At 36.9% G+C, this 72089-nt stretch overlaps 5 protein-coding genes across 7 annotated transcripts; 2 read left to right on the top strand and 3 right to left on the bottom strand.

The window, feature by feature from the left end:
* Window positions 1-6092: 6092 nt before the first annotated feature.
* On the top strand, window positions 6093-8617 carry LOC127933331 (ADP-ribosylation factor 6). Its single transcript, XM_052530246.1, has 2 exons — window positions 6093-6226; window positions 6418-8617. Exon 2 carries the CDS (start codon window positions 7052-7054, stop codon window positions 7577-7579), a length of 528 nt encoding a protein of 175 aa, XP_052386206.1. The 5' UTR covers window positions 6093-6226; window positions 6418-7051; the 3' UTR covers window positions 7580-8617.
* A 13207-nt stretch (window positions 8618-21824) lies between these two features.
* LOC128031509 (calpain-1 catalytic subunit) lies at window positions 21825-28474 on the bottom strand. Of its 2 annotated transcripts, XM_052619809.1 has the most exons (11): window positions 27768-28474; window positions 27240-27526; window positions 26916-26988; window positions 26660-26778; window positions 26439-26572; window positions 25997-26171; window positions 25669-25740; window positions 24920-25005; window positions 23457-23531; window positions 23218-23378; window positions 21825-22932 (listed from the first exon to the last, which is right to left on the bottom strand). In XM_052619809.1, the coding sequence occupies exons 2-11, from the start codon at window positions 27474-27476 to the stop codon at window positions 22718-22720; spliced, it is 1347 nt and encodes a 448-aa protein (XP_052475769.1). In that variant the 5' UTR covers window positions 27477-27526; window positions 27768-28474; the 3' UTR covers window positions 21825-22717. The 2 variants fall into 2 exon arrangements, with proteins under 2 accessions (XP_052475769.1, XP_052475767.1); XM_052619807.1 differs by having other exon boundaries at window positions 27240-28474.
* An 8434-nt stretch (window positions 28475-36908) lies between these two features.
* LOC128031469 (calpain-2 catalytic subunit-like) lies at window positions 36909-48261 on the bottom strand. Of its 2 annotated transcripts, XM_052619744.1 has the most exons (14): window positions 48023-48261; window positions 44645-44890; window positions 44423-44495; window positions 44096-44214; window positions 43850-43983; window positions 43560-43734; window positions 42316-42390; window positions 41155-41240; window positions 40951-41025; window positions 40677-40837; window positions 40335-40501; window positions 39874-39885; window positions 39542-39750; window positions 36909-37916 (listed from the first exon to the last, which is right to left on the bottom strand). In XM_052619744.1, exons 2-14 carry the CDS (start codon window positions 44873-44875, stop codon window positions 37892-37894), a joined length of 1542 nt encoding a protein of 513 aa, XP_052475704.1. In that variant the 5' UTR covers window positions 44876-44890; window positions 48023-48261; the 3' UTR covers window positions 36909-37891. The 2 variants fall into 2 exon arrangements, 1 of the variants encoding a protein (XP_052475704.1); XR_008188096.1 differs by having other exon boundaries at window positions 39542-40501; window positions 40698-40837.
* Window positions 48262-50087: 1826 nt separating this feature from the next.
* LOC128031603 (calpain-1 catalytic subunit-like) lies at window positions 50088-57741 on the bottom strand. The gene is made up of 22 exons (XM_052619921.1): window positions 57665-57741; window positions 57225-57492; window positions 56777-56849; window positions 56272-56390; window positions 56034-56167; window positions 55679-55853; window positions 55438-55503; window positions 54572-54657; window positions 53758-53829; window positions 53439-53599; window positions 53206-53366; window positions 53093-53104; window positions 52743-52948; window positions 52573-52630; window positions 51755-51823; window positions 51613-51670; window positions 51461-51522; window positions 51234-51302; window positions 51003-51081; window positions 50651-50767; window positions 50377-50429; window positions 50088-50272 (listed from the first exon to the last, which is right to left on the bottom strand). Exons 1-22 carry the CDS (start codon window positions 57739-57741, stop codon window positions 50246-50248), a joined length of 2202 nt encoding a protein of 733 aa, XP_052475881.1. The 3' UTR covers window positions 50088-50245.
* Window positions 57742-61664: 3923 nt separating this feature from the next.
* On the top strand, window positions 61665-64249 carry LOC128031410 (complement component C1q receptor-like). Its single transcript, XM_052619659.1, has one exon. It carries the CDS (start codon window positions 61892-61894, stop codon window positions 63551-63553), a length of 1662 nt encoding a protein of 553 aa, XP_052475619.1. The 5' UTR covers window positions 61665-61891; the 3' UTR covers window positions 63554-64249.
* The last annotated feature ends 7840 nt before the right edge of the window (window positions 64250-72089 follow it).

Below are 72089 nucleotides of genomic sequence, written 5' to 3'. Positions count from 1 at the left end.
CCCTGAATTACAGTATATATAAAAGATTAACTGTACCTACTTTAAATGAAGTCTACCATATCATTTAAAATATTATAGTAAAAACATTTAAGTAAATATTGGAGACCCTAAAGACTTATTACGGTATACTACCAATTCAGTCATGATTAATAATTTAAGTCCTAAGCATTGACTTGTGGTTTGTTTTGTTGGCTTCTTTAATGAATTGTTTACAACAAATGTGATTATTATTCTCTACGATTAGGTAATTAAACAGTTTAGTAATTTGGTCTATTGTTTAAATGTAATATTTAATTAATTTAATATTATTATTTTAAGGCAAGCCACCACAGGTGAATAGGGTAAATACATATCACCGTACTTGCACTAATTACCAAGTATGTATAATATGTGGGTGTGTGTGTGTGTGTGTGTATTTCTACTTGAAATCAGCACATTCAAAGACTTCAAGATTAAGTAAAAAAACAATTGACAAGTCATCTTTATGAGCAAAAAAAAAAACAATCCGTGCTGACGGTTTTGCAATCCATCCCCTCAGTTTATAAACCGTACTCACAAATTCTTAAACTGTTCCCTCGGGCTCCGTTGCTTTAGGTTTTCTCAAAGAAAAAGAAAAATAAAAAAAGAGAAAGGGAAGCAGGGGGACTTTAGTAAAAATTTATCAATTTCTTTAAAAAAAAACACTGACCTCAAACTTTTTAAGAGTTTAAAGCAGAACTTTAGGAGGAACAATTTAGTATGTTCTGAAGCATGAGGAGCAATACCTCTAATAATTTCTGACTGTTTATTTAACCAATAAGGTTGAATTATGCAACTCGTTACCAAACAGAATTAAAAAAAAATTATGACCTCTGTTTTCAGACAGAATTTCTGAACACCTCTAGTCGGGCAAACGGATGCAATACTGAAAGAGCCTTTTCACGCAAAACAACCTCTGCGTTATTTTCCTATAGTTGTGTCTGAATAGTAGAATGGGACATAAGAATGTTGTATAAATGCAACAAATTAAACAAAACAAAACTGTGTTTACAAAGTCAGTATCGGACAAATAAAGTGTCTGAATAGATTAGTTAGTCTATGTCAGACATAGCCGTTCTTAATTGACTCTCTTCAAAACTTTACTTTTAACTTTACTGTAAAATGTATGTATTTTAAAAAATGTTGTCATTTTCTCTTTACACGAGAAGTTTTTATTTTTATTTTTCTTATTTACTTTTTTTTTGCAACAAAACATTTATTGCCTTTTAATGTCACAATGACACTATAAAAAGACAGTACATGCATGTGTCCATTTGCATGTTCAGGTGCATCAACACGCTTTTGTATTTTTTATTAATATAACAATTAAAAATGGAACAAAATCACAATTTCATTGAAACCTATTCTGAGGTGAAAAATAAATAAATAGATCAATTCATGACGAGGAAAAGTCCCATCCAGTACCTGCACCATCAGCACTGGAGCTCCACAGGGGTGTGTGCTCTCTCCACTGCTCTTCTGTCTCTGCACAAATTAATACACCTCTAAAGACCCCTCTGATAAACTCCTGAAGTTTGCGGATCACACCACGATCATTGGTCTCATCCAGGATGGTCCAATCCGCTTACAGACAAGAGGTGGAGTTGAATATTCCTCAAAACAGTGGAGATGAAAGTGGACTTCAGGAGAAACCCGAATCAGATATAAGACTATAATGGACTGTCATGGCATTACAAGTCTCTGTGCACTAGAACATCTAGGCATAAAAACATTTTCCCCCATGCTATCTTTAAACAGCTAAGACGAAATAACCACCTGTCTTCTGTAATGCTGTAATTTCTTAATAACTAATTATTGCCTCTCTCTCAGGAATTATGTTAATATACATACATATTTGTATTTATACAGCTGTATTTACAGTAAATAATGCACAAATCTGGTCATAAATATTCTGTTCCAAATGCATAACACATTATTATTATCTATTTTTTGTTTTTCCCTTAGTCTTATTTAAATTTTCTTCCTGTTCTCAATGTCATATATGTATGTACAAGAGCTCATTCTGATCGAAATGCAGAACACTGTTAGACAATGAGAAACAGGAGATGACATTACCTCTTTACAGCTAATGCTGAGGGACTTAGGGATGACCTCAATAAAGCGACTGTCACTGAGAGACAGCTTTGATCCAGCCAAGTCAGCTCTCATCTCACCACGAAGTTTGCAACTCAGCATCTTATGAACAAAAAAAAAACAGCTTAAATTAATCATTCATTTGAAACAGGTAAAAATGTCTCAAGTTGGGAGAATTGAATTACTGTTATTATTATCATCATCATTAACAACAACAAAACTGCTTCACTGTCTGTTTGTTTATTTATTTTTGAAAAACATATCATGGTGTTACAACCAACATGCAGAATACCAGTATCTAAAAATACTGCCCATTTTTGATAAGGCAAAATAAGTTCAGATTGTAAAATAATAATCATATTTGTAACACTATTTAAGTGATGGTTACAGTGCATGGCCATTTTTAAACGTTGCTTAACATTTCTGAACTAGATTTTCAAATATTTTTTCCTCTTGTCTGTGAAATGTGGTTTCAATCTAATTTTAAAATACTTTTTTTTTTTTTTTTTTTTAAAGGAAATATCCATTTAAAACGTGTTCCCTGTGAGCCGGTGAGGGTGACAGTCTTTCTCAGGTTCTCACACATGAAGGATAAAGCAGAGGCAGTGTAAGCCATTGTGTCTGTGCCGTGCAGGACGACAAAACCATCATATTGCTCATAGTGTTTCTGTCAACAAGAGAGAAATTGAAATTTTGATAATACCAACAGACAAATTGTTATCCTGTTCACAGACCTATCTTCAAGAAATTAGAAGATTATCAGCATTTACAAATTTGAAAAAAGCTAACTTTTTGTAATAAATAAAAAGAAAAAAAAAGCATATAATAACTAATCATGATCAGTTCTTTAGACATCAGTCTTTACATTCAGTCATGTCCAAGCTTGTCTGTGCCACAGCGGCTGTGAAAAAAAAAAGTGAGTAGTGAGGGGGAGTAGCTAAGACTGTATATACAATCCTCTTATACTCTCAAATCAAGCATCAGAATGGGGAAGAAAGTGGATTTAAGTGACTTTGAACGTGGAATGGTTGTTGTTGCCAGACGGGCTGGTCTGAGTATTTCAAAAACTGCTGATCATCTAGGATTTTCATGCACAACCATCTCTAGGTTTACAGAGAAAATATCCAGTGAGCATCAGTTGTGTGGATGAAAATGCCTTGTTAATGTCAGAGGTCAGAGGAGAATGGGCAGACGATGATAGAGATGAAAGGCAACAGTAACTCAAATAACCACTCGTTACAACCAAGGTATGCAGAACACCATCTTTCAACACACAACACATCAAACCCTGAAACAGACGGGCTACAGCATCAGAAGATCACACCGTGTGCCGCTCCTGTCAGCTAAGAACAGGAAACAGAGGCTACAATTCACACAGCCTCACCACAATTGGACAATAGAAGACTGCAAAAATGTTGCCTGGTCTGATGAGTCTCAATTTATAATGGGACATTCAGAGGGTAGGGTCAGAATTTGATGGAAAGAACATGAAAGCATGGATCCATCATGCCTTGTCTCAATGGTTCAGGCTGCTGGTGGTGGTGTCATGGTGTTGGGGATATTTTATTTGGGCTCCTTCGTACCAGTTAAGCATTGTTTCAATGCCACAGCCTACCTGAGCATTGTTGCTGACCATGTCATTCCCTTCATGACTACAGTGTACCCATCTTCTGATGGCTACTTCCACCAGGATAATGCACCATGTCACAAAGCTCAAATCATCTCAGACTGGTTTCTTGAACATGACAATGAGTTCACTTTACTCAGATGACCTCCACATTCACCAGATCTCAATCCAATAGAGCAGCTTTGGGATGTAGTGGAATGGGAGATTCGCATTATGAATGTGCAGCCAACAAATCTGCGGTGGACTTCCTGTCAAAATAACACATGTGTACAGTCTATAATATTTTTTTCAGATGTGTAAAAATAAAACAAATAGAAAAAAACGTACTATTTTTTGTTTTTTCAAAATATATGCATTAGTGTGTTTTTTTTAATCTCTAAAAATACCAAAAAAGAATTATAATTATTATGTGAGCAAGAAAATAATCACATAATTTTAATTTCAATTTCCTACACTGATGACAAAATAGCAGAATCCAACTTTCAAACCTGTATTTTGAACACAAATAGTTAAATATAGCTAGTGTCTGCTAGTGTGTAGGACAACACCTTTTGATCACATATTTGTATGCATGTGTGTGGGAACTTTCGGCAGCATCAGTGTGGTCTCCGGAGGTCTATAGTATTCATACAGTCTGGTTGACAGGACTTTCAAACAGAACCTCTGGTTAGTCCATATATGATGGTTGATTTTCACAGAGCCTGTGTGTGTGGCAGAATGGAAGATAAAGGTTCTGGGTGGAGAAAGTCAGTGTTTATGGTATTTCATTTATGTAATACGGATTCTGTGCAGTTCATTACCATTTGGATCAATAGGTGCATGTGTTCCTGCTTCTAGTGTACATCCATTAATGGAGAGCTGCCATTTTGGTTTATTACAATTAAAAACTTGCAACTTCTTTGCTCTCAAACCAAAAATGTTGCCACTGGACTCGACAAGTCATACTTGAAATTATTGAAACCATATTCTTTGATAATCATTACTGACACTGTCAATTTAAAACATCAACCATATTACTGTATATAACAGGCTAATTTAAATTGGTATGTTGTAGCACTCAATATGACATCGAAATAGTTCTGTTATTTTATTTTTGGCTTGAAAATAATCAAATGATTTAACACAGACTAAAAACAAATATATAATTATTTGTGCATTACCAAGTGGCCGTTATTGCAAGATAAATACTTCATCACAAAATAGTTTGATAAATGAATAAATAATAAAAAAATAACATGTTTGTTTTAATAAACTGATAAAGATAACATTTACTCTCATTATTATTGCTGCCCTTAAATGTGTGTTTTCGGACCACTGTGAGCATATCCAAACATTTATGGTTTTTTGAATGTTATGAGGGAGTTAGTATCTGGTTCTCAGAAAAGAACTTTGAGATTCACTTTTGATGAGCCTTTTCTTTCTTAATCAGATCTTAATATACCTGTTGTGTGTTAGTTCTGTACATTCAGTGACTTTACTGAGCAGCAGCCCAAGGGTGATGATATTCAGACAAACTTGCCTTTTTACTGTTTCTACTGTTTCATTCTCACTATCCATGATCGTTTCAGACTGTTCATTAGATCGATTGATAGATTTGACTTATTATGCAGGTTACATTGTTACCCCACTAGGTGGAGACAAGTTACTGTCTTCATAAGTCAGCTATGGGTCTTAGAAGGTTAAAGAATGTTTATTTATTTATTTATTTATTTATTTATTTATTTATTTATTTATTTGCTGGACGTCAGTGGTCACCAAAATGTTTTTTTTTACCAATAAACTTAAGAATATATTTTGTTGTATTTCTAAGAAAAAAATACAGGAAAAGCAGTCATATCGTTTTGTAACTTCTTGGGGGTTAGGAAATATAGACAGATTTTTCACTTATGGGTAAACTATCCCATTATCATGCCTTTCATGAACTCTGTCAATGTTATTTATTTATTTTTTACCTTAATTCATAACAACCACTTTATAATTTATTATTATTATTATTATTATTATTGACATTTTTCCTGTTTTTGCTGATTATACAGGGACAACTTTGTCGGTATTGCTAATTGCCCTGTTTTCTATGTTTTAGTTTGTGCGATATTGAATGATATGTGTATTTTAAATGTGTGTTTAAAGCAAAGTCTAACGCGTTTATCACCATATGGGTGTTTTGAAACTGCTGGGTGTTTCTGAATCATGCAATCTAAATGATCCCCCTTAACCAACCCCACCCCTAAACCTAACGTCACTATTACATCAACTAATCAGGTATCATGGTGTAAAAACACCTTGATCTCGTAACTCCCATTACTTTCCTGCAGAGACCTATACTTGAGTAATAGTGACGTTTGCCATGACCTTTATTATGAAAATCGGGCTGCAACTGCCGTTTCCGCTCGTTCGCGTTGACGTAGTCAGTTTCACACTGAATTCCGCTGATTTTAGGAGTGAACACCGGGGTTGAGACCGCTAGAGAATGGTGGGCCTCCGCAGGTAACTAAAACGCATTTAGTCGCTCTAAAATGAATGGAAATAATTTGTTAATGGTTACATTTTACATAACCTGTCGAAGAAATGTGTAAAAAGTGTGTGGTAGCGATTTTCTGTGGGTTGTTCGGCCGGCTAAGCTAGCAGGCTAAGTTGCTCTTTTCTGGCACTCCCTCTGAGCATCTCTTGTCTCTCAGGGGCACGTGAGACACAAATTCGAATTCAGGACGGTTGAAATCGACGCGGCTCCGCTTCAGACGGTCCAGATGACAGACCCACCGGCCGGCCAAATGAACGCTTTTCCGCCGAGACTCTGAACGACTTATCCGGTTACATTTTGGGGGAAGGACCTGAAAGAGCCTCCGAGACGGACATTCACACGCCTAGAGGAAGTCTCGAAAGACCGCAGGCTCTTAAAGAGGCCTCACAGCACTTACCAGACACAGGAAAAGCACTGAAAAATCGCTGCTTTTGTCGCGTTTCTGTGGATTAATTGCGAGGGTGGCGTTTTTCAAACTGTTACCACCCTACAACCGAAGCAAAAGCCCTGAAAATCGAACTTTGACCTTTTCAGTTCTACTGAAAGTTTTCAGTACTGTCGTTTAATCAGCAACCAAGTGACCAGAATTGGCTGGAACTGCATCTTATTCACTGTGACTTTACGCCCAGTTTCGTGATAACGTTATATACACGTGTGCTGTTTACTTCCAAATTTGACGTTCCAACTAGGAAGTCTTAAAGCAAAAGCCCCTGTATTTCACTTATCCTTATTAAAGTTTTTTTTTTTTTCATTTTTTGGAGGGTAGTAACCATTTATGAACAGTATACAAGATGGGGAAGATGCTGTCAAAGATATTTGGTAACAAAGAGATGAGAATATTGATGCTCGGACTTGATGCCGCAGGAAAAACCACCATCCTCTATAAGTTGAAACTTGGCCAGTCTGTGACCACCATCCCGACCGTTGGTTTCAACGTGGAGACGGTCACCTACAAAAACGTCAAGTTCAACGTGTGGGACGTGGGCGGACAAGATAAGATCCGTCCCCTCTGGCGACACTACTACACGGGCACGCAAGGGTTAATTTTTGTGGTGGATTGTGCTGATCGAGATCGCATCGACGAAGCCAGGCAAGAACTCCACCGCATCATCAACGACCGTGAGATGCGGGACGCCATCATTTTGATTTTCGCCAACAAGCAAGACCTTCCGGACGCCATGAAGCCACACGAGATCCAGGAGAAGCTGGGACTGACGCGCATCCGGGACAGGAATTGGTACGTGCAGCCGTCGTGCGCAACCACCGGTGATGGACTGTACGAAGGCTTAACTTGGTTAACATCTAACTACAAGTCTTAATGACACTGGCACTGACTGTTTAGGACAAATGAACTCAGTATGGAGAAAATCACACTCTCCACCGAATATTCGTGCAGTTCTGATTTAGAGTTAACATTTATTTTTGGTTCGTTTTCAAACGGCCCTCTTTGAAACAATGTAATGGGTTTGGCTTGCTTTTAGTTTCCTGACTACTGTGACGTACGAGTCACACACCTCGGACTATTGCTTAACATGATAAAGCATTTCTGAATGAAGAGCCTCCTTTTTTTTTTTCTTTTTTTTTTTTTTTTGATTGATTGATTGATTGTAAGTTTTCTATATTTGATTTCTCTTCTTCAGCTTCTTTCTTTTGAGATTTTAGAGACAAAAAAATGGAGTTTGTCTCCTTCAAACAGTCCAATAGTGTGTTAAAGGCATTTTATACCGAGATGTATCGAAACTGTCCAGGCATCCACTGTAGCAAAGCACAGTTTTGCTGAGGAGGTTGTAGCATACTAACTGTAGGTAGCTATGTGGTGTAACAGGTTTTGAACCGTGCCATAGTTATGATATCACTGACATCAAATGATAATCAACATGTAAATGAATCCATGGAACATTTTATGCAAAAGTCGAACCGTGAAAGGCGGACTTACAACAGACATAACTTATATTCACACAGCATAATCGAACTGAGTGGTGTCTTGTGCTCTTGAAAGCATGAAAAACCACAGAAGGGATTTTGTCTGCATTGCAATGTAGCCCAAAACAAGTTAAACGTTAAAGAGACTTCATTTTGAAACATTGATGGATGCCTTTTGTAGCCTTTTTACCATTTAGGCTAACTACATTGACCAGATTGTCTTTGACTTACATTCATGTGTCTCTAAAAATGTGGGATTGTTACATTCTTGCATTTCAAGTGTAGTGCTTGCGGTGGACTGAATTGATCGTTTTGGAGAGAAATGTTTCATTCTATTCATTTCCTCTCTTTGCTTTAATCATTTTGAGAAACATGTATAGAAACAGCTATGTAATTGTAACTTCAAATTAAACTTAGTCATTTTAATGCTTTAAGTTGATTCTTGTTCTGAGCAATTCATGCCGTCTTTGATGCCTATTGATGCACGGGAGTTTCCACTGTCATTTACCAAGCCAAACCAAAGTCATATGGAAAATGAATTTAGCGCTGCTTAAAAAGTCCTCCATTTCATTTTAGTTTTGTTTTAGGTAGCGCACATGGAAAATCTTTCTCGCTTTCCCTGAGTTTGTAGCCCATATGTATTTGCACAATATTTCCCAAACCCAGGACTCCAAGCACTTTGGAATCCGTAGCAGATAAGATTCTAAAGAATGTGTGTTGGGTTTAATGTTTGACCTCGTCATGTGTTCGCACACAGGACTCCAGACACCTTTCTAACATATGTGAACTGGTACATTTTCAATGAATGATTTATTTAATCTTAAAACCTACCGTTCTTTTAGAGAACAGCATCACGGTGCAGTAACTCTTAGATCCTCCTTTAATGTCTTATCGCAAATATTTGTTATATGAACATTTTCGTTTAATCTCCCAAAATAAGCTGAGCCTGGATTGTGCTGTTTTGAAACAGGTCGGCTTCACACCACCACCCCCCAGCAAATCCCACTGAAAAAACAGGATGTCTCCCACTTGCTCTCTAAAGGCCACACAGCTGCTAAACTGTAGCACACAGAGAAGAGTAATGGGCGGCCGGTGCTGGACGGCACAAATGCTGCTCTTGCTGACAAAGCTGTTAATAGCAAGTGCTGTGATCACTTGTTGCTTTCTGCGCCATCTCGAATGATTGTTAAACTGTTGGGCTGTTTCTTGATTCCTCACACGCCGGTATTCAGATCAGTCGAAGCCACAGGGGCCACATCAGCCACTCACACTGCCGGAAATGAGCTTGACTGCTGACATATTGATGGTTGCTTTGGTGCACTTCCTTTTAAAGTGAGAAATGCTGTACTTGTAGTACAGGAATTGATATAGATGTTCAGACTCTAAGGGATCAAGCAACTACTGCCAACTTGTTAAAACCTGCTGTTAAACCATAACAGAGATTTTTGCGTGTTTGTTAGACATATTTACAAGGTCAGAACTGTGTAAATTACAAAGCAGGTGATCGTCACACACCGTGTTTTATGGCGGTGTCTTTTCATTCTTATTTGGTTTGTAATTTGCTGCATATGAGTTTATGAATAACGATGTATGAAGGTCAAAAGTGTGAATGGTCACATTCATTCCCTCTTTTAAATATAATATATATATATTATTATTATTTTGAAAGAAGTCTTGTTTTCACCAAGCATTTAATTGATCAAAATACCAATTATTGTTTCCATTTGACTATGTTTTAACGTGTAATTTATTCCTGTGATAGCAGTTACTCCATTATTTAAATAAGTTTTATTGTCAGTGCTCAAACAGTTGTGCAACTTAATATCATGGTAAGTGTGATACTTTTTTTTTTCCATAGTAAGCATTTATTCAAAATGATTTTGAACAATTAAATGTGTCCTTGCTGAAAATATATTCAGTAACAAATGTTTCCCATCTGCTTGTATCTCAGCAGTTTTTCCAACACATTCTCAGTGTGTGTATGTGTGTGTTTGCCTGCTCAGGAACTTTTAGTGCAGAGCTAGTTTCATTGTGATATCTAAAAGGGAAGTGGTCAGGGTGATGTCAGGCCTGACAGTATTATAGGAGTTTGGGTGGTGCTCGTGGCTCTGCTGATGGTGTTCAGCTAATGACACACATGCTATTATTAGTCTTCTCTTGTATGTGTGAGGCAACACAAAATCCACACCTCGAGACACTCGTGTAGTCCATCTGCCTTCATTATTCTTAAAAAAAAAAAAACTCAATTCACTTTAAATTTGGATTTAGACACTTCCTTTTCCTATGCACTGCTTTTACCTTTAAAAACAAAGCAAAGCTTATGAGCTGTAAAAAAAAAAAAAAAATGATATCCTTGTGTAGCCTAAGTGTCATATTGCTCACCAATTACTCACCCTCATGTCCTTCCAAACCTTTATGACTTTATTTTGTGGGATATAAAATAAGAATTCTCTTAGTGTTTCTCCGTGCAATGGAAGTCAATGGTCACCCAGACTGCTACCAACATTTTTCCAAATATGGTGTGTTCCACAGTAGAAAGAAATGCATGTCAGGGTGTGTAAATGAAGAACTATCATTATTGATCATTCTGACCTAATTAAATGTGAGGGTAAGTACCTGATAAATGAAAATTGTAATAAATGTTATAGATAGATCATAACTTGTAACCATACATGCGTTTATAACTGAAGCAAACCAAAACTGAGTGGTTAATTGCTCCACCAATATTTTCACTGGCCCCACCTCAAAAAGAAAAAAAAGAGGGATAGAATAGGGGTGTTTTTTTTTTTTTTTTTTTTGTAGATGAATAGATTGATGATGAAACATTCCTAAAAAGCACAAGATTACATTGTTCATTCTGTTCGTATTTATGGACATAATTGTGTGTCCCTTTCGATAAGCGCATGAACCAATCTAACACTAACCTCTCGGTCATTTTATGAGTAAATATGATTGTTTGTACAGCTTGACTGTTGGCTCCTGCATGATATATTCTGTAGGACAGGTTTGGTAACTGCAATACTTCACTTAATTGGCATATATAAGCTTTGTACCATTGCTATGCATCTGTGTAAAACTTGTTATTTTTATACATATATATATATTATGCATACACACACACATATTGTTCTTAAGTTGGCTGTTATTTAGTACTGCAGGGATGATGTATTTTTGTAGGCCAAACCCCGGAAAAGAGTTCCCGTTCGAATGGGTTTGTGGTTAATGCTTGAAATAAGGTCTGTAGTGAACACAAGCTCAAGATATTTACCATTTTTATTCTACAACATAAAATACATCAGTATTAGCCCTTGAGATTTATGTACAGCTTATACTTGTTTTGAAAAAAGTGGCTGTTTACAAAAGCTTATTGGTTGTATGAGACATTAAATGCCATTCTCCATACAAGTAAACTCGTCTACTCAGTAGTCCAAATAAAGACTGAAAGAGCTGAAGTTGAAATCCTGTGACTGTGGTGTAGTTTGTTTATAGCCTACATTTAGCTTTTTACTTAGGCTGATTGTTTCTAGACTTAAAGTCATACAAGTTTTAGATTATCATAAACAAAATGTGAGAATCAAACTGTTGTTAACCACAGAGCAAACATTCTGCAATAATCCAAAAGCTCATGGAAAAATCCTATTGTTTCTTTTGTTTTTTGTTTTCTTGATCGAACCAGGGATAACTTCCGGCTTGCCCCACAAACAAAAATAAGTCATCACTGGTGGAAATCTTTGCACATTAATATTTGCTAACTTGGGAAGTGACAAATTGTATTTGAATATTTCATGAAGGCACTAAACAATCTTGGTCATATTTTGCAGAAGATAGGAAGTATAATGGCACTTTTTTTTTTTTTTTACAATTATTATTATTATTGCATATTATTATATAATCTTCTATGTTCTTACAGCAGGAAATTAGCTCAATGATGAATATTCACACTCTTATTCATTTAACAGAAACAGAAGTGTACCTCACATGAATGTTTGCTGAGTACAGTGGTGTGTTAGTGGTGCTGTGCAGTGTTTACATTCTGTGTACTCTGACCCCTGTGAACCTTAGCTGCAGATGTTCTCAGATAACACTGGATACAGAAAAGCAAGTGGTAGGAGAGGTCAAAGGCTGACCTCAAGGATCAATATTAGCAATGACGACATAGAGAACTTCCATTAGCAGAGCCTCAGCTCTCATGAATCAAAAGAACGGTTTGAGACACTGTCCCCTAAAATATTTGAAGGCCAATTACCTGAAACCAAGGCCTTAAACTATTTTGATGGTTGTTATTTCAAAAAGCAAATCCGGTCACCATTCATTCCCAAACAAGATGGCATTTCCCTTTCATTATAGCCTTGCGGGGTTGGTCACATTATGCAGAGACTTTTCTTCTTCTCACAATTTGTCTGACTTATGATGTGCAGCTGGAGGAATGTTGGCTGGAGGAAGCATTCCTATGGGAATATTTGGAATTCTGTAGCTGGATTTCCTGAGAGGAAAATAAGCAGAGGGAAAGTAGATGAATGGGAAGGTGGAATGTGAGAATTGTTGTTTCACTGTTCCGACATGATGGATGGATTACGTAACCAATGGGGTGCCTCCCATGGTGACTCATTGATAGATCTGTTATTCAGTGAGAACTGAACAGAGTCATACAATTGCGACTTTATATCTCACAATTCTGTAAAAAAAATAAAAATAAACAAGCTTCCATAGTTTCCTCTATCCAGCAGACTTGATTCAAGATACCATAACCAATATTTAAAGCTGGGCTTTCATTGAAACAAAAAGCCATTGCACACTTGCATCATTTTCCTTCCTCTCTGTCTACAGTCTTTACAAACATGATGTGTTCATACATATGTGTCAACTCACTGATCCAAAGTGTATCCGTTAATTCGGTTGGCGATTCTTTCAGTTGTAACACACTCTGGTAAAAGGGTGTAACCATGGGCACAGTGCAGACCCACCCATTGTACACTGTAGAGTACACCAGACAAAACTCATTCAAAGGCCTGTTTGATTTTCCCATTGCTGTGACAACAGTCTTACAAGACTCTTACTGTAAAGTGTGAGTATGTCTGAGTCAGATCTTTCTCTGGTGAGAGTGCTGATCAGGACAAACCTGTCTTATGTCACATGGCATCATCTGAACTGGAGCTTCATACATGCTTTAGATTGTGTAGAACTGTAATCTAATATAATTTATGCATTATATATGCATCGGGTAAGCTCTTTTGATAGGGAGTTAACAACCACATAGCAACGCCCTGGAAAACACCTAGAAAACCCATAGTGGTGGTGACTATAGTACAGGCAAGACCCGATCACGTGTTTTGTTTCGGAATGCAATTTCTTTCATTCGTGTTTCCTTTTAAGACACAATCTTGCTTTGTTTTGTGTTTTATTTCATTTCTGTTTCTGTAAGACCCTTTCATGTTTTGTTTTTGTTATCTAATTCTTGTTTCTTTGAAAGACCCTGTGATGTTTTGTTTTATTCATTTCTTTTGTCTTTGTAAGACCCTACCATGTCTTTGTTTTGGTTTTAGTCCAGTTTTTGTTTCTTTGTAAGATTTTTATTTTGTTTTGATGTGTTTAATCTACTCTCTTTGATTCTTGTAGGCTTTTTCTTATTCTTTTTTTATTATTATTCCAAAATACAGTCTAAATGCAATAGGTTAATGGCAAGTCATGTGCTGAAATATCTTATGTTGTGCACCAGGTATTATTTCCTTTCATCTCAATAAGCTTATAGGGCCATATTTGAAACTTCTTTCTGAAGAATCATTGCATAAATCTGATTAGAGAAATCACTTGATATATCAACTAATTAGATAAATCATCTGTATGCCGACATGGCTTCAATCTGTTTTCAGAGTTAAGCAGTAAGTGTCTTACCCTCCACAAGTGCTCATAAACACTAGATACCATTGCTCCTCATTTGACACAGGAAGTGGTTTATAGTTAGCGCTCTTCCTGTTGTGGTTCAGAAGACTGAATGGAGCCATCTGTCTCACTGAAAGCCCATCGCAAGCCATAGTCATACTGAGCTGTTACTGATTTGAAAGAGCAGTTGGGGTAGATCTTTCACGACTAACAACTCATAATTACAGACCTTTAGAAAACTAATCCACATGCAAAGACAAAGCACTGAGATCATTTAAGCCCTCCATGTTTCCTTTCATGTCAGACTACTTCATGCAAATTGCACATTGCAGGTATTAAATTGATGCAAAGGATGCGTAGATCTTAAAAGGTTTAAAAAGTGGAAGAATTTATTAGGAAAAGTATTTGAAATTGTCAAAAAGAAAAGATCTACCCATGTTTAATCTGCATTTTATACTGTCTGGTACCCACGTAAACATAACCCAGTTTACAGAGATTGATATAAGCCAAAAGTCCTCCACAAAAAGCTTAGTTCAAACAGAAGCCACATGCAGGAAGGGAGAAGGGAGTTGACTCTTTGCACCGACATTACAGATGCAGAGGGAAAGACTTCTGACTGGATGACCTAGAATACAATATTTTTATTGAAATTCTTTTTTGGCTAAGGCCTTTAGAAAAACGAGCCCTCTGATGCCAAGTGTTTTTGGATTGTGAATGGAGAAATCCATGATAGTTAAGAGCTCTCCAATGAAAAATCTTTTTGAATATATATTGGTGACATATGTCAAAGTTGTAGATTTAGATTACACAAGACACTTAAGTATGACTTTTGCAGTTATTTTTCAAGTTTATTTATAGTGGACATATGATGTCACTTCCTTTCAAGCTCACACAGGTGTCTAGGCAGAGGAACATGTTGAGTATGTTTCTGTTTTTTATTATAAGTCTTATGAGACATTTTGTGAAATGTTCTCGAAAAGGTTGTATGTTAATTTTAATTTTTTAAATAAATGGTGTTTAGTTTGGTATATTTTGTAACGAAACATTTATACGTACATGTTGCTTATATATGTCCACATCATTTTTGAGACCACTGTAACTGTAAACATGTCAAGCAGTTCCACTTTGTTCTTCAATTAAAAAGTATTTTTCCCCACTATAATAACTAGGAAGAGAAACTTCTTAATAAAAAAAAAATCTTCTTTCCCCTTTGGACATATCATGTAAATTATGTGCTGGCAAACCTGCAGGTGGATAAAAACTAATGATCTGTAAGTGCCTGAAGGAGAACAGTGATAAGTTAGTGTAAAAAAAAAAAAAAAACTCTTTAGCCGCTGCAATCGCGTCTCACTGTTTTAACAAGACTGGAAGAAAGGTTTTGTACAAAATGATCACACTGACAGCCCTAGTGTTCAGTAGCATTTCATAGCACAATTGAATTCAAAACTGGCAGTTGGAAATTACGGTTTTAAGGATCTATCAACCACTTCCTTCAGGCTGTGGGTTAAGTTGCATGGTTTGATTATAACTGGCTCATACACAGAGCATGATCGGGCTTTGACAGGCCACAGCACACTTCCTAATGTTCGTTCACACACACACACCAGCAGCAGTCTGTGTGTGACAGGAGCTTTAGATCTGTCTGCAGGCCACCCACTGACAGGCAAATATAATGCCACATTACAGACGCCATCGCTTTGTGAAGTCGGCTGCGTTTTGCCTCACAGAACTCTGTAACTTTGTTAGCACTGCCTTAAAACTATTCATTGTGCTTGTCTATAATGCACTGAAAAATGTTATTTTTTTTCCCCGTTTTAAATTGATTTATTTCTTTGCAGGGCTGCTATTATGAAACTGACTCACCCTCTATTTTAAAGGTTGTGTCCTGAAGCAAGAACAATGCATTAGAACATTTTCTCTACAGTAGACAAAGGCTTCAGTGTTGTCAGACTTGCAGGTGGCTTGTGGCTATTTTTTTTTTTTACTGCTAACCTAAGCCCAATGTAATTGTTTTGGGTAGAACTGCAATGTTGCCATGTATGCGTATAATAAGCTTTTTTAAGTGTGCTTATTTTTTTTGTATGATCTGGCAACACTGCATAACGGATAAGGGCCTGTTTGGGTGTGGCTACATTGACTGTGGTTGACAGTTTTAAGTCAAGTTAGTGTTTGGGTGGATTAAGATCTTGATCAAAGCTTTTTCTCATGTTGTTTTTGAGGTGTGCTTCCTGCACACTTCACTCATCAGTTAGTTTATTAGTGCTGCCTGCTAATCACTATTACTTCACTACATTGTGAGAAAGAAAATGGTAACACTTTATTTTAGAGACCAATTCTTACTATTAATGCTTATTAGCATGCACATTACTAACATAGGCTACTGGCTGTTAATTAGTACTTTTAATTAACATATTAATGCCTTATTCCGTAATCTTGCCCCTTACCTAATTTACCAACTATCCCTGCTTAATAAACAGCAGATTATGAGCTCATTCAGGCAAAAAATAGTTAATAGTTAGTTAATAGTGAGAATTGGTCTCCAAACTAAAGTGTAAAATAAAACAGACACACACACACATACATACAATATATAGAGAGAGTGAGAGAGAACTTTATAAAAGTAATTGTTCTATTAGAACTTGTGTATTATTTAAACTCTAAAGTAATTTTAATGGTCATTTCAGGAGGAAGAAGGCTGTAAAATCACATTAACATGCCATGTTTATATCATGTGAAATACATATGAAATAATGAGTGAGGTTAATCATTTGGCCCCATTCACTTCCATTCCACTTCTGGATGTTTAATGTGTTTGTAAGATTAGATGTGTCCTTATGTCCAACAAAATTAATTGCTTGATTTTATTATTTCTTCTTTATTTTTTTGCACTGTAAATTGTAGGTCTGTATATTGTCACCCCTGCCATCAGCCAGTTTGCTGCAAAACAGAATAGAACCCTGACACATGATGTAACTCTGTCCACCAATCAGAGGACCAGATGGCCCATGATGTAAAACAGTATGTCACAGATCCTTTCCTGCTGTGCCGAGTAATCTCATTAGATGTCTCAGTGTCAAAGCCAGCCATCCTTTTGGTTCGTTATTAATCATTTGTTTCCAACATATCAGTTACTATCTTAATAGTCTCTGTTTGTATACACCGTCTACGCAGTAAAGATCAATGCATATTCTGCATGCATGTAAAAGTATCTCTTCATTGTTGTGCTTTTCGGCAGTCAGCAGTCCTTCAGCTGAAGTGATGTGTAGCCATGAATGGTGTCCCATACTCTGAAGCTGTGCTCTACATTTAACCCATCCAAGTGAACACACACCCGGAGAAGTAGGCAGTCATTTGTGCTGTGGCATCTGGGGATCAGTTGGGTGTCTGTGCCTTGCTCAAGGGTCTCACTTCAGTCGTGGTATCAAAGGTGGAAGAGAGTGCTGCCGGTACAGAGACACAAGTCCGATTCTCTTGCAATTAGGCCACGAATGCGCCAAAATTGTACAGCACCTTCCACAATTCTGGTAGTCTACCGTGTCCCATGCGTTGTATCCCATGGTTTCTGTAGTGAGAACTATAACATCAACTTATAAAATGCCCATAACAATTAGTTTTTAATGTATCAAATGTATGTATGCAATTTCTCAAGGGAACTCAAGAGTAGTGTACAGTCACAAAATGTTTGTAAAAAAATAAATAATAATAATATATATATATATATATATATATATATATATATATATATATATATATATATATATATATATATATATAAAAGAGTTACAGGCCCCATTTCATACCATTTGTAGAAAGCTCATTTGACATCTGGCATGATTAAACCAGAGAGAAAGAGGAAGTGTGGATTTTCCATTGTAACTGTTGCAGGGGAAGTGAGCATCTTCTGCGTAAAAATGTGAGCTGTCATTGTTAAAAATGAGAACTAGTATTGAGCCATAGCCAATTACATGAAACCGGAAAATTGCACTCTAAATTTGACCTCATTTTAATTTTCTAAAGCAGTCTTCAGTTCTGTTACATGTAATTCAGAAAGCAAGTCATTGAATGTGAATATTTTTTATTTTTTTTTGTAGACTCCACACTCTTGAGGCGCACGTGCGCTACTGTAGTCTGTGCAGTGCCACCTGTTGGTGGCTTGGGGAAAAGCATGAGTATTGAAACATATGTATGGATTTAACCAACAAGAGGTGGATACTCATCCAGTATTTATTTATTAATTTACTTTTTTTTGTTTTGTTTTTTTTTTTGTTTAAAGTATTTATTAAAATAGTTTTGTGTGTGTGTTTTATTTTATGTATGTGTATGGTAATGTAACCATAAAATCTCACTTATTTAATTAAATAATTCACCCAAACATGAAACTCATATACTCACCCCAAGTTTTTTCAGTGCAATATATATATATATATATATATATATATATATATATATATATATATATATATATATATATATATATATATATATATATATATATATATATATATATATATACCAAATGGTAGCAACTGACTCCCATAGTATGGAAACTAAAACTATGGAAGTCAGTGGCTACCGTCAACTGAATTTTTATCTTTGGGTGAACTATGCTTAATGTTTTAACATTCAACAATGTTTTAATTTGCTTTTTTTTTTGTGGATGCACATACTTTTGAACTAAATAAGAACTTCTGTATACATGTCTATAGATAACCTGAAAGGCTATGTTTATGGGATTACCCAGAGAATCAGCTGCAGTGACAGCACAGATGGCTCCACATGGGCTTTTAATGGGGTTTAACCCTAGCAAACTTCATGACCTGCCAGTCCTCTGCAGGGTGCAGGGAGAGTTATTAACAGCTGATGTCCAGCAGTAAGAGCAGGAAGGCTGACTGGTCTGAAGCAATGTAGAAGGCTACTAACCAGTGCTACATCTCAAGGGGCCAAAAATGGGTGGTGAAATCAGATTTTTTAATGCATATTCTATGAAACCATCACATAACCAAAAGCACAATTTTAATGCATAATGTTAAACAAAACCTTTATCATTGATATATTGGTACCCTGCTCTGCAGTTCCTGTGATCTTTCCACCTAGTTTTCCCGAAAGTGCATTTTCGAGTTTTAACATAGTCACTAATGATTGTATTCTGAAATTAGTGATGGCAAAGAATACAACTACATGTACTCTTGACCCAATCCCAACATCTGTTCTAAAGGGGTGTCTCTCGTCAATTTGTCCCCTCATCTTGAACATTGTGAACACCTCCCTCACTACTGGTTCAGTTCCAAAAGCCCTTAAAGTTGCAGCTATTACACCAGTCCTTAAAAAGCCTGGATGTGATAAGTCAGATCTATCTAATTACATACCTATCTCAAACTTACCCTTTATTGCAAAAGTTTTGAAACGTGTTGTTGTGGCACAACTCCACTCACACTTGTCTTCCTTTTCAGTCTGGGTTTAGAAAGGGACACAGTACAGAGACAGCCCTGGTTCGAGTTATGAATGATTTGCTTTACTCAGCTGACTCTGGACCCTCCACCACCCTGGTGTTGTTGGATCTTAGTGCTGCATGTGATACAGTGTGCCATTCTATCATGATAAACAGGCTGGAGAGATGGCTTGGTATCACTGGTACGGTACTTAACTAGTTTAAATCTTACCTCAATGATCGTACCCAGTTTGTTGTTTTGGGAAACAACAAATCTGAACTTGGACAGGTCTGTCATGGTGTTCCTCAGGGATCTGTAATGGGTCCTATATTGTTTAGTGTGTATATGCTTCCTTTGGGACAAATTATTAGGAAATATGGTTTGGGGTATCACTTTTATGCAGATGACACGCAAATTTACATCAGCTCCAAGTCTCATCCTACTCTCACCTCAACAGTTCTTTCTTTCAGAGTGTGTGCTGGAAATAAAACCGTGGATGCACCATAACTTTTTAAAACTGAATTGTTCTAAAACAGAGGTTCTACTCATTGGCACACCAGCGGCTATTCACAAGAGTAGCAATCTTAATTTGATTATGGATGACAGTGTAGTACTTCCATCTGCTCAGGCTCGTAACCTTGGAGTGATTTTTGACACTCATCTGACACTAGACTCTCAAGTTAAGAGTATTACAAAATCTACTTTCCGTCACCTCAGAAACATTGCAAGAATTAGGCCTTTCCTCACTCCACCTGACGCTGAAAGGCTTATTTATGCATTTGTTACTTCCAGGATTGACTACTGTAATGCACTATTCATTGGCTTACCTGCTAAATTAATCAAATGCCTGCAGTATATCCAGAATTCAGCAGCTCGTATTCTCACATATACTCCATCACGTCAGCATTTCACAGGCGTGCTTTATAATTTGTATTGGCTTCCTGTACAGGCACGTATTGTTTTTAAAACTCTAACATTAACATACAAAGCTATACATGGAACTGCCCCTTCTTATTTTTGTGACTTAGTCACCCGATACATGCCTTCTCGTTCCCTTCAGTCTGCTGATTCTCTTACTCTTCAACAACCTCCCTATAGATTAAAATCTATGGGGGTGAGAGCTTTCTCTGTTGCTGCACCCAGGTTATGGAACGCGCTTCCCATTGCTGTTAGAGACGCTCAAACAATAGCCAGTTTTAAGAAGCTGTTAAAAACTCATCTTTTTTAAATTGCTTTTATAGATTGTCAGTAATACTCTACTGTGTTGTTGACATATAGCCCAAAATATTTTGTGATCATAAATATAGGCTGTCTATTTCAAGCCATTGCAAAAACAATCTATTGGTGGTTACTTTTCTAATCTAATAAAATTCTGTGTTTAAATGTTATATGTCACATTAAATCAAATTAATATCCTAAAGAGTAGTTCCAGCAGCTTAAACACTAACCTGGATGTTTCTAGTCAGTCTGAAGACCTTGATTCCTTTTGTTGGTGTTGAATTAATTAGTGTTGGACCTTAACTCTTCAGCAAAGTGAACAGATTTTGTACTTCATACCAACAGGGGGCTCGATTGATGACCATTGATGCTCCCCTGAAATCTGACTCATATCTGGTAAACCAAGGAGACGCATTGATTGAGACTCATATTACAGGTGAGCACAGCTGACTGCTTGTGACTGGATCACAAGAGAAGGATCTCAGTACCAGATGTAAACAACACTTGAGTGCTCTCAGGTTACTTTGATGCAGCGTCCATTAACTGTTTAGTTAACTACTGTCCTCTAGTGTAAGTAAACTGCAACTACAGTGTTCCATTCCAATCAACTCTCCACAAGATAAATGGAGTAAAATACCAATAATTTCAAATAAACAAATACAGGCCTCTTCCATGAGTCGTCGTCTGACTGATTTCATTATCTATAATCCTTTGTCCTGATGTAAATATGGGAGCCGCCATTTGTAAATTCTATGGGTCTAGCTTCCGGTCTCATTTGCGTCCAGCTATTTTTAGCTGTACAAAACGGTTTGTTTTTCTGCTTGATATTGACAATTGATGTGTCCCATCATATTATTTTAATCTGTTATCTTAATTAAGAACACACTGGTTTGTACTGCAAACAGTTTTACTGTTTACAGCATGTTGTTATTCTCCTCGTTATAATGAAACGGAAGTCTTACTCATAGGCTTACTTCCACACTGAGGAAAAACACTCTTTTTTGCTGAGAATTTACTTTGTATAGCGTGTTTCGGCACATGTATCAAGAAGTTTATGGAATTAAAAAAATGGAACTGAAATCAGACATTTGAAAGCATAAAAAATAGCCGCTGAATAAATTAAATGTATATTTTATTATTGTTTGGTAGTGTACATTTCACTGTTTGGTGGCTGCGTACCACTTGAGAACATACTGACTTAAATTTGACCATTGAGTAACATATGTAGTTTTTTTTTTTTTTGCAAACAATTTTGCAAACATGACCTTCTGATTGGCTACATACTGAAATGGGTATTGGCAAAGTTTCTTTATGTAAATGTCTGATTTGAATCATACACAAAGTTACACCGAACATCAGAACAGAACATCAAAAACCTAACAAATAAACAACAAAGGTAACTCACTGATGATCAAAATAAGGGATGTAGAAGAAAAAGAGTACAACTAGCTTGGTTACTCCAAATCCATTTGAGTGGTTACAGAGGAGAAACATCTAGATAGGTAAACTGGTAAAGATAGGTTCAAAGCGTCACCAGACCATGAGCTGTTACATTGCTATTTGAGCAAAACACTTATAAACTCAGAAATATATCGATCCAGGATTCTTTTTACTCCTGTGGGATTCAGTCTTTGTGAAGATGGACAGCATGAACTTTGCAGACTCGTTAGGATTGAAAGTAGATGGTAAAATGAGATACTCTCCGGGTTCAAGCTTGAAGAATTTCATCACATGTCTTGCATCGATGAAGTTTCCACTATCTTCCACGGAACGTCTGAAGTAGAAGAAATTGGCCGGAAACTTCTCATCTTTCATCTAAAGAAGAATGAAATATTATCCATTTATTTTACAAATATCATGCAATTTAGTTACTTACAAAGCAAAACCAATGTGATTGTGGAGTTTAATACTTTTGAGCTTGAATTGTATTGTACTTACCCATGGTGGTATCTGTTAAATTAGAAAAACATGGATGATAAGAATAAGTGGAAAACAAAATGAGTGTATTCAGAGAGGTTTTTCTGTGAGCCCAGTAGACTTTTTGTTAATACTGACCAGATAAACACTGAAGCCGATGGAGTAATTAGAAGCAAGACTTCTGTATCTGTTCTCATGGATCTGAATGAGGGACACCAGTATGTTTTCAAGACACTGGCCACTAGCACATTCCTCATCAAGCTTCTCAATCCTCACCCGAAACTGAGGGTTTGTCCAGAAAGAGTCTACAAGACATCCATTGAATCAGATCTTTGTGGTACATAGAGTATACACATATACATGATGCACACATACACTCACACACAATGCATATGACCAAAAGTATATAGACACCCAAAAAGCACAGTATGTTTGCTTGTTCAACATTTAAACAATACACCATGGATCATGAATTTCATGTTGCATATGCAGGCTGTATCTAATACTTTTATTAATAAAGTATGTGTACTGTATGTGATTGTATAAAATGAACACTTGGCTCCCTCTCTGTCTATACATATATGAGCTACCTTTATTATTGCTGCAGCCACCAGCTGTAGACCCACATTCCCAGCTGCCGTTGTAGCATGTTGTTGACCAGCTGCATTTAGAAGAGCTGTCCAGGAAATCAGGACTGAGGCAGCAAATATCAATGTCTTCAAAGTTTTTGGTGAAGTCCTCCATTGACATCCTGCGGTAAAATATGTGTTATCTTATTAACGTTTCATACGGCAAGAGGTCACATTTGAAACTATAGGTAATGCCATACCAGAACTCTCCATCATTGGCCAAAGAACGACAACTGGTTCGCTCCTTCTCACTCAATTTGTCCCACAGTGAAGAACTGAAATTTGTGCAAAGCATATTCAAATTTTACATGGGGTTGTGCTAAATAAACAAACAGTAAATTAGTAATGAGTAAATAGCAGTTTTTATTTTATGGTAGTATTTTTATAAAAGGATATAGCTGGCTTTTCAATGCACAAAAATAAACAGCATGCAAAAGAAAAAAGAAATGACAATAAAGTTAGTAATTATGTCTGCACCCTGTTTTTACATACATGATACGTCATCAGCGCATTACAATACGCTTTTGCAGACAAAGCAAAGATGTAAGGCATTTTTACGGTAATATTTTGCACTTTGTACTGTAATGTTTTCTCACCAGTGAATGAGACATGAGGTTATCTGACAGCATAGCATTCAACTCTCCACCAAAGCCATCCCTCATTGTGTCACCAGATAGCCAGTTGTGCACATTCATGTGTTTTGGAGGAGGCGTGGCTTTGGAGAGTGATTTGCAGGTATCTTATGCTTTTTCCATTGCCATCCTGTCCGAAATCACCTACCCTACCTATAACCACCCAGCTGTATTACTTCAAATGGAATAGAGGAGGAGATGGGGAGGTGGAGGTATAATAGAAGAATTGTCGCTGGACGGCTCAGTTACTGCTGCTTATCTACGATTAAAATGATGATTGATAGGACTGAATGATTAGGCTCCTCCCAAAACTTATTCTTATCTTAAATTATCATACAGAATTTTGTCATTTTAACAGGCTGGAAATGGACATTTAAAGAGCCCATCCCAATACTTTGCAAAAACTATTTTGCTCATCGTGCTTTTTTTCCACACAGAAAAAATGATGTCAGTACTGAACTGGCTTTTGTTTGATAAAGGGAAAGCCTATTACAAATGAATGACTCAATGCAACTTGCCACAAAAGATGACTAATAGGTAATTCATTTATAACATTTAATTAATGATGGTTGGCAAATTCCGATGATATGAATGATAGTGACCGTTAGTGATGTAACTTGGTGACGTTGATTTTTCTTGGTTGGTTGGTTGTAACGACAAATTTCAGGTCTTACTTGAAAAAAAGATTGAATTTGGTTTCAATACACACAAAACTCAAGTATTGTCATTATTAAAAATTTTATAAAATTGTAATATTGTGAAGGAGCCATAGAAAAATGAATTAATTTGAATTTCAGATACATCGTATTTTATCTTATATATAATACATATGACAGGGACACGAAGATCGAAAGCTACATTTAGTTTTAAAGATCTGCTGTTTGTAACCTAACCAGCTAGCTTTAAGTGGCTAAGCATTATTATTATCAGTAATATTCATATAATCATCAATTATGCAGTGTTATAAACAAACAATGTCACTTGATCAGTGTTGTGATTAGTGAGTCTATATAGTTTCATGTGAATCTTACTTGTCACTCCAGGCACCGTTCCACTCGCCCATTCCCCACGGATTCAACACTCTCACCAGCCTCACTGGTTTTCCTTGGCATGTTACCTGTTACACCATGACAAGACAAATTTAATTCAAACTGCTTTTGATAAAACTCTTTAAACCCTTATCATGGATTGCTATTATTCTATTGGATGTAACCCAAACTCAGAATACGACATATAGGTTTTTTACCAGGATCATTATGAAATAAACTTTTACCGCAGGGCTAAACTGCCTGCACACAATGTTTTGAGTTAAATTATGGACAACAAATTATTTCAAGAAACTACTCTTGCACAATCCCAAATTTGACAAGATATACAAGTGAAAGAGTACAAAGGACATACAGTACCAAAGGGTGGAGCTCATATGTAGCTTAAGGCAATTAGAGCAATGATTAAAAGAAGAACAAAGCGAGCCTGTCAATATGAAAGGATTATACTTTTTATAGAACAAGAGTATTATCTGTGTAACTCAAAATCAAGATCAAAACAAGACAGGTTCCAGGACAGAGCCTTGAGGACACTACATGGGAAAGATAAAAAGTTAAAAGTTTTAAAACAAAATCTTTAAGTTGTCAAGTAAAACAGTGATGTTTCTATGGTGGACAAACTCAGAATATATATATATATATGTGTGTACAAGTATTTTTGTCATGGAATTGTCAAAGGAATCTTTCTAACTAGAAACTGACATTTAAAAGCTATGAAATCGGATGGCACTTACCTTAAAAACCCCCGTCACTGTATATGCATGGCCCTGAACAATACCATTAGGTAATACATTCTCAGATTTTTCCTGATATGTTATGAAAAAAAAGATGCATTGTATCAATAATGCTGCCAAATTGAAATTTGTAGCAGGAATTAAAAAAGCTTTGTTTTATGTATTATTAATGCTCAACACTGTACCTGTTCAGTATGATACATTGTAAAAATGTTCACTGTATTCATTTAGATTTAGTTAGACTTCAAAAATCAAATACTGGTTTAGATGATCAAGATGATAATATCTGTTAGAGTAATGATAGATCAAGCCTGAGGTCACAGCTTACCCCCGCATGGGTATTGCAGGCCATCAGAGCCTTTGCTTTGTCTGCACGGTCCATCATGCTCCACAAATCAATAGTTGCTTTTTGTAGATCATAGCACACATGGACGCCACCGGTGAAGTCTAGCAGAGCCTCAGACACTTGACCAGCATTCATGTCAGCATAGGAGCCACACACCCTATTAAAGGCATTCTACATATTAAGTATACAGTACACTACATTGGACCAAACATGCTGATGGAATACTCAAATTTTTGATGATTATAAAATTACTGTTGTATCAGTGACAATGAAAAATTATAAATACTTCCATGTGTAAGATAACTTTAAAATGAAGTTACATAAAAAAGCCATAATGGTGAAATCATTTCATGTTCAACAAACAAAAATTTGATGCTATAAAAATTTTTTTAAAAATTAAAATCCACAACGTACTGGCACCTACTTGGCATACGCTTTCTCCAGTAAGGCAGGCCAAAACTCATTAGATGTTTTTGAAAGAACAAAAATGAGTTCGCCATTGATTGTTGGAAGTTTGTCATCAATGACAACATCGATCCATTTCCCAAACCGCCAGAACTATACAAAATAAACACAACCTTAGGCTGAAGGACTGATGTGATTTTAAACAGTATTCAGTTATACTGAAAAGACCAAAGTACTCACTCTGAAGTGAAATATCCCTGCATAATCTTTGTCAAATGACTGGTCAGTTGGCATGACCTGGTCCATGATGTCCTTTTGAAATGTTAAAGCCCCAACTGAAGCAAGAAACCAGCAGTTACCTGAAATAAAAGCACAAACAAAAATAGATCTTTCAATGAGTCTACCAAAGGCTTTCTGGTGTACATACATTGACATCATTTACAGGGTTGATAACATGCCTACTGGAGTATGTATAGAAATACATAAATAAACTTACCTAAATAACATCCTTGGGAATAGTCAAACCTGGAAACCCCCTGGACAATAAGCTGAGGGTCTGTTACTATTTCCTAAACAGTGAAAATACAATGAAATTTGGGGAATACTAGAAAAATACTTTTAGATTCATATAATGCACTCCGGGTCTGCTTTCAAGACACCTGAGATATCTTTCCACTATTGTAAATTAGAATTGTTTGGAAATACGACCGGTGAACCTGTTCTGATGAGCCTTCAGAGTTATCATGCAATACTTTGGCAATGATTCTTTCAAACAACTTACTGAAAGTCTGAAGATAGATAAGTCAATAAAGTAACTTACTGATGGCCTCAACCATTTGATTTGGTGCAGATCCAGTTTAAGTTTCTTCTTCGGGTCAATGGAGCTGCTGTCTGGAGGGAACTTGTCATCATCAAATCTCTTTTTATTGGTGATGCAGCTCTTCCGCAGCTCCTGGTAGTCCTGATCCAAGAATTTCAAAGGGTCGTGGAGAGTGCCCGTGTTGTCTTTTGTGGGTAATTCATATCTTGGTTTCTTGTTTGCAGGAGGTGGAGGCATTTTTTCGTTTCCCCTTTTTTCAGTTGTAAAAATCTAATCCTTATGATCAACTATGATGAAAAACAAATAAAGGTGTCACGTCTGGCGAGATGTCACAGCACTGTCATGCTAGGTTTTGTTTTCAAAGACCTAAAAGATAACGGACTTGTTTGGCTTGTTTGGGAGTGTAACCTTGTCAATTTGACAGACATATCTTGATAATTATTCAGTGGCATACAATAAAATCAGTGGATAAATTCAATTTTGAAGATACAATTAATATACTTTACCTTCAAAGGTATAACAACTCACCTAAATGAGCAGTCTTCTCCCACTAGATTTGACTTGTTTCGACTCTGGATTTCTGTTCTCAGACTGAATGATGTTTTCAGGAAGTGTGCAGTGTTTTGTTTTGCACTGTACATTACTGCACAAATATATAATCCATTGCGTGAACTGAAGGAGTTCCAAAATTCCTCCCACCACTGTTACACAACTGCATAACAGTAAATTCAGCCATACATAGACTATAACTATATAACTCAATATAGATTTCAAAATAATAGGTAATTAATAAAGAAACTGATTCTGATTAATGCTTAATAAATTATATATGAGATTATGAAAATACAGAAACCCAAGCTGTTTATATATTCGCAATCCTCATTTTCGAGGAGTCTTGATACGAGCCCATAAACCACCAAACCCAGTCTATGTATCAGTCTAAATGAATATGCGGTTAATTTAGATCGTATTTGGTGTAGAAGAGATCTCATTCAATGTCATGACAGGTGTATTATTTCTCCTGTGGGATTCAGTCCTTAAGAAGATGAACAGCATGAATTTTGTAGACTCATTAGGATTGAAAGTAGATGGCATAATGAGATACTCTCCTGGTTGTCTTGCTTGGGTAAATTTCTCACTAGCTTCCAGAGGATGTTTATTGTATATAGGGGTGCACCGATATATATCGGCCGATTATTAATGCGCATTTAGTCAGTAAAGGTTCATCAGGTGCATTAATTCATATAGAGTAGCCGTTACTACACAGAGCCGTTGTTAATTGAGTAGGTGTGCAAATACATTAATTATCACCATTGATTTGCGCAGCTTCTCAGTTAACAACGGCTCCGTGTAGTAACGGCTGCTCTATGTGAATTCACGCACCTGATGGTGTTTACCACTGATTAGAAAACCGGCTTTACTGAGTAAATGCGCATTAATCATCGGCCGATATATATCAGTGCTCCCCTATCTACAATAAACATCCTTAACACATGAAGATTTCACTCACTCTCATTGTAGATACATACATTTATTCCTGGGACGCCCACCAGTTGTAGTCCCAACATCCCAGCTGCCGTAATAGCTTGTGGAAATCCATCTGCATTTAGAAGAACTGTCCAGAAAATGTAGGACTGAGGCAGCGCCCCTAAAGTTTTCAGTGAAGTCCTCCATTGACATCCTACAGTAAAGTATGTGTTACTGCCTAACAGAACTTCCCCTCAATGGCCAAAGAATGATATTTGGTTTGGTCACTTGCACTCGCATTGTTCCATAATGATGACCTGAAAATTATGCAAAAACATATATTCCAATATTATATTGGATTTTCTCGTATAGCATAATCATACTGGCTGTGCAGATAACTCAATCCAGTAGTGTGACTAAGAGTATATTCTCTACCAGGGATATATCACTGGAAATAAAATGACACCTTTGAACCTGAATATATTTGTGTAGTAATTTAAAGGAATGTTTATCTAACAGCAAGGATTGATGGACTGAGAGTTTGCTTAGAACAGTCCATTTAATTATATTTAATTTTTATAATTATAATAAAGACTGTTTTCATTTTAGCAGACTGTAATGTTTTACACTGACCATGCTACAAAACATCACATAAATACATACGTTTTATTTTAAAAATATGATGTTTGTGCTTTTGTTCTATTTTTTCCCCACCAAAAACAATGATTTCTTAGAACGATGATGACACTAAAGAATTGTCCTTTTCTCATTATAAAGGAGAGGTTATAACAAAGACTGACAAAGGCAACCTGTAAACAAAAGACAACAAAAGCTGAATGCTGATGGTATAAATGACAGTGTCGTCGGTGATATGACTCATGCAAAGAAACCAACAAACACTGTTAGTGTGAACGCCTTTTAACAGAACTCCAAATCCAAAAAAATAAAAAATTAATAATAATAATAATAATAATAAACTGATTACCAATTATTCATTGTTATAATATTAATTAACAAAATAAAACATAACAGAATATTTTCAAATAAAGTTTAGAGTCAACATGATGTCAAAAATGTGAAAACTTTGACCCACTGTTCACTTAATTGTGAAAAAAATAAATTCATAATTACCTGATTTCTGAGCTTTAAGGGGTCATATTATGCAATTTCAAGTTTTCCTTTCTCTTTGGAGTTCCAAAAGAGGACACAACTAAAAATCAGTGGTTAAATGGTTAGTTCTCCCGAGGATGAAAATTTGTCCATCTTCTACTGACCCTCGAAGCATCCTAGGTGGATGGGACTTTCCTCTTTCAGAATAATCCAATCGAAGTTATATTAAAAATTATCTTTGCTCTTCCAAGCCTTTCAGTGGAGGTTAAGCAGGTGTTTGTTTTCAACTATTCAGAAGACGTGAAAACAGTGCACACATCTGTAATAAAACATCCCTCCGGGGGGTGAATAAAGTCCCCGTTTGTTCTCTTTCCACTCGTCACTAACCATGCAGAGCTGATGAACTACAGTACATGCATGTCTTCAGGTTCCCCACAGTCAGCAGAAGTGAGAAGAAAGTGTTTATTACACTTGAAATCTGGATATTTATCTTACAAATAAATGTATTGGATGCAGGGTCTTTATTTACCCCGAGAGCCATGTGACAGACGTTTCATTTGATGCGCACACTTTATTTCATGTCTTCTCAACAGTTGACAACAAACACCCACTTACCCCCAATTAATTTCCTGCAATAATCTGTATAGAAAATATTATAAACTATAATATTCCCCATTGTAAATTGGGCTTAAGTAAGGCAATAATTTTGAACACTAGCTGGTTTTTGTATTTGCTCAAATATTGATTTTGGATCATTTTTAACCAAAAAGGTTATGGACTGCAGCTTTAAGTTTTAAGAAATTGTGAAAGATTTCCATTAATCAAAAACAGTTCAACTACATACCATCCCTAAAGTAATACAATCAATGACTCAGAATGACAATGGGCAAAACTATTCCTCCTGTAAAGGAGGCTGAAACAACACAATCAATCACACAGTCAATCCTTGCCAGCTCAAACAGAAGAGCTGATATGATGGTGGAAACTGCCAAAACAAGACATGACCATACACCGCCGCCCAGCCCAAATCCCAAGAAAGTCAAATCAAAGGCGAAAGACAAAGTTAAACAAACAGACGAAATAACAAATGGAGTGATTTTCGATGCAGTTCAAACTAGTTAAGAGATTTGACGAGCAATATCAGCGACTGAAAATAATTGAAAAGACAATGGAGGAAAACGCTCACACAGTTAAAAAGAATAAACGGCAAACTGAAAAAGAAAGTTGCTGACTTGAGGAAATAAGAAAACATCTCACTGAGACAGCAGTGTTTGTTGCATGCCAGGTACAAAAGAAGATCTCAGACTGATCAGTCTTCCGGAAAAGGAAAAAGAAGACACAAGAGAAACGGTGATTGGAATTCTTAACCAGGTGATTCCATGGTCAATGGAGAAGCTCCGGCAGTCAGTGGATACCATACAAACAAGGCCAGTGATCATCCAGTTTGCAATGCGGGCTGTGCGTGATTAAGTGTGGCAAAAATCAAGAAAGGCAAGAGATGAACATCCAATTCAAAGAAGACTTTTCAAAGGAAGACTGCGAAGCTCTTGCTAATTTGTGGCCAAAATTAGAAGAAGCCAGAAAAAATGGGAATAGAGCCTTCCTAAATAGAAATTCCTCATATGTTTTGTATTCTTGTTTGCTCCCTGTTTTTTTTTTCTCTCTTCTGTTTTTCTGTTCTAAATTCTTAGGTTTTGTTTATTGGCTGTTCAGTTCATCAGTTGACTTTAAAGGGGGCTAGTCTTTGTGTTATGTTGTCAGCTGTCCTGCTCTCCAGCCAGCGGGCGACTGTACATTTTTGCTTGCTGCGTTCATTTTTCTCTTTGATTGTTTGAGTTGTGTATTGTGTTTAGTTGGTTTTTTTTTTAATATAATTTAGTTGCCTGACTTATTTGTTGGTTGGAGGTTTTCTAGTTTGTGGGTATGTTAACTAAAACTGGGTCATTGATCGTTAGAACTTGGATTGGAGCTGTGATTGCTGGTCTGACATTACCCCCAGAGACTAGTTAATATAAACCAATGAGTCCTGTTAGACTAGTTCTGGGAATAGGAGGTAGGTAAATATTTGTATTTAATTATAGTTCTGTTTTGTTAGTTCTAGGTAGGGAGTGACTGTCATCCATGTACTTTTGTTATTAATTAGGGTAATTTATATTGGGCGGTGGATATGCTGAGGTTTGCGGTTTTATTTCTGCATTTTCTGTTTCATAGTTAGATTAGTTGAATTGGGGTCAAGTTATCAGGGTTGTTTGTGCTTTTGATTATTTTTTTGTTTTGGCGTTACTCAATTGCCCTACTTTTTCGCCATAGTTTCTTAAGTTATTTTCTGCTAATCTACACCTTTCAAAATAAATAGATTTAGCCTTTGAAGATCATTGCCTATTGTCGGATCTTGTCGGATTTTCATGGTTTGCCCCAGTGCCAGTCGTTTCTCATTTAAATGTTACGAAGTTACGAAACACCCAAAAAAAAAAAAAAATCAATCACATAGATTTTCTATGGGGTTAAGGTCAGGCGAGTTTGCTGGCCAATTAAGAACAGGGATACTATGGTCCTTACACCAGGTACTGGAAGCTTTGGCACTGTGTGCAGGTGCCCAGTCCTGTTGGAAAATGAAATCTGCATCTCCATAAAGTTTGTCAGCAGCAGGAAGCATGAAGTGCTCTAAAACTTCCTGGTATACGGCTGTGTTGACCTTGGACCTCAGAAAACACAGTGGACCAACACCAGCAGATGACATGGCTCCCCAAACCATCACTGACTGTTGAAACTTTACACTGGACCTCAAGCAACGTGGATTGTGTGCATCTCCTCTCTTCCCCCAGACTCTGGGACCCTGATTACCAAAGGAAATGCAAAATTGACTTTCGCCAGAGAACTTCTTGAAGTACTGACTCCAGTTGCAGTCCACTCTTTGTGAAGCTCCCCACATTTTTGAAAGGGTTTTGTTTCACAATCCTCTCCAGGGTGCAGTTATCCCTATTGCTTGTACACTTTTTCTACCACATCTTTTCCTTCCCTTCGCCTCTCTATTAATGTGCTTGGACACAGAGCTCTGTGAACAGCCAGTCTCTTTTGCAATGACCTTTTGTGTCTTGTCCTCCTTGTGCAAGGTGTCAATGGTCGACTTTTGGACAACTGTCAAGTCAGCAGTCTTTCCCCATGATTGTGTAGCCTTCAGAACTAGACTGAGAGACCATTTAAAGGCTTTGCAGGTGTTTTGAGTTAATTAGCTGATTAGAGTGTGGCACCAGGTGTCTTTAATATTTAACCTTTTCACAATATTCTAATTTACTTAGATACTGAATTTGGGATTTTTCTTAATTGTCAGTTATAATCATCACAATTAAAATAATTGAACATTTGAAATATATCAGTCTGTGTGTAATGAATGAATATAATATTTATTGAATTATTGAAATCAGCTTTTTGATGATATTCTAAATATATGACCAGCACCTGTATAATGATACTATGTAGAATTTTTGTTAAACTGTAAATGTGGTTGATTACTGGAGGATATCTAACCCAGACAGTATTCACTATACATGTTTTAATTCCTCAGGAAATGGACAATGTTCAAGATTAGATTATTGTCTTATTTTTTTGTGAACTATGTAAAATTGTCACGGAATGTGAAATTACAGCTGCCCCACTTACAGATTACTGTATGGTTACACTGTCTTTACCAAGTTATTAGAAACCTCACATTTCTCCTAATATATGACTTGTTAAAGAACGATAAATTTTATCAACAGGTGTTGGCTCACACTGAGGAGACTGAATAAGCTAGATATGTCTAATTTAAATAAATGGGAATGGTTTAAACAAATAGCAATTGATATAGTCAAATATATATTTGAAAACAAAAATAAAGGGAACTGATGTGAGAAAAAAACTCACTGGCAGTTAATACACAAGAATCACTCACTGCAATCTCGTCTTTATGAGTTGTATTCAAAAAAGCAAATGGTACTTATATTCGAGGGCGAGGTGGACTGAAGGATAAAAATTCAATCATATACATCATCTTTTTCAGCCTTGAAAAAATGTTAGTTTTGTTTGTTATTGTATATATATATATATATATATATATATATATATATATATATATATATATATATATATATATATACATACATTTTTGTATGATTGAAATGTGATTGGAAAAGTGTATATATGTTTTCATAAGCATTTTATTATGTATTGTATATATATTAGGTGAATCGTCACTCTATTAAACCCGTCAGACAGGTAGGCTAATATTAAAGTCATGACAACTTACAGACACACATTTATAGTCTGGTAGTATTTAAGAAAATAAAAGAAAATTGTAATACAAAGCTAGCTAACATTAGTAAGACTTTTGGAAACCAGTTCACCATGAAGCATCTGATGTCAAAACCATTGCAAGTCAGTGGACTTTAATTTCGATGTTAAAATATTTGTACAAATATTTGCTTATTGGCTTATTTTTTATCTGAGTATTTTTTTATTGTTTATTAGAATTGTTCCATTTAAGCTAATAGTCTTCCCCAAAAGATGGGCCAAATGAACGTTTAGTATTGATTTGAGGTCCGTTCAGAATTTCCCACACCTTTGTGAAATGCTTGATAGTAGTACATCATCAGACAAACAAAGTCAATGCTAGTTTGCTGCAAACGAGTAATTTTATTGTAAAGCTTTCTTTCTTTTTTTTTATCATGTGCAGACGGAGGATTTTTTTTTTATAGCCTACCGCAATGTTAATATATATTTGTGACACGTAAATGTATATGTGTGAACGGTTTTGTGACTGCTGTAAATTAGTGATGTATGGTGATGATCTGTTGATCTTCCTCCATATTTTGTAATTGTATAAAATGCCACTAGAAGGCAGTGCAGACTCATTCATACAGGTTTGTATGTTATGCAAAATTTCCATTTTAGTTAATTTTTTTCCCCTACACTAATATACAAAGGAAGTAAAGGCAAATTTCAGTCAGAACTGAGCTAAAATTGGGTCTATTTGGACTACAGTTTGACCTGGAAAATTGAATGTGAAACTGATATCAAATAATGCAAAATGCAGGTCTCCCCAAACAGAATCTTCACTACACAGGATCATCACATCACCACGTTTCACATCGCATCTGTACTTCTAACCTGGACAGGTAAGTTTCAGAATCACTATACCGGATCCTCATTTGCTAGAAGAAAGAACATTTTGCTTTTTCAATGTTTTCCCAAAATTTTTTACAAGAAAACAGGACCATAAATCACTATAATTTCCCAACTCCTGTGCAATTCCAAAACAAGCAAAAATGGCTTTTAGTTTTTCAGTCACCTGGCTGCTTTAGAGAGAAGAGAGAGACAGGATCTCTGTGTATCCAGAACAGCATTTGAAATCGGATACCGCCAAGACATTCCTGTTTACAAAGATCCACTGCTATTTTCTCCCATGTTCAGCAGGGTAACTTTGAGATCAGCAGTTCCACGCTGAGCTGTCTGCAATGCTTACAATGTGCTGCTTTTCTCTACATCATTATTGCTTACCTTCTAGCCACTTACATTCCGTTTAAGGTTGTAATAGGAGAGATTAGTGAGGCATTTTAGACTTATAGGAAAGCCACATCTTGCTGGACCTTAGATCAACAACACCCTTATTGTCAGGAGGTTAGACACTGTACTGTGACTATTTTGGGAACATATTCCCCTTGATCAGTGGTTTCCAAACCCTGTTCTTGGATCTCCCATGAACTCATGCATGAAACTGACCCAGGCATTTGAGTCTGCCTGCTAGGATGGCAGGGTGCTGAGCGAAGCTTTTTCAGAGGATAGATGTTTCTTTGGTGTCAGCTGTTTAAACACCTCCTCGATTGTCACTTGTGAATCATCTCCTGTATCAATATTAAAGTTAAGTGATTTCTGACCTTTTTTCATTCGTGCATTGCAATGCTAAATAAATGCAATACAAGGAAAAGTAATAAAGATTAATAATAATAATAATAACAATAGCTTATTCATAAAGAAGAAGAGATAGAAAACAAGCACAACTTTACAGGAAACATACACTTTAAAAGATGAGTGTAATTTTAACTGTATAATATTGTAAAATACTACAAAAAGAAAACGTAATATGTTAACATTAAGTTCCTGTACTATATACAGGGAAACATTTCATGTAATTTTACATTTCATGCAATTTTACAGTAAAATGCAGTTAATTGTAGTAAAAGTTTTTTTTTTTTTTTTTTATCAACGTATAATTTACATTCCAAAACTGTAAACTGATATTCCCAGCCAATTTCCTGTTTGGTACTCCACATTTGAAATTATTTTGTTTAAATAATAATGTTTTATTTTTGTTAACATATTTTTTTTTTTTTTTTTACATTGAAGTGAGTAACATTGATTGTGTCATTATATTATAAGGGCACCTGTCAAAGAGGGGGATAATTAGGGAGGAAGTGACCAGTTTTGAATTTCATGTGTTGGAAGCATGAAAAATGGACAAACAAAAAGGTCTGAGTGACTTTGACAAGGGCCAAATAGTGCTGGCAAGAAAACTGGAACAGAGCATCTCCAAAACGGCTTGTGGCGTGTTCCCAGTGGCGTGTTCCCCATGCAGTGGTTGGTACCTACCAAAGGGATGCAAGGAAGGACAACAGGTAAGTCGGCATTAGGGTATTATGGGCCCCCAAGTCTCATTGATGCATGTGGGAAGGGAAGACTAGTCCATCTATTCCAATCCAACACAGAATAGTGTTGCACATGTTAGACTGCCAAGCCTAGAAAACACCCAGTAAACCACCCCTTTAAGAAAATGTTTTTCCTGACACAAGATCAGTCAGGAAAATATTGTAAGCAAGTAAGAGCTCGTTTTTAGCATTTAGAAATAGATACATATTACCCAGATATTGAAAGGGATTATCAAATAAGCCAGCTAACATTCATTTTGGCTCATCCCCAAAATATGTAAAAGGTGCTTCGGCAACAGGCTTTAATATACAGAATTTTTATTTTCAATGTTCTGAAAACAGTTTAGGCAAAACATTTGGATTAAATGTGTGTCATTGCAGACAGGACAAATTTACAGTAGATACAAGAATTTATTAATTGTAATTTAATATGGACAAAAATTACAACCAAACCAACGCTCAACTTCAGGTTGCATATTTGAAAGACACTTTAATCCAAAGTGACTTACAGTATATTGCAATCTAGGTATACATTTCATAAGTTCATGCATTCCCTGAATCAAACCATAACATTAAAATTGTGAGCACCACGTGCTACTGTATGACCTCAAACTCTTAAGCTTTATTGACACATTTTTTAAACAGACATATGATCCTCTGAATTTATGTGGCTTCCCTAAACAGATGGCCAATATTTAATATTAATTTGCCTTGTTGTGTCACTCTAAGAAATTCTGGATGCTAGATCGAGGTTTTAGCTTTATATGTTTTACTTATTTGGATTTATTAAATTAGAATGCTGTCTCCACATCCTGAAAGAAGCTGCCAATTATTCTTTTTTTAAGTTTACTGATTATTATTCTTGTGCAAGCAATATCCTGTTTCGGTAACACTTTAGAATAAGGTTCCATTAGTTAATGTTAGATAACTACTTTCGTTAACATGAACTAAGCGAGAACAATCCTTCTACAGCATTTATAAGTCTTAGTTCATGTTAATTTCAACATTTACAAATGCATTATTTAAATCAAAAGTTGTGCTTGTTAACATTAATTAATGCATTGTGAATTACCATGAACTAACAATGAATAACTGTATTTTCATTAACTAACATTAACGAAGATGAATAAATACAGTAATAAATGTATTATTCATTGTTTGTTCATGTTAATTAATACATTAACTAACATTAACTAATGGAACCTTATTCTAAAATGTTACCCCTGTTTCTTTGAAGAACAATATTAAATAAATATATGGGAGCTTTATTTTTATGTCTGCAGCAGTATAAATTATTTTGGAATGAATGAAAAGAACTGATGTACAGTGATACCACACTTTCATCCAAAAGTAGAAGCAAAATAATGCCACACCCTCATCAAGAATGTCTTCATTCTACTCAGGAGTTTCTTGAATATGTCTGTTGAGAAAAAGAAAAAAAAGATCACAGAGCTGTAATTTTAGTTTACTCTATACCAGTGGTTTGTCCTGCAATTTTTCTGTGTCTCCCTCATCTGTCACACCTGATTCCACTCATCAGCTCATTAGTAGAGACTGCCAGACCTTAAAAGGTTGTGCCAGACATAGGGAGACATGCTAAATGTGAGGTGCTAGGGGTGCTTGCAAGACCGGTTTGAAAACCACTGCTCTGTACTGTACGCCTTAAAGGGATAGTTCTCCTAAAAATGAAAATCTGATGTTTATCTGCTTAACCCCAAGGCATCAAAGATGTAGGTGTAGGTGTTTTTTTCAGTAGAACACAAACTGAGATTTTTAACTGAAACCATTGGAGTCTGGCACTCTTATAATGTAAGTGGATGGGAATCATACAAACACATAAACAAAACCAATTTAAACCCTGCGGCTTGGTGTGGTTCCCTTGGTAAAATTCGCATTTTAGGGGCTAAATATCACGTTATTGGGATTGGGGTCATTTCAACCCATGGACATGAAAAACAACTGCAGACTTGGCAACACTGGTTGGCATTTACTACACAGAGCCGTAGTTCACTGACAATCTACACAAAATCGATTTTAAAGTCGCAGGCGATTCTTTGCCGATTATGTGTAGCTTGTCAGTGAACTACGGCTCTGTGCAGTAAATGCCGCTCCTCCTGAACCAGTGTTGCCAAGTCCGTGGTTGCTTTTCATGTCCGCGGGTCGAAGAAACCCCGATGACAATAATGTGATATTTAGCCACTAAAATGTGAATTTTACCAAGGCAACTCTGCCAAAAAATTTATATTTTAACCCTGGGACAATTTTTTTTTTTTTTCGGGGAACCATCTGGAAACACGATTGGGCTAGTTTTGGACTAGTTTTGAGAAGCAACTGGGCAGGCTTTGTTTTGAAAACCTGGCAACCCTGATCTGAACGCACGTGCTGGAGATATACTACTAAAACAGGAGCCCTTACTGATGAGATGTGCATGAAAATTGCATTCTATTTTTTGCACAGCCCTACTCCTGAGCACGATTTCAAGCTGGCAAATCACAGACTTATAAGTCCATTACTGCCACCTATCTCTCAAGTGGATCATTGACACTCCTAATTGAGATTTTAAATAGAGTGTCAATCGTCCACTTGAGAGATAGGTGGCAGTAATGCACTTATAAGTCAGTGATTCTCCATAAAGCAAGAAGATGAACACGCCTTACACGCCTGCTTGAGAAAGCGCTCAGGACAGAGTTCTAACAGTTTGCACATTGCATGAATCAGAAGAAAAAAAATCGCTTTGTTTCTTTACACATCAATGTGTCGTCAAGAGGAGCTGGGTTTAATTTGGTTTTGTATGTTTGTTTGTTTTTTTACTATTGTATGTGTTAGCTGTGATTCCCATCCACTTACATTATAAGACTAAAAAATTGCAATGGTTTCAGTTGAGAATATCTGTTTGTGTTCTACTGAAGAAACAAAGTCACCTACATCTTGGATGCCCTGGGGGTAAGCAGATAAACTTCAAATTTTCAATTTTGGGTGAACTATCCCTTTAAGCACAGATTATTTAAGGACCTGGCCAATGCTTTAGACTGCTTCACAACTTACTCTAAGTGTGTCTCATTCTTTGAGAAAACAGACAGGATGAAAGAGGCCGTTTCACCAGGATTTTCTGTGCACGGTACAATCAGGTACTCTCCCGGCTCCAGCCTGAAGAATTTCATCACCTCTCTGAACTCTACTAACTCCTCCGTCTGAGCCACAGGCTCTCTATCAATGAAGAACTCAGATGAAAACCTCCCACTTTGACTTCTCATCTGAAAAAGAATTACAAAACATGTCTTTATTCTATTTAAAAGAATGAATACATAAAAAAATAATGAATAAATAAATCTCCATAAGACCATAAGAATATAACATTTAGGTTAATTTTCACTTGCCTCTATTGGTATCTGTGAAAGTAGAAAAAGAAAAAAAGATAAAACTTGTATCATTACAGGGATATAGCAGTTTATGCATAAAACATGTCAGTGCTGAAAGTGCTGAGGGTATCACAACTTTCAAAAAGCAGCTGGCACTTCTTCTTATAAGTACATACCGACTCCACAACCTCAAAGCGTGGCACACACAAAATCCTCTTTTTCTTTACATTTCACCTCTCCTTTAGCTTGTTTTTTAGTCTGGCTTTCTAATAAACCTAGCATTGTACACTACGAATATCAATGACTCTGTGACTAATTGCTCACATTTCTCAATTGTAATTAAAGTCACTTTGGAAAGAAATGCATCTGTTAAACAAATAAATATACTGTAGAGAAACTCTAAATTATATCAGATTCAAACATATGTAAATTCTATACATTATTTGCCATATTTACAAATGTAAACAAAAAATACTGACCTCAAAAACATAGAAGCCAATATTAAAATTATCTTGGCTATTTCTGTGTCTCTTCTCATGGTTCTGCATGAGGGACACCAGTATATTTTCAGGGCGCTGGCCACTAGCACATTCCTCATCAAGCTCATCAATTTTCACCCGAAAATGAGGGTTTGTCCAGAAAGTCTCTATAACATGTCAAAATAATATTTGTAATTTTTTTATGCATTTATTCCAAGTTGTATCTGTCTTATACAAACCTTATCTATATACTTGTCTATATATCATTTTGCAATGCTTGCTGATTGATACCAAGGCTTTATGTGCAAATATAGACATACTGTATGAATACAGTAATAATACCTGTCTTAATTATGTCACCACCTGCTGTAGTCTCATCATTCCATCTGCCAAAATGTCGTTTTGACGTCCAGTGACATTCAGCAGAGCCATCCAGAAAATCAGGACAGAGACAACAGATGTCTATGTTTTCAAAAATACTGGTAAAGTCTTCCATTGACGTCCTGCATTAAAATATGTTTCTAAGTAAAATGTGGTTTCATGCTTTGTATATGAAGTAGTAATTTCTCACATCAAGTGTGAGAGGGTGGTGTGTTTCCAACATGGTCTTGCTCACCAGAACTCCCCATTATTTAAAACTTCATGGCAAATTTTGCGGACTTCCTCGCAAACTGTGTCCCATAAAGGTGATCTGTAAAATAAATAAACATACCATTGGTGCTATAATGTAGCAGAATACAAAGAAAATAACTTTCAGCATGTGAGATGATATGTCATGATGTGTCCAAGCTGTAAATGAAGCTGTTTCTGTAACCACTACCCATCGCTCCAGTCTCCTTGCCACTCTTCTTGGCCCCAAGGGTTTAACAGCCTCACTAGCTGGACTGGATTTTCGTCACTCATCACCTGTTGTACAAAGTCAGGAAACAATGTCAGTTCTTTTTCTTTGCAACTTACCTCTGCTCTAGCTTGTTTCTTAGTTTGGCTTTTAAATAAACCTGGAATTGTACACTATAAATATAGATGGCTTTGTGACAAATTGCTCACATTCATTTCATTTACACATTGCACCAGCCATCCAAAACCGAAAAATCACTATGAAGAGCTCATAGTCAGTTAAAATGCTTCAGCTAATGCATTTTTGCTATTATTTTATCAGTTGGATTTAGGGCAGGCGAGAGTGTGGACGAATGACAAGCTGACAGAGTGTACCAAAGTGTACAGTCTACAAGGCTGGTGTGGTGAGCACGCTTTTCTACAGTAGTGAGTCATGGACCCTGCATGCTCAGCAAGAAAGTAGACTCAACACCTTCCACTTGTGTTACCTCTGTCACAACCTGGGCACCATTGAAGTACAAGATCTCCAACTGCACTGTTTTTGAGGGAGCAAGGATCTCATCCATGTTCACCCTTATTAAGTAGAGATGCATGTGATGGCTGCGTCATGTTGTCCAAATGGGTGATAGGTGCGTTCAGAAAGATCTCCTGTATGACTAGCTGTCAAATGGAATGCGACCAATAGGTAGAGGTTTGTTAGGTACAAAGACTTGTCAATGGCATCTCAAGGCCCTCGGAATCAAACCAAACTCTTTGGAAGCTGCTGCCTCAGACAGAATACAAATGGAGACAGATAAAAAAGGCGTCTCTAACTTTGTGGAGACGCTCAAATATCAGTCTCATATTAAGTGGCTACAGAGGAAAGCCAGGACCCAGCCTATCCAACAGACTTTAGAGTTTATCTGCAGGTTTTGCAGCAGAGACTGCCATTCCCAAACTGGATTTTTGAATCACAACCAAAGCTGCACCAGTGATCTTCATCCGGTATGATCCACGGTCTCCTGAAACCAACGGACGCCTATACTAGTGCCATCATTAAGGTAAAAAAATGTACCTGAATCTCAATTCCACTTTGGAATTATCCTATTAACAAAAATTATAATCTGAGACTCAACGAAATGGCCAGATGCTTGCGTGGTCTTACCTCAAAAACCCCTGTCACAGTGTAAGCATGCTCTGCAATTATGCCATGAAGTAACTCAATTTCTTCAGGGGTTGTCTAAGGTTTAATGCAAAAAAAAACAAGTGTTAACATTTCACATTAAGACATAGCAGGCCATGTACAGTATCCAGTTATTAAAAGAAAACGTTATTATATTCTTTGACATTCTCTTTGACATTCTGACATTCTGATCTTCAACATAAACCAGCGGGTGGTGAAAACTGCTCAACGGATCACCGGCACCCAGTTAACATCCATCGAGAACATTTATTAGAAGCGCTGTCTGGGCAGGGCAAGAAACATCATCAAGGATGCCTCTCACCCTAACCATGGACCTTTCACCCTCCTTCCATCCGGCAGGCGTTACAGAAGCCTACGCTCTCGAACTAGTAGGCTCAGGAAGAGCTTCTTTCCTGAGGCTGTGACACTCCTGAACGCCACACCACCAATCTAACCTGCACCTGCTCTTTTACTGCACTGGTCACAGTACTTTACATACATGTATTGCACTACTCATATTTTGCACAGACTGCACATGGTTAAATCCATTACACTATAAACTGTCTAAGTGGTTAATGTACTAGCACAGTAGACTATTTCTACAAAAAAATCATTGCACTACTGTTATTTTGCATATAATAGATTGTTCAACAATACTTTGCACACTCATTCAACTGTATTTATTACCACTGTTCTCACGTTCCTGCTATTCATAATGTATATATAATCCTTCATTGCTCTGTTCATAATGTACATACAATATCTACATTGCATTCATATTTATATTCTGTATATACTCTGATCAATATTGTATATAGCAACTCCACTGTACATTCTGTATATCATAGCTTTACTTACTCTGCACTTTTATGTATATAAAACACTATATTCTTGCACTTCTGGTTAGATGCTAACTGCATTTCATTAGCTCTGTACTTGTACTCTGCATAATGACAATAAAGTTGAATCTAATCTAATCTAATAATAGTGCCCAAATACTGCCTGCATTTGCCTTAATTTGACAGTACAGTCAATGTTACATGTTAGATGACTGCAAGTGAGGCTATGGCTCTGATTTGTAATTTGTTTTGAGCAGACTGAGTTTGAGTGTTGTTGTGACATAGTAAAAGATTAGATCAAATTCAGCTTTTTTTGTTATGTGACTTAACAAATATATGGCAATGCTGTGGAGCTTTGGATCCAGGATTTGGTAAAGCCTTTCTTACCGCTGTATTAGAGCCGCAGCCCATAAGCGTTTTCGACTTGAATGCACATTCCATGATTTTCCACAAATCAGCAGGAGCTGTGTTCAGTGTGTAATACATATGTGTCCCACCAGTGAAGTCCATCAGGGCCTCCGATATGTAACCAGCGTGCAAGTCAGCATAGGACCCGCACACCCTGTAAAGACGGTTTGGGTTCACTCCTCAGCATACTTGTAAGTCCATTTAAATTTCAGTTATTCTAAGAATACATAAAGAACGGGACACTTCTTTCTCAAAATAATGGTACCAACTTTGCATAAGCTTTCTCCAGTAAAGCAGGCCAAAACTCATTAGATGTTTTTGAGCACACAAAAAGGAGTTCATCATCAAAAGTTGGAAGTTGGTCATCGATAACAACATCAATCCATTTCCCAAATCGCCAGAACTGTGATAGATTACAAACATGGTAAATATGACTGTATTGTGTTGAAGAAATTATAATGTGAGAATATTCTGTTTAAATATTGAAATATTGATTGAACAGCTATTATATTCACCCTGAAGTGAAATATCCCAGCATAATCCTTGGTGAATGACTGTTCAGCTGGCATGACCTGTTTTATGATATCCTTCTCAAAGGTTAGAGCTCCAATTGCAGCCAAGAACCAACAGTTTCCTAAATAAATTAAATATTACATATCTGAAGTATGTGCAAAATGTGTCAGAAAATATTGTAGTTTATTACTAGTTTCCCATCATATGGTGCATGATGCCATTTATTTTAATTGTTAAGAAGAGACATGAATTGATTTCTGTGTTGAGAACAAAAATTGTCCCTCAACACAATCACCTATGGTATGACACCAGAATCTACTCAAACTTACCTAATACATCTCCCTGTGCGTAGTCAAACCTTGACATATCATCTACAATTAAATTAGGATCTGACACCAATTCCTGATAAGAGAAAATCAAGTGCAGTTTCTTCAGTAGCGAAACATACAAAGAAGAGATTTGTAATTCATAATTCCATTCAAAGCTGTAAAAGCCCTTATGGCAGAAGGTTCGAATATTTATAGACAAAGAATTCAGTAATGTTTACTTACGGATGGCCGCTTCCACACAACTTGAGACATGTCCACATCAGGTGGCAGATCATCAAACAAGCCAATGGAGCTGTTGTCTGGAGGGAACAGCTCATCATTGTAGAGTGTGTTTTCAGTGAGACAGTCCTGGAGCAGCTCCTGGTAGTTCTGTTCCAGGAAGTTCAATGGACTGGTAGCTGAATTCCCATCATCTTCATCTGAGTTGGGGTGGCACCCATCAGGGGGAGGCATTTTTCACTCAGAATGCTTTGGCAGCATGACAAACAAATACAAACACATGTTTAGAATTGTGCTTTTGTATCAACATGAGTGCACAAGGCTGTAGTCAATGTATTCTTTGTAAGGGTACATAAGTTTAATTTGACTGATTGTTTCTGCATTGGGAAATGTGGAACGAAATTCCATAAAGAATGTCTACAAAATCCATATAACCTGTTTTGTTAGAGAGTCGAACTTTTTTACCCAAAGCTCACGGGTTCAAGTCTCAGAACCAATGGTGTTTATTAGTGGAAATAAAGTGTTTAATGGGAATTTAACATGCCTATAACTGAGACTGAATATGGTGTTCTTCGGATGGGCTGGAACATTGACTAGAACAGGTTTAGCTCATATTGTTACCAATCTCAAAACCATGGGTCCCTTCTTGGACCTTCAAGAACACATTGATCCACAAGTTCAATGTGGTTATGTGGTTAAGTAGAGATGGGATTTAGGGATAGTGACAAGTAAGGTCCAAGTAAGACAGCATTTATTTATGATTTTAATAAATATACACCAAGTATGTTATTATTTCTCTTCTATAATGTACTTCAAACCACTGAGCTGTTAACTGTATTAATATAAATAACACTAATTATGCTTACTTTTTATACTTAGTGTAAATACTTATCATCTAATAGCCTCTGCAAAAATTATAAAAAAAAAAACCTAGACCTGTGTCAGATTCTTGTTTGTCAGCGGATGTTTACACCAAGGTGCACTGCAGCAAAAGGCTTGGCAGCATGACAAAACAACACTTTTGCAAATCCTTGTGTTTTTCATAGACATAGCATTGGCCAAAAAAAAAAAAAATTTAAATACAGAGATATTGAGTAAATTAGTTCCGATTACCAATGATGCACTGAAAACTGTTTTTTTTTTTATATATATATATATATATATATATATATATATATATATATATATATATATATATATATATATATATATATATATATATATGTTAAAATTTTACTTAAGAAATATGCAACAAACAACATTTGAGATGTTAGCTTATCATAAAGGGTGCAATAGCAATTAAAGATGACTTTAATGTTCAGTGAAAACACAACTTAAACATCAGTTAAATTTAGTAGCAGTAGAAAAAGAAAACTGGATAAGTTCAAAATGCACCCTATAATTCACTCTTCTCTCCTCCCATAAAACAATTATCTCTTTATTAATAAAGGGGAGATCTAATGCCATTTCATGCATTCTAACTTATTTACACTATTAAAGAGTTGGATTTTAATGCTAAACATGGCCAAAGTAAAAAAAAAAAAAAAAAAATTAATTTGTGTGACAGATGTCGTCGGCATCGCTGCACAGGAATTGCTTGAGAAGGATTTGTAATTTAGTTTTTATGACCACAAAATCAACAATGTGTTTCTTTTGCTCCGCCCAATGGCATGCCTCCAGGTGCTCGACTGTTTTCGGAAAGAAGTGCTACAGTCTTTTATAAATCTGATAAAACTAAAGCCTCTTCAAAATTGTGTGTATGTCCCCTTGAAATTGCACATTCACTGTGTGGTCATCCAAGGAGGAGTGATGTATCTCCACCACGGTTGGCCAAAGCCTTGTTTCTTCTTGCCTCTCATCACAATCTCTCTCTGACACAACAAAATCAGAAGTTCTTTGTTCCCTGATTACATCTTTGTCTTTTCAGCTCAGATGCTCTAGAATTTGCATTCCAACTGCAACTAAAACAAAGCCCAACCCCAGCTGATCGGTAGCCTCGGCACAAGTTCAATCGGATATGTCAATTTCCATACAAAAAATTATAATAATTAAAAACAAATTTGTATAAATATATATTTCTTCTTGAAGAGTTTAGATCCAATCCAAATGAAACACACATTAACCAGCTAATCAGATTCATGATTACTAGAAAGTTACAGGCAGGTGAGCTTGATCAAGGTTGGAGCTACTGTAATCTCTGTGAGAAAGACCATAAGAGTCAGAGTTGAGAACCTTTGCTCTGTAAAACCATAATTAATTAGGGTTAGAGTCTCCAACTTAGAAAGTATTATTTAAAAAAATGATAGGCTTTATGTGATAGACTATAAACATGTTTTATACAGCAACTGAATGACTTGGCAAATTTTGGTCTCTACAGTGTGCACAAAAGCTGATCCAAAGACAAACACAAAGCACTTGTGACTCTCTTATTGTGAGGGAGGGGAACAAAAGTGCTTTGTGTTTGTCTGTTTTAGCTGACTTGAACTACAATCAGTGAGACATGTGAATATGTAAAAAAGAATTTATCCTTTAGCAAAATTTGCATCTATACTTTAGCAGAATGTATTGACAAATAAACACAGGTATATCTTGAGGAGGCAGTTCATCAGAAATGATCAATGATTTGAAGTTGCCACAAACTGCTCTCTTCCAAATCTTCACTGATAATAAGAAAGTCACTGCAAGTTTACTTAATTCATCATCTTTATCTAAAAGTAACATGGCAGCATGCTGGGTTAAGTTATTGCGGTCCCCGAACAACACACCCTTACACAGATGTGGAAACAGCTGGTTAGCACTGTGCAACCAGGAAAGGGGTTATTTGAAAATAGTTATAAAGCCCTGCATGCTGCAACCACATCTTTAAGGGGAAAAAAAGCAGATTCCCTGACAATGCAATTAACTTCTCATGCGTGGCTGTAGAAAGCCTTGTCATAAGACATTTATATTTAGACCTAGGGATGCAACTCTGCATATACAGATTGTTGGGCAGTGACTGATAAAGGACATCTTGATGTACAACTATTGTTCAATGGAACATTTAAAATCAGTGATAAATATAACACGTTTAATTACACTATGCTACATGTCAACAATAAATAAATAATATTAATAGGCTATTTACCTACTCTATAATCATGGAATTGGATTATCAAACGTAAAAATATGTTTTGTTGTTGGTGGGGACAACGAAATAGGTATGACACGAAACAACACTAAACGGAAAAATACACTCGTTTCATTCAACTCCGCAAATTCATAACGCTAACGACAATAAAACACGTTAACATTCTAGAATAAAAATAAAACTCCCTCAGCTAACACTGAAACGTTCACTTTATATGTCTCACTGTACTCTGTTGCGCAGCGCGGTAAACGTACCTGTCTCCGGGGACCGGGAGCACTGACTGACCGGCTGAGAGAGGAGCGGAGCGGGCGCAGGACGGGTCAGTTCATTCGGACGGGGATTACGACGAGAATGACGTCACTACAAAGCAACACTTCTAAATATTATTATATATCAAAGACAGAGATTTTCCCAATTCCAAAATAGATAAAAAGAAAGAAGATAGATGCAACACAAATCAAAACATTAGGGGACTGTGCGTACAACAAGACGACCCGGGGTAACAGGCGCCTTTGATATTACTTTCATTTTAAACCACTAGATGGCACAAAATGTGGCATAGCACTTTCCAGAATATTTGCTTTTCAAGATGCACGATACGTTTATATACATGTAAATATAACCTAATATTTTTACGTGTAGCCTACCAAGAATATCTGGACAGATACAGCAGATTGTTTATTTTCTAATGTAATTACTTAAGCATGTCAGTGTCCAAAGAAAGTTCAAATGCCTCACACCTACACCGCACAACCACAACCAGCCAGCAGCTTATCAAAAGTTTCATTGTGTGTGAGAGGTCAAAATAACACAGGCAACATACCTTAGTCAGTACAGCCATTTAAAATGTTTGTCAGATATGAAATCGAAGTGGTGAGGTATAAAGGCACAGTGTGTTCAATGTTATACATCTTTACTTTAGAGTTGAAAACATTATAATTAATAATAAGTAAAATCTTTCAAACACTAAGGAGGCCAGGCCCACTAGATGAATGATGAGTGAATGATAACCCGTTGAATTACAAATTTAAATGATAAATCTCATTCCACCGTACAGTAAATATACACTAAAAGTGCCAAATTAAAGTCATACAACTATTAAAACAATTCAAAAAAATTATTTAAAGGGGGGGTGAAATGCTATTTCATGCATACTGAGTTTTTTACACTGTTAAAGAGTTGGATTCCCATGCTAAACATGGACAAAGTTTAAAAAATTAAGTTGTACATTTGAAGGAGTATTTTTGTTCCAAAAAAACCTCCTCCGGTTTGTCACAAGTTTCGGAAAGTTTTTTTGGAGTATGGCTCTGTGTGACGTTAGATGGAGCGGAATTTCCTTATATGGGTCCTAAGGCACTTCTGCCGGAAGAGCGCACGCTCCCGTAGAGCAGAGCAGAGAGAGCACAACAGACTTCACTGATCAGAGCGAGAGCGTCGCGAAAAGTCACAAAAGAAGTGTGTTTTTGGTTGCCAGGGCAAGACAACCCTGCACAGATTACCAAAAGAGAAACAGCATTAAGGGACCAGTGGATGGAGTTTATTTTTACAGAGCATCAACGGAGTTGTGCAAGTGTTTGTGTTTGTTCCCTGCATTTCGAAGATGCTTGTTTTACAAACAAAGCCCAGTTTGACGATGGATTTGCGTATCGTTTATTTCTTAAAGATGATGCAATCCCAACGAAAAAAGGTCACGATCGTGTGTTGGAACCGCAGGCGGTGAGTAAAATTGCTTAAAATATCTCTGCCTCCTTGTTAGTGCGACTATCAACAGACTATCTTTCTCTTATGAATATAATAAAACTAAAGACTTTTTGGAGTTATGAAGGATGCAGTACTACTCTATAGGTACTCAAGATTAACAGGATATTGAGTGAAAACGAGCATTTCACCCCCCCCCCCCCCCTTTATTTAATGTGTTTTTAAAATCGTGTATCTAAAATCAATAGTGTATCTAAAAATAGAGTGTGCACTTAATTATACATGAATGCATATACATGTTATCACTGTGGCTTATAACAGACAAACAATGGTCCCAAACTGACACCAAAACACTTTATCCTAGCATGTCAGTCTTTCAAAGTCCTGCAAGAGCCGAAGCATCTGCCATTTAGATGAAAATGACTGTGTATCGATAGATAATGTTATGACCCCTTATATAATGTAGTGTTGAGGAATATCCTTCTTTACAACCTTCTGAGAAATATTAAATTACTACAGTTTGAGGAGTTTGATTATGTAAAACGTGTATATCAAATGATAATTTTTTAAGAAAAAAATAAAAGCATTGTAATAGAGGGATAAAAGGACAAAGAAGACAGGTTGTAAACATCACAATTTGTTTATTAGTTTGAAATACAAATATAAATGAAATGTTTAGACTGCCTAGACTGTTGATTGTTTCTGATCACCAAACTAATGTTTCTTTTCACGTTGCTTCTTGCATTTGTTGGCAAAGCTCCCGGCAAGCAGACATTCCCTCAAGAGTACATGGTTAGTCCTATCCACTACAATACAGATACACAGAAACGGGTTGTAAATGTATGAACTGTTAAGCACTTGTATGTGTTTGGAAAAATGGAGAAAAAAATTATGTTTATATCAGGATTACCTCACTCTCATCAAGAGTTACCTTTCCATTTTCACACAGTCTCTGGAATATTCCTGATGAAAAGAAAAAAGACAGTTCATATGTAAGAAATCTAATTAATATTTATATATATATATATATATATATATATATATATATATATATATATATATATATATATATATATATATATATATATATATATATATATATATATATATACATTTATTTAAAACATTTTCTGAACATTAAATTGCATTGCAAAACTTTCTGTCCAGTTTCGGTCCATACTCACTGGCCATGCAGTTCAAACGCATGACAAGACATATGAAACCCTCCAGAGAGATCTGTTCGGTGGCACCACCATAACGCACAAACATGAGATTCAGGATGTCTTCATTTAGATGCAGACCTACGGTACAATAACCATGACATAAATACAGTGTATTTGCAATGTGTGAATGAGCATCTCATATCAATTATACTGTATGTCTATACCTCTGTGTTCAGTTTTATGGGTCATTGGACACAGAGGGTATCTATTCTGCTGGCAGTAACATTGACTAGAAGTGATATTCAAGCTAATGCAACATTGCATACTAACCTACTAACGGTTTACAAGCGCAAATGAGAAACTCAATCTCAACCTGTTTTCTCCAATGCGTTTTGCAGTTCGTTGAAAGACAGAACGCCATCTTTGGAAGAATCCATGCTGTAGAAGATCTCCTGTGAAGTTACTTAAAAAATTATTTTGGATTAAAACTGAAAAAATAAATAAATAATAGTAATAATTCTTAAAATAACTCAATGCATAACTAAAATGTATTGTCATAATACAATAAAATACATAGCTAAATTCCAGACTCAAATCCACTCACCTTGTATGTCAAAATACGGTTCCACAGACGAATGAATTCTGGTCCGCGAAGTCTTCCAGTGACACTGAACTATTGTTATTGTTACAGTCATGGAATATTTCTAGAGTTAAAACATGTATCTTTACAAGACGGCTGCAAATACAAGCTGAACCTGGGAGATAAATCGTCATCATTCAACAAATGATTTGTTATAGCTTATATTAACATGCTTAAAGAATAAAGGATACATCTGACATGGCAATTATACTTCTACAGGAATCCAGGCCAAATCCTTCAGTGTTGTTTTTCCCTAAACAGTGTAAGAGACATAAAAAAGTGAGATTTTAAAACCAGCTTCAGGTATTTCACATAGAATGGACACGGTTTTTAAAACATTCACCTCTAAGTAGGTTTTCATGAAGAAGCCATTGAAGCTTCTCAGCATCAACAACTTTGAACTGTTTCCAAGAAGACATTCAAGACATTGTTAAGCATATCAGCTGCCGAAAATTTTTTGATATGATATTAGCTTTCATATTTACTTGATCTGAATGTTGCCGAAACAGTGTTTTAGTTTTCAATCGTTCATCCACTTCTTCAGTGTAAAGGACCTGAACATGAGAAAAGATCATGTTAAAATGGCAAATAACTTGCAAAAAGAAAGAAATAGAAATAGTTTAGAGTCCTAAGGCAGAAATAAATGTATGGGCTTTAATATTACAATCAGGTCTTATTCTTAGATTGATATTATCAATAATATTTAATTGATTAAAAATATTTAAAATGAATGTTTTTGATAGAATCAACAATATGTGATCATCAATATGCCGAGAAGGGTATTTCTGTATTAGATTCTGAAGTTGTAATTATACTAACTTTATTTATTAAATGTATTTAATTTCAGTCTTGTAGGTGCATTAACAAAAACATGACAGATTTGTGACCCTGGACCACAAAACCAGACTTAAGTCGCTGGGGTACATTTTTAGCAATAGCCAAAAAAATAAAAAAAACATTGTATGGGTCAAAATTATTGATTTTTCTTTTATGCCAAAAATCATTAGGATATTAAGTAAAGATCATGTTCCATGAAGATATTTAGTAAATTTAATATGGTAAAAATCTAAAAACTTAATTTTTGATTAGTAATATGCATTGATAAGGACTTAATTTGGACAACTTTAAAGGTAATTCGATTCTCAGTATTTCTATTTTTTTTGCACCCTCAGATTTTAGATTTTCAAATAGTTGTATCTCAGCCAAATATTGTCCGATCCATAACAAACAATACATATATGAGATATAAATCTCAAACGAGAGAATACCAAAGCTTTTACAAAATGTTTCTGTGTGTTATTACCTCAGACTCGTTTAAAAGATCCACAAGAAAATCTTTCTCCATTCTTTCTGTGTCCTTTCTGAATTAAAAAAGCACGTGTAATAAAGAATATGATTGTGAACATTTTGGAGAAGAAATTTCAGTTTTCAACCAAGAGGATGGCGGTCTCTCAGTATCTTCATGTAACTTACTGAATGTGGATCTCATTTTTGCAGAAAATGGACAGGATGAATTCTGCGCTCTTCTTGGGATAGTATGTGGAGGGTACGACGAGATACTCTCCCGGCTCCAGTCGGAAGAATTTCATCACCTGTCTAGCATCCTGAAAGGCCCCACTTGTTACCACAGGCGTTCTTTTAGAGAAAAAGCTTGATCCAAACCTTCCCTCAGATCTCATCTAACAGATAATAATACAAAAATTAGTTTCACTGAACATGTAAAATGTATGTTTAAGAAAGTTATGATCAGTAATGTAATATGTGTTGGTACAACATATTATACAACACCAGAGACTGTGATATGACTTTTAGGATTTACTTGCCTCGGGTGGAACCTGTACAAGTTAAAAATAAAAATTAATGTTACACTCCGAACACAGAAGCATCATACATGCACTCTACAACCATATGTTTTGTCTTTTTTGTTAATACTGACTGCAAACACGTAGAAGCCGATGCCATGGTGTGCCGCGCGGCGTCTGTGTCTCTTGTCAGGTTTCTGTATGAGGGACACCAGAACATTGTTCTGGCCCTGTTCACAAGCCTTATCAATCTCATTAACCCTCAGCCAAAACTGGGGGTTTTTATAGAAGGTATCTACAATCACAGGAGAGGGGTGTTAGAAGCAGATCTGCACTCATAACCAGCTTTATAATTCAGGAAAGGCACCTGAATGATTCATGCAGCCCCCATCCGTGCTCCCAGAAACCCAGCTGCCATGGTGGTACTTGGAAATCCAGTGACATGCAGACTTCCCCTCCAGAAAATCAGGACAGGTGCAGCAGATATCCATGTTGTCAAAGGTTCTAAGGAAATCTTTCATTGACATCCTGCAAAAAAAAAAAAAAAAAAAAAAAAAAAAATATATATATATATATATATATATATATATATATATATATATATATATATATATAATCCTGGACAAAATGTGTTTTGTGTTTTAGTACATTTTAAGAATGTATATGAAAACATGGTTCATGCTCACCAAAACTCTCCATTTTCACTCACTAGGAGTTGTTTGTGGTCCTCATCGCTCACTGTGTTCCACAAAGGTGATCTGAAAGACAGAGGATCACTTTGACAGTTAAAGGGTTATTCCACCCCTAAATGAAAATGTTGTCATTAATCACTTTCCCACATGTCGTTCCAAACCCTTAAAAGCTCTGTCCGTCTTCAGAACACAATTAAAGATATTTTGGATGGAAACCAGGAGGCTTGTTTTCTTTTTGTATGCGAAGAAAACAAAAATAACAACTTTATTCCACACTTCGTCTCCTCTGTGTCTCCTCTGTATGCTGCAAGCAGTGTACACTCTTCTGTGTCAGCCGCATCACAAGGATGCACTGTTTTCTTTCAAATCAAAACGTAAATACACGTAGAAAGCATATCCTTGTGTCGCAGCTGACACAGAAGAGCGTACACTGCTTGCGTCCAGCGGATATTCTCCATAACGTTACAGTTCATAATGTTACGGTTGAATCACTGATGGCAGATGGACTATTCTGACGATGTCTTTCATACTCTTCTGGATCTTGACAGTGTTATTTACTTGGCAGTCAAGGGGACAGTCTCAAGCCTCCCGGTTTTCATCCAAAATATCTTAAATTGTGTTTTGAAGACAAAAAAAAACAATGACAAAATGTTCATTTTTGGGTGGAGTATCCCTTTATAATTCTACTTCCTATTCTACTACTGTTCTACAATTCTACTACTACTACAAATGATTGTTTTATGATTTTACTGGAAGTTGTTCTGCTAGATGGCTATCGTCTATAACTTTGAATAAAAGCAGTGCTTACTTGTCACTCCAGTCTCCATTCCACTCACTGTCTCCCCATGGGTTGAACAATCTAACCAGCTGAACTGGGTTTCTACCACTCATGACCTGTGGAGCACAATTTCAACTGCACAGATTCAGTGGTATAAAAATGTGGAAACCTTTTTAACACTAAAAGTATCCTTAGTGTACTATTCAAAAAAAATATTACTTTGTTTTTTAACATTATGCAAATTTTGAAATAAAATGCATAGTTTTTACATTCAATTATTTGGAAGATTTTTCCTAGAACCCACGCACTTTCTAAATAAACAAGCTTGTGAAACCTAAAGAAGATTAAGAAAATTCTCGCTGAAGCAACCTGCAGTTAAGATCCTTGCATAATATTTTCCTCACACAGTATGAATGAAACTCAATACATGAAATTAAATAGCTTGCATCAGTCAGGGTTGCCAGATCTGCTGTGCAAAATCCTCCCACTTTTTGGGGTATGGGGGGATTCCTTCAACCCACTGACTAACAAAAACAACCAAACCCACATATATCTTCAGTATTTGACAACTGATTCATTATGTGAAAGGGATTAATATGTATGTGTGTGTGTGTGTGTGTGTGTGTGTGTGTGTGTGATTTGATCACCCGTGATTTGATTTGATTTTTAATACATTTCTATCAGACCGTTCAAAGAGATTTTACCTTTTCTCACCACTGTCTTATCAGAACAATCACAAGACCTTTGCATAACGGCCACATCGAGTTTAAACATGTAAAGGGTGGGTGTGTATCAAGTCGGCTGGCCTCCAGGCATTATCTGTTGTCTTAAAAAATGTATCTTGAGACATTATATTAATCTAATCCATGCTGAGACTTGATTTTGTGCAGTCTTACCTGGTGAACCTTTGTCACAGTGTAAGCGTGCCCCAGGACTATGCCATTTGGTAACCGTGTCTCATTCTGAAACAGAAAAATGAATAGGCAAAAAATGAAGCTTCTGGAATCCCAACTGATTTTTATCTCTCTCTCTCTCTTTTTTTTTAATTAAAATAGGTGTATAGGCATACATGGAAAAGTTTTTTGGTGGGGTTTTGAAGAGTGAGAGACATTTGAGATATAATCACCCTTTGCTTACCCCTGGTGGAGTTTCACAACCCATAAGGACCTCTGACTGGTGAGCACGGCACATTATCTCCCACAAATCACTAGGAGCTGTTTTCAGTTCATAGTGCATATGAACCCCACCGGTAAAGTCCAAGAGGGCCTCAGATACTCGACCAGTGTGCATGTCAGCGTAGGAGCCACACACCCTGCAACAGTCATTCTAACTCAAAATCTTTCGCCACAGTGTGATAGACATAAATTTAGTGACGATTACAGAACATGAACTACAGATCACATTACAGCCATGCTTATATTGAATACAACAGCACTACATGTACTTGAGATGATTCTTTATTAAGTCATATAAAAGATTCAGAGGCACTTACTTGGCATATGCTTTCTCCAGCAAGGCAGGCCAGAATTCATTATATGTTTTCGATTTCACAAAAATCAGCTGGCGGCCGATTGTTGGCAGTTTGTCGTCAATCACAACATCGTACCATTTTCCAAACCGCCAGAACTGTAAATGTATATAAGCAGAAGAGTAAATGAACAACTGATGCAATAAAAAAAAAAAACACCAAATATAGTATTGCTTGGGTTGGTGAATCTTGGTGAACTTACCCTGAAGTGAAATAAACCAGTATAATTGTGGCTGAATGACTGTCCGTCCGGAACGACCTTATGTAATAACTGGTTTTGAAATGTTAGAGCCCCAACAGATGCAAGAAACCAGCAGTTTCCTGAGGAGGGAAAATCAATCAAAATATCTGGTCTGTACCTTCGCAAGGCTTTTATAATTCAAAATTATTTTATTAGCATTTTGTCATGAGGGTCTTTGGATTACACATGCCTGATTTTGAATGCATGGATCACTAAATTGTAAATAAGAGTTATGAAATAATAAACAAAGTTCACTTATTATAGCTCCAGCTAGTTTCTGATGTGTGTGTATGGATGTCTATCCTGCAGAGTTTTGCTCTAGCCCTAATTAAACACACCTAAACCAGCTCATCGAGGTCTTCAGGCTCACTAGACACCTCTAGGCAAGTGTGTTGGAGCTAAACTCTGCAGGACATTGAGTTGGACACACCCCTCGTCCAGAACATTTTGGTTTATCCAGACATACCTACATTCCCTTGGGCATAGTCAAACCTGGACACTGTCTGTACAATAAATTCAGCTACATTTGGATACAATACCTGAAAGAAAATAAGCAGTATAATGTCAGTATTGGTCAACTGATCCATTCTGTGAAAGGGAAATTTCGATTGATGTTTTTTTTTTTTTTTTTTTTTTTTTTGTAATGGCATTCTTTTTCCATCTTTTGTATAGGAACAGAATCTATATTATGCTATATAATGCTATATTATGTGACTACAGGTCAAATTTATTAATGTTTTTTTTATTATTATAATTATTATTCTTTCAGGCACTTAGTCAAAGTCAGCTGACTTTAAATAAGACTCTTAGATTTCAACAAAAGTGTATATTTTGCACTCCTTTTACAATTTTGTGCAGTATTGTCAGAACACGTGTGCTGATGCTTCAAGCCAAACGCAGGACTGCCAACATACCGTTGGTCTTATCCACTCCACCTTGGCCATGACATCTGGCTTCAGCAGCCCTTCGCCAATAGAACGTGCATCCGGCGGGAAAAACTCATCAACAAATCTCTGTCTTGTCTTGAGACAGTAGGCTTGTAGAAAGTTGTAGTCCTGATCCATGAACTTCAACGGGTTTGTTTCAGAGCCCATGCCACCCTTCATGTTGCGGTCATTTACAACTTTTAAGCACATGCCATGCGGAACCACTGGAGGAGGCATTTTGAAATCTGTTTGGATTCTTTTTTAAAAGAGGGAAACACAATAACAATACAAATATATAACAATGCTGCGAGAAAATAAGCTTGCTCTATCACATTCAAGTTCAGCAGATTTCCCACATGACTTTCTCTTCAAGAGAAATCCCAGTCACAAACTGTTCTTCTTCATTTTAAAATCATTCATACACTGACAGCTCAATGCATGTGCACATCTTATCTTTGGCATGTCTACATGTCTTGCTCTTCTCTTTGGATATAGTTGTCCACATTTCCTCTTAAACTTAAACAAAATCCATCCTGTTACTGATTTTCCTGTATTAGACTTACATTTACATTCCACCTGTATTTGGCACTTGAAGCTTTTATCCGAAGCAACTTACATGGCATTCATATTATAAATGTTATCTATTGTTAGTGCCATGCTCAGAGGTTTATGCTTCAGGTATCCACACAGTGTGTAATACATTTTCACAGAATTTTTAGTCACAGTGTTTTCTATGCACCAACTAGTTTGTAGAATATCTAGATAAATATGGTAGAATATAGACCATTCCTTCCCATTACACTAATAAAAATAGACTTATTGCATTTACTGAAATGTATAAAATGCAAACGTACCTTCAGTAATGCAACAAATCACTGGAACAAGAAATTTCACTCAAATGACTGTTAGTCTTCTCTGTCTGCGACTGACTTTTACACACTTACTTCACATTTTTAAAACACCTGCAGAAGCCCCACCCAGCTCTCAGCTTATGCGTTTATTAACAAAGAGTTCATCTGAGCCTTTGTTATTCTGAGGAACTGAAATCCTTCACATTTGGCATAGAAAAAAAGTTAGCCAAGATGTTTCACAGTATGGAAGACACAAAAATTAGACAGATGTGCACAGTTCACTTCTGTGCCCGAATTATAAAATGTGTGCAGCTTGTTAGGATACCAACTTAGTTTATTTTAGCACTCTTTTACGGTCGGGTTTATGTAAAGCCTCCAAAAAATGCATTCAGTGCAGCAGATACCGGTTTGTCATGCCTGGACTTGCTATGAATGTTGCATTCTACTCATGATTCCTCATTACAATGATCATGAATTACAATTTATATTATCTGTAATTGATATATTATACATCCTATGTATATCTGTATATTATATATTGTGTATAAATCTATAAATTATTGCCTTATTGGCAATTTACTGCTGCAATGCAATATACTGACATGGTTTTACCTCAAGTAACCTCATTGGGTAATTTCTTAGCAAATTCACACTCTTGACAAGTAGGCCTACTTAAGAATGTAAATAGCATGGCAGTACAGTATATGCAAATAAAACACAGTCAAGTCAGATCAAGTATGGTCAGTGTACAAAGTTCATGATAGTGCCAGGCAATAAGAACTTGTAATTGTTGTGAAATTGTGAAAGTTTTTTTTTTTTTTTTTTTTTTTTTTTTTTTTTGAAAAGAAAATCTTTCTATTCTATTACTTAAAGGGGTCATGAAATTTGCCTCGATCTTTTGAAATATGAAACGTCTTTGTAGCAAAAAAATCATCCTGCAAATTTCATAGCTCAGAACGTCTTTGAACATATCATGTATTTAAACAAGTTCCAAAAACAAGACACCAGAATGATCCCCGCGTCAGGAACAAATGGATGGTTTATTTCAAATGGCATCCCTAGAATTACAGTGCCTTGCAAAATTATTCATACCCACTTCTTTTTTTTCTTTTTTTTTTTTACATATTTTTATATTGCTGTCTTATGTTAATTACTTTTTTTCACATAAGTCTACACTCCATTCACCAAAATGGCAAAGCATAAAAAATATATATATATATATATATATATATAGTTTTCATCATCTTTACAAATATTTAACAAAAGATGAAATGTCATGCTGGAGCATTCATATCGCTTAGATGTTACTACACTCTGATTAAAGTTAACCTGTGGCAAATTTAATGGAATGGATATGATTTGGAAAGGCATACATCTCTCAATAACAAGTCTAACAGCTGAAAATGCATGTCAGAGCAAAAACCAGGCCCTGAGGTCAGAAGAACTGCCTGTAGAGCTCAACTAGATTCTCTGGTATGATGAACCGCAGTTTCAAGCATCATGTTTAAAGGAAACCATGCACTTCTCATCACCTGCAGATATCCAAAAGTAAAGTGCACTTAATGCAGCAAAATATTGAGATAGCATTAATGAAAACCCAGTCCAGAGCATTCAGAACCTCAGACTGGGCAGAAGGTTCACCTTCCAACAGGACATTGACCCCAAGCACACAGCAAGGATGGCTTATAGACAACTCTGTGAATGTCCTTGAGTTGTCCTTAAGTGGCCCAGCCACATTTGAACCCAGTCAAATATTTCTGGAGAAATCTGAAAATGTGTGTCTGCCCCCATCCAACCTGACAGAACTTGTGAGGTGAAGAGGTGAGGGCAAGAATGGCAGACAATTGCCAAATGATGGTTCGCAAATCCTTTCGCATCAAACCAAAAAGATTTGAGCCTGTAAAGGTGCTTCAACTAAATACTAAGGTAAAGATATGTATACTTATGCAATGTACTTATCTCAGTTTTTTTGACAGTTATGTTTTTGCTTTGCCATTATGGTGTGTTGAGTGTAGATTGATGTTGGGAAAACAGAAATTTTGAAGGGGTAGCATGGAAGTTTTTTTGTTTTTGTTTTTGTGAATGAATAAATTTTTTACAAGTTTAGCAAAGATTAACGAAATTGAAAAGATTCATGTTTTTCAAGAAAATGATATGCTGTACGTGTGTGTGCGTTTGTATATAAAAAGTGTCGTGTCACCAGTTCACCAACAGAGGTCTCTGACGTCAAAGAAGTGACATTAAATCCCATCGTTGCCTGTGTAATCGTGAAATCTTCATGACAGCATATTGTGAACAAACATGTATTAATATTTAAAATGTATGTAACACAGAGAAGGTTTTTCCATTTTGAAATGAACATTAAATATAGTTCCCGTAATAAAGATTTTGTCGATAGGTCTTGCATTAGATAAATTCAACAATACATTTTTAACTACATTTTTATGCTCAACTGATGTAACAGTCTTTGGTAAGTTCTTGGATCTCCAACATGGAGAGTGTCTGATACATTTTAATGTGAGGTTGAATGGATTTCTTATAACAGCAGAGATCCCTGATAAATAAATAAAAGGAAGGAAACTGTTTACAAAACTAGAATCAGAGTTAATGAGACAAAATCAAATGGAAGTGTTCTGTTTTGAGAGAGAGAGAGAGAGAGAGAGAGCGAGAGAGAGGCCTATATATACATTTATATATATTTTTTATTTATATTGAGAATTTCTGATGTGATTCATTATATCTGTCATCCCTTTGGTGATTCAGTGCTGAATACAATGTTAGGAAAGAACACAATTTCTAATGGCTAAGAAAACATTAGCAACTTCTGCACTGACATTGGGTCCAAAGGTCCCACCGGAAGGGTGTCGTAGGTCATTTCCTGCCTTTCAAACAGAGACAATGTCCTGCTTAACACAAACACAGGATGTGATCCATGGCTAGATTTATCAGCAGCTGGCAGACAATGTACACAATAGCAAGACACATTGTATGTTTGTTTCAATGTAAAGTACAGAAAAAAACATAACTAACTTTTGTGGCCAAGCATGTAGTCTGTCTTCAGACTCATTTTGGAGCTAGATGTCACAAAGGCTATAAAAGTTAATTACACAAATGTATGGTTTTATATATTGGTGTTCATTTTTGTATTTTATGCTTTTACATTTTTGGTATTTCATGAATCCTTCAAATTCACATTTCAGATGAGTTTGTCTGTTCATATTAGACTAGATTCGAATTAGATTCAACTTTATTGTCATTGTGCATTATTGTGCAGAAGGGTCAACGTAATGCAGTTAGCATCTAGCCAGAATCGCAGATAGCCAATTTATATAAAAAAAGCCTAAATATGTATATATAAATAAATATATAAATGTAAGCATGTTCAACCCCTGTTCAATGAACAATGCGGTGTGAATATGATTTTTCACCGGACTCTACCATTGTGAAACTTGCATATATATATATATATATATATCAGAATCTCAGTTTACATCTAAAATTATACTGATGTCACACTGTGAGTTACCATAGGCTGAGACATCTGGGAAAACTAGTCAAAACAATAGGCAGCCAGGGGCAGTTGTTTTTTGTTGGCGGCAGGAACTCACTCTGAGAAGAGACAAATTAAGCCTGCTGCTTAAACAAGATTTCCTTTGTAGGCTTTACACTAAACAGGATGCATCAGTTTGAGTCCTCTCATGGTGCTTGGAAGGCCTACGAACAATTCCTTCTCCAGTCTCTGAGATGAACTGAATATTTTCTCGTCCAAGCGAGTAGTATTTTATAATTAATGATACTGCCGGGATGATGCTCGTACTGATTCTGATGTTATCCTGTTTTGTCTGTGGCGGGACCGACCGGGTGAAGAAAGCATGCACCCCCGAGGCTTGTCTCACGTTGCATTTGGAGAAAAAACGTTTTGCAAATGCTTCAGAAGACTGTATCAATAATGGCGGCAATTTGGTTACTATGAGAAATGAAAATGAACTTCAGATCATCAAATCGGTTCTTTCAGCAGCAGGAGAATACGACATCCTTAATTCTAAAGTTTGGATCGGACTTGAGCTGCAGAAAAGAAAGTGCACCGATGTCACTGAGGAGTTAAAGGGCTTCAGATGGACGTCAGAGCCAACCAATTCCAGATATTCCAACTGGAAAAAGACACCTTTGTCCACGTGCACGGAAAAAAGGTGTGTGTCAATTTCACTGGCAGATGGTCTCCAGTGGTCAGATGGCTCATGTAGAGACCGTGCATTTTATATGTGCAAATTTATCTTCAAAGGAATGTGCAAACCAATAGAGTTGAAAGAACCAGGTGAAGTCAAATATAATGTTCCGTTCCTACTTAAACCGCTACGTCCAAATGAAAGGTTGGCGATGTTACCACATGGGACATGGGCTGAAATACAATGCAGCGGCTCGGAAGATGCAGAAACTTTTGTCTCCATTTGTCACAACAATAACTCTCTTTTTGGCTGGACACCTGAACGTTTTTGCACACAAAATCAAAGTTACAAAAACATGGGCTGTGATCACAATTGTTTTGAGACTGCAGGAGCAGGTGTTCGTTGTGAATGTTGTGAAGGCTATTACCTCATGGATGATAAAGTGAGTTGTGCTCCTAGAATTAACTGCGAAAATTCACCTTGCGAATCAAAGTGTGTACCGACTCCCACTGGGTTTTCATGCAAATGCTTGGATGGATTTCATTTGGCTGAAGACAAGGTCAGTTGCATTGATATCAATGAATGTCAGCAACATATCTGCGGTGAACACGGCTGTCAAAACACTCCGGGAAGCTATTTTTGTGAGTGTAAACCCGGTTTCAGGCTTGTTGCTGGAAAATGTGAAGATGTGGATGAATGCAACGAAGACAGATGTCAGCAGGGCTGTCTCAATTCAGAGGGGTCATTCTCTTGTTACTGCCATGCAGGATACAGTTCATCATCAAACGATAGCAGGAAATGTATAGATATCAATGAATGTGTCAGTGGACCGTGTGAAGACAACTGCCAAAATACCTTGGGTAGTTTCGAATGTTACTGTAGGGAAAACTTCATTTTGGCTAAAAATGGCATCAGCTGCATCCCGTATCCCATGGAGAAAACACAAATCACTCCATCTCCAGATCATAGAGGAGCATTCATCACTAAAATGAGTCAGTCACCTGTCACTTCTGGACCATCAACAATCAACACCCCTCTACTTAACATGACAAACACTAAAGCGGACTCTAGTAAACGCAAAGAAAGTTTTCTCGGAAGTTATTTGATGTTGGTGTGCGTCTTGGGTTCAGTTATTCCATTGACTGTGATCACTGTGCTCATCATGTCTGTCTTTGTTATCCACCGATGGAATCGTTCAAGAAAAGCCGCTTTGAAAAATGCCAACGCTGACAACTACTGCTGGGTTTCATCTGGAATTGACAATGAACATAAAAAGAACAACAGTCAACTGAATGGTTAAATGAAGCCAAAATATGAACGTTTAGTTTTTGTCAGCATCAAAGTCAGAGTTTAATTTACTCAAATGCTGTTTTCCTAATTTTAATGTCCTTTTTATAGCCTACACTAGTTCAATTATTATTAATTTTATTATTATTTGTGACTTGTGTCCTTTAAACTGGAATTCCATAATTATGCAGAGGTTATTCTGTAAACTAAGTTTAATGCAAGTTGTATATATGTTTATGTTTTTGTTTTTTACCATAGTATTTCTATCTTTTACATGTTTGCTGTTTAATTGATTGCTTTGTTTAAGTTTTTTTTTTTTTTGCTGAAAACATCACGTTTGTAAAGTGAACTTTGTATGTCTTTCTGGCAATGGAATAATTATATAATTTTACAGTCTGTAGTAGACAAGAATGCAAGGTACATATAGAGAAATTGACTTAAAAAATTAACCTATTCTAAGATGTGTTAGATAAATTCTAAGATATCTATTCATTTGAGTAACACTGTGACAATTTAGCCCACTCTCCCCTTTAAATGAACTATGTAAAAGTTAATGTTTGGACAAGCTTCTGACCTGTTCACAAGTGTCACTAAACGTCTTATAACGTATCTTATATTACCTTTTTCATTTCATGTATATGATAAATATTATTGTTGAATCAAAATCTCTGTACATTTTGGTAGAATAAATAAAGTTTAGTTGAACTAGTCTCAGTGTCAGTGATTGAAGCGCAATGTTCTTGTTTGATCTATAACAGGGCTATGGAAGCCCATTTCCACCACAGTTGAGAAAAATATGATTCTGTAAGACATAATAATGAGAAACTTTCCAATTATGACTTAGTATCTTGTTATATTGAGATTTTTTTTCTTGTAATAATGACTTAGTTTCTCATAATAATTAATTAGTTTCTCATAATAATGAGAAACTTTCTCGTAATAATGAATTAGTATCTTGTTATATTGAGAAGCTTTCTCATAATAATGAGAAAACTTCACATAAAATTGACTTGTCAAATAACAGTGACGCAGTCAAGCCAACTTTTAGCTTCAATAAAGGTTTTTCAGAAGTCTACGAATGACGTCACGGATACTACATCCATATTTTTAAACAGTCTATGCTCGTAACACGCTCATTTATTAAAATGTTAACATAATGATGTGTTCCTGACAGCTTGAATATAATATAATATAATATAATATAATATAATATAATATAATATAATATAATATAATATAATATAATATAATATAATATAATATAATATAATATTACATTAAATTATATTATATTATAGTTATAAGTATATTTGTAGAGACTTTATTTCCAAGACCTAGATGGCTGCACGTCAGTAAGTCATTGACAGGTTTTTTTTTTTTTCGTTAATCCCTATTTTTCCCAGTCTTTGAAATAATTACTTCTTTTATTATTTTTTTGTTCAGTCATTTAATTTAGATGTGTATTTTTTTCTGCCCTTTTTTAATTATTTCATTTATAAATTCAAATTTAACTATACTCACAAGAAGTTCACAAGAAGCACGAATTCTGAATATGGGTCACCATAGTTGGCTGTATTTCACGTCACACCAAGAATAAAGACTCGAATAAAGTTAAAGGTGTAATCTGTAAGATTGTCCTACATGTTACCAAATCTGTATCCTAAAGATGCACTTATGGCTTTACAATTACTCGTATTACAATTACTCCAGAGCACTCATAGATCAATAATGATTTTCAAGTGATACTTAAGTTACAATGCTTTTAGGAAACAGACCATAATAATGAGATCGAATTTCTTAGTCTAGGGAAGATATATCCAGAACCGGAAGTGAGGGGCGGCATTATTTACTATGAGACAAGCATGGCGGAGAGCATGGTACATAGTATCTAATGTTTTTGCTGTCATATGGTCAATAATTATCGTATATATTAAGTTAAGTGTTTATCTGCAAAAAATACTTAATTTGTGCTTGGCTTTGTTGTCTTTTTTGTAGCTTCAATTTGTTGTCGTAGTTTAATGTAGGCTATAGAATGTCTCAGGTTACGAATGTAACCATGGTCCACTGAGTAGGCAACAACACACTGCGTCCTCTAGGGGTCGCTATGGGGAACACCTCGTTGTGACCCATGTTTGAAGCATACGTTGAAAAAACACCAATGAGTTGGCCGGCGACAGCCTCTGACATCACTACCGGCGTGACTATAAACAGGCACCGGGAGAATACGTCATTCACTTCTTCATCTGAAGCTTGCATCCGAAACATGGCAGGGAGCTAGAGGAAACAGTGTCTCCTTCCCTACTTTCAAGGGAACTTCGAACTGCATCCTCTAGGGGTCGCTATGGGGTACAGTATATAGCTCATAGATGGAATGGTTCATCTAAAAACAGTATGTTTGAGAGTTATCAACTCGATCTGTGGAAATAATGCTGGATCGCTCTGGAAAAAAAAAAAGCAACGAAAGGAGAACTCTGAATTCAGAGTAGCGCACTCATAGGCGACCCTTATTGGAAAAGGGAAGCACTGCTAACCTCAATGAGAATCACCCAAATAGCCCCTCATGTTGAGGGAAGCGATGCTTGAAGTGTATAAACAAATACACACTGACTGAATAGAGCCCAAGGAACCAAGGTCTAATCATTTCAAGATAGGGAATGAGGCAGAGCGGGTAGCCCTTACCGTACAACATTTCAGAAAGTGCGCAGAGTCTTGCGTGCACACTTACCACTAACGTGGATTTTAGAAAGTGCCCAAAATGTTCACATGCACACTAACCACCATGTGGTTTTCAGAAAGTACATAGAGTTTATCGTGTGTACCTAAAGGTTCCTAAGCATTGCAGAGGCGCTGTACCGCACAGGAGAGGCAAGCTAAAGTTTTACAAACCTCTGGCGACGAGAGCATCACCTGAGGCAGCATATACAAGAAGACTTCTGTAACTGCCACATTCATTTCAACTAAGTGGCCAGGAAACCCCTTAGGGTGACCTGGCCGGACATCCATGGAATTCCCTGCAGTGCTGCACCAAGCCTGATGATCAAGGAGGCTCCCGCAGAAACCTGTGATTTCAGCCGCCTAATACCAGAACATGCAGCTGGATGGCTGGTGCTGACAAGCGTTTAGTAAACACTGTAACTGAACACATGTAGACACATGACCACAAGCAATTTTATACACAAGTATACATAAAGGGTTACATACTCACCCACCCTCCTGCGCAGGAGCCCTGCTCAAGTGGTGCCTCCTTTTAGTCCGGACCATCAGTAACATGGTTGCTATGAACATAGAACCAGCCAAAAACATTAAAGGTCCAGCATAGGAGACTGTTATGCGAGAGGTTTCCACCTAACCTCAATCAGGTGGAGAGCTGGTTGTTACAGGGGAATTAGGAAGGGGAGGATAAAAGAAGAAGTTAAAAATCTCCAAAGGGAATGAGTAGATACCTAGGTATTGCTCTGATTCGGCGAGAATGCTGCCCCGTCTGGATCACATCCCTTATGTTCTGCTTACCTCCTCGTGACCCACGATTCCTATTCAGGTGGGGGAGGAACGTGAGTCATGACACTAGCCTTCTGTGCCTGTCTTTGATCCTCAGATCGAGACAGGCCAGGACCCCTATGTTGTTCGGGCTCAGACCTGGACCTTCGTGGAATGAAGGATCTGAAAGCAGCGGAGCGTGCTTTCGTCTCCCTGAACTTCTCGATCACCATCTCAATGGAAATACCGAAAAGTTCAGAAGGCGAAATCTGAGCATCGAGAAGAATGCCTTTCTTTCTTCCCAATGTCTGCCAGGTTCATCCTCAGATGTCTCTCCACTACCACCATGGTCGCCATAGTCCTGCCCATATATGGATACTTTTTTTAACCTTTAATCTTTAATAAATGTGTGTGCGTGTGTGTTTGTGTGTGTGTGTGTGTGTGTGTGTGCTCTTGTTTTTGTGACATATCAGGACACTGTATAATGACATGGGTATGACACAGGTATTACAAGGAGAGGGTGACTTGTGAGGACATAACCCATGTTCCCATTTTTCAAAACGCTTATAAACCATACTGTTATGTCTGGTTCGGAAAGAAAGGCAGAGAATCCAATAGCGAGTTAATGACAGAAATTAATTATACACAGGCACTCATGAAATGTTAATGTCAGTTTCGCTGGATGAATCACAGATGAGTGAAGACGGGCTCTGAGGCAGGCAGGCAGGCAGACAGGCTGAGGATACCACTGCTCAGAGCAGTGACGCAGGGAAGCAATGGGCGAACCGGACTGGCGGGATCCAGGAATCCGAAACGGAGAGTGTAGACCAGAAAGCACATGAACAGCCGGAACCCCAAACACACTGCAATGAACTGACAACATGGCTGGGTGATAGACAGGTTAATATAGCCCAGGTTATGAGTGCAGCAGGTGGCAGTGATCAGAGTGATAGGTAATCAGTAACCACGCCTCCAACACAACCGCACGAACAGAAAAGGTGAGACAGTGTATTCATGAATCGTGACAGTACCCCTCCCCCTAGGAGCGCCTGTAATCATCAATAAGGGAGTGATTCAGTATGTCCCTAGCAGGAACTCAACTTCTCTCCTTTGGACTGAACCCTCCCAGTCCACCAAGTACTGAAATCCACATCCCCTTCATCTCGAATCCAGAATACGATTGACTGTATAAGTATGTTCCCCATCTACGAGACGTGGCAGGGGGTGGGGGGGTTGGGGGGCAGGACAGGCAGGTTAATATGGGAGTGAAAAACAGGTTTCAATTTGGAGACATGGAATGCGGGGTGAACCCTCCTATTCACAGGATGTAGTTTGAGGCGGACCGTCACCGGACTAATGATTTTGGTTACAGTGAATGGACCAATAAATTTAAGAGCCAGTTTATTACTCACGGAACACAGAGGAATGTTCTTGGATGAAAGCCACACTTTTTGACCCATGACGTATACGGGAGGATTAGACCGGTGGCGATCGGTCTAAGCCTCCCGTATACGTCGTGGGTGGTGGGTCAAAAAGGCCACTGAAGGGCCTTGCGGGAATCTGGGCTTGACCAATCAACCACAGCCTTAACCTTGTTGGCGTCCATGCGCACTCCATGGGACGACACAATGTACCCCAAAAATGGAACTGACTATGGGTGAAAAATTCATTTCGCACCCTTGAAAAAAAATCTCATTCGCTCGCAACCTCTGGAGCACTAGTCTGACATGCTGAATGTGTTCCTGGAGAGAAGAAGAAAATATAGGTATGTCATCCAGGTAGACATAAATGAACTGATCTACCATGTCTCTCAACACGTCATTGACTAGTGCTTGGAAGACAGCAGGGGAGTTGAGCAGCCCGAAGGACATAACCAAATATTAAAAATGGCCCCGGGGGGACCAAATGATGAGCATTACGTAAGTCCAGTTTTGTAAATATAGATGCTCCATGCAGCCTCTCGAAGGGTGAAGGCATCAACGGCAAAGGATAGGTATTCTTCACCGTGATGTTGTTCAACCCTCGGTAATCAATGCAAGGTCACAGAGATCCATCCTTCTTACCCACAAAAAAGAACCCCGCCCCTGCTGGAGAAGAGGAAGGGCAGATGAACTCAGAAGCCAGCAAATCAGAAATATATTTCTCCATGGCCTCCCTTTATGGAGTAGAAAGTGAATCTAACTTGACCTTAGGCGGAGACGTACCTGGCATAAGGTCTATCGCACAGTCATAGGGACGATGGGGAGGAAGAGAAGCAGCCCGGGACTTACTGAACCCTTCCTTTAGGTCAAGGTACTCCTTGGGCACCTTAAACGAATTCACCGCCTCCTCCTGAAACACAGAACTAGACACAGACGAATGAGCAGACACAAGACAAGAGGCATGGCACTGATTACTCCAGGTGAAAACGGAGCCTTGGCCCCAGTGCACCCTGGGGTTGTGTTTGATAAGCCAGGGGTGCCCAAGAACAATGGGGAGTGTCAGTGAGGAGGAATTCCAGTGTTTCAGTGTGGTTACCCGCTACCGTCAACGTGATGAGATCTGTGGTCTGCATGATGGTGAGTAATGTCTGACCATTGAGAGCGTGGACTGCTATGGGTTTGTGGAGTGACGTGATGGGGATGCGGAGGTGTTGGGCCAGTCAGAAGTCCATGAAATTACCCTCCACTCAGGAATCCACAAGGGCTTGGCATTCGTGAGAACAAGTTGCCAATTGCAGTCTTCCCGGAAGGAGAGTTGCGGACGAGGATGGCTGGCTGGTGATGTTAATAGGGTTGGGGGGAACAGGCGGTGGGGTGGACACAGTGGGCGATTGTAGCTGTTGAATCTGGGTAGTGAGCTCAGACACCTGCATCACTAGAGCTTGTACTGCCTGAGCGACACCAGCGGCACCAGGGGGGTCTTGGGGGGTCTCAAAAAATGCCTTGAACCCATTTGACCCCCTATCCTCTTCCTGATTAAAAAAAAAAATAATAATAATATATATATATATATATATATATATATATATATATATATATATATATATATTAATATATATATATATATACATATATATATATATATCTGGGATAAAGATTAAAAAATGTTTCTCTTCTAACTATGCAGAAGAATAATAAATAATTGGTTATTCGTACACTGAACCGAGAACCGTTTCTGTCGGACGTGTCTGATTCGAGAACCGAGGAGCTGATGATCCTGCGCATGTGTGATTCAACGTGAAGCAGACCGTCACACAGAGCGTCTGAACCGAATTGATTCTTTTGGTGATTGATTCTGAACTGATTCTGTGGTAATGTTATGAGCGCAGGTAAACCGATGGCTTAAAGGAACACTCCACCGTTTTTTGAAATAGGACTTATTCACATTATTTCCTACATTTAGATAGGTGGGCAAATGCATTTTTGTGTCAGTGCATGCATTGTTTTAGTTTGACTGGGTCGGCGTTAGCTTAGCTTAGCACAATGAATGGAATCCTTTGTTGCCAGCTAGCATGGCCTGAGTAAAAGTGATCAAAATTTTTTAAAAAACCCACCTAATTACTTCTTGTGGCCTGCGTATTCACAACGAGTATAAATAGCGATCCAGATTAACACTAGGCGATTTCCTAGGCAGATATTGACTTGGGACTATATTATGGGGAAGCACAGGCGAAGCACTGCTGCTTAGGCGAAGCACTGCTACTTCGGCGCAGAGATATCACGCAACACATGAAATCCCACGACTTCTGTCAAACATGCCGGCATACAACGCATCAAAAAAAAACAGAAGAAGAACATACCCACGTGACCTGCACCGAGTGTCTTCGCTTTTGGATGATTTATTTTGAGAAGTTACAGCAAACATGGTTATTACCTGCATAGCAAAAGGTTGTGAGAACAAGCAAAGGACATACACGAATGTAATGTTTCACAGAATTCCATCTAATGTGGAACTGAGAAATAAATGGCTAGCAGCTCTGGAGATCTGTAGTTCAACGCCTCTCAACAAAATAAAGCAGTATCGTGTTTGCGAAGAATATTTTGCACCAGAGGACTACTTTGAAAAAATGGAATATGGGTCCAGAAAGACGGTACTACGTCTGAAAGATACGGCAGTCCCATCTATTTTCAAAGCACAGGAAGAACAAAGTGCACATGTAAGTTGTCTTTTATTTCTCTTCCTTATGTTAATCTGTGTTTTTATTCGGATGTAAAATAGATGCTGCACTAGACTACGGATAGACTAGACTACTATCTAGACTACGAACCTGTAAAATGAAATGACTGAGGGGTAAGTTAGCTAGCTATATTTCTCTCACCAAGTTAGACTCGGGAGTTTTAGTATAACTACTAGAGAGGAGAAGGCTACTAGCATTTTGACCAAAGGAGGTAGCAAAACGGTCTTCATTGTTTATGTAACACACACACACACACTCGTTGCGTGATATCTCTGCGCCGAAGTAGCAGTGCTTCGCCTGTGCTTCCCCATAATATAGTCCCAAGTCAATATCTGCCTAGGAAATCGCCTAGTGTTAATCTGGATCGCTATTTGTACTCGTTGTGAATACGCAGGCCACAAGAAGTAATTATGTGGGTTTTTTTTTTTTTTTTTTTTGATCACTTTTACTCAGGCCATGCTAGCTGGCAACAAAGGATTCCATTCATTTTGCTAAGCTAAGCTAACGCCGACCCAGTCAAACTAAAACAATGCATGCACTGACACAAAAATGCATTTGCCCACCTATCTAAATGTTGGAAATAATGTGAATAAGCCCTATTTCAAAAAACGGTGGAGTGTTCCTTTAAATGAAAGGCAGACATGGCCAATGATGCCATTACGTCAAGCACAAAAGAACCAGTGAACCGTTTTTTTTTTTTCAACTGGTTTATTTGATCGAACTGTCTGAAAGAACGGTTCACTTGAGCACCTGCTCCTTTGCCCCTTAAGTGCCCTTTTGTAAATTTTTTTGTAATAACATTCCCTTTTGTGAATGCCTGACCATGCCCAATCATAATATTAGTACAATTAATGAATAATAATTTAGCCATAAATAAAATGACCAACATGATGACCTCACCTGACGATGCCGA

This window comes from Carassius gibelio, chromosome A17, assembly GCF_023724105.1.
Source record: "Carassius gibelio isolate Cgi1373 ecotype wild population from Czech Republic chromosome A17, carGib1.2-hapl.c, whole genome shotgun sequence".
In the NCBI taxonomy this organism is placed as follows: domain Eukaryota; kingdom Metazoa; phylum Chordata; class Actinopteri; order Cypriniformes; family Cyprinidae; genus Carassius; species Carassius gibelio.
This window is presented reverse-complemented; position numbering and strand designations above follow the sequence as displayed.

Excerpts from the sequence above, each read along its gene's own strand:
- LOC127933331 (XM_052530246.1), top strand. The coding sequence starts at position 7,052 with ATGGGGAAGATGCTGTCAAAGATATTTGGTAACAAAGAGATGAGAATA.
- LOC128031509 (XM_052619807.1), bottom strand. The coding sequence starts at position 27,476 with ATGCCTCCACCTCCTGCAAACAAGAAACCAAGATATGAATTACCCACA. Across the intron at positions 26,989-27,239 it reads TCAAATGGTTGAGGCCATCA|GAAATAGTAACAGACCCTCA; the intron begins GTAAGTTACTTT and ends TTCACTGTTTAG. Across the intron at positions 22,933-23,217 it reads TGGCTGCAGCAATAATAAAG|ACTCTTTCTGGACAAACCCT; the intron begins GTAGCTCATATA and ends GATGTCTTGTAG.
- LOC128031469 (XM_052619744.1), bottom strand. The coding sequence starts at position 44,875 with ATGCCTCCCCCTGATGGGTGCCACCCCAACTCAGATGAAGATGATGGG. Across the intron at positions 43,984-44,095 it reads CTGGGATATTTCACTTCAGG|TTCTGGCGATTTGGGAAATG; the intron begins GTGAATATAATA and ends AATCTATCACAG. Across the intron at positions 40,502-40,676 it reads TGGTGACATAATTAAGACAG|AGACTTTCTGGACAAACCCT; the intron begins GTATTATTACTG and ends GACATGTTATAG.
- LOC128031603 (XM_052619921.1), bottom strand. The coding sequence starts at position 57,741 with ATGTGGACAACTATATCCAAAGAGAAGAGCAAGACATGTAGACATGCC. Across the intron at positions 55,854-56,033 it reads CTGGAGAAAGCATATGCCAA|GGTGTGTGGCTCCTACGCTG; the intron begins GTAAGTGCCTCT and ends TGACTGTTGCAG. Across the intron at positions 51,523-51,612 it reads TCATGAAAACCTACTTAGAG|GGAAAAACAACACTGAAGGA; the intron begins GTGAATGTTTTA and ends TACACTGTTTAG.
- LOC128031410 (XM_052619659.1), top strand. The coding sequence starts at position 61,892 with ATGATGCTCGTACTGATTCTGATGTTATCCTGTTTTGTCTGTGGCGGG.